The sequence below is a fragment of the Lithobates pipiens genome, unplaced genomic scaffold (genome assembly GCF_037356315.1).
Source record: "Lithobates pipiens isolate NorthernLeopardFrog02 unplaced genomic scaffold, aLitPip1_a1.2 Scaffold_18, whole genome shotgun sequence".
NCBI lineage: Eukaryota > Metazoa > Chordata > Amphibia > Anura > Ranidae > Lithobates > Lithobates pipiens.
The window spans coordinates 451252965-451325053 of NW_027507758.1; the positions used below are offsets into that span (position 1 = coordinate 451252965).

Sequence of the window (72089 nt, forward strand, 5' to 3'; positions counted from 1 at the left end):
GCATTTTATATACAACTATATAGATCAGACCAAAATGAGGGACAAATGAGGAGGAATGAGGGGAAAGAGGGACATTGCTCCAAATCAGGGACAGTCCCTGGAAATAAGTTGGGATCTATGGGTAAATCCTTCCGGGGCTGAAGTGGTTAATACTGCTTTTTAGGAAAACCCATGTATAACAGTATATCATACCTAACAACTTTTTGAGATGGGAATGAGGGACACCTATCAACAAAAGTATGCAGGCATAGGACACACCCCTCACCACGCCCCTTTAAAGGAGAATTAACCAAAACACAGGGTTCATCAAATCCACAAGTGCTTTTTTCACCACTACTATTCCTTTATACTGTCTTTAAAATGTTACAAATGCAGCAATTTAGAAATCAGATCAAAGTCTTAACACTTTTTGAAATATATAAAGTGCATTTGATATACAACTATATAGATCAGACCAAAATCAGGGACAAATGAGGGGGAAGAGTGACATTGCTCCAAATCAGTTGTGATCTATGAGTAAATCCTTCCGGGGCTGAAGTGGTTAATACTGCTTTTTAGGAAAATCCATGTATAACTGTATATCATACCTCCGAAGTTTTGAGATGGGAATGAGGGACACCTGTCAACAAAAGTATGCAGGCATAGGACACACCCCTTGTCACGCCCCCTTAAAGGAGAAATATACAAAAAAAAAAAAAAAGTTAAACACACAAGGGGCTATTTTTTCCACTACTATTCCTTTATATTGGCTTTAAAATGTACAAATGCAGCAATTTAGAAATCAGATGAAAGGTTTAGCACTTTTTGAAAGATAAAAAGTGCATTTTATATACAACTATATAGATCAGACCAAATTGAGGAACAAGTGAGGGGGAAGAGGAACATTGCTCCAAATCAGTTGGGATCTATGAGTAAATCCTTCCAGGGCTGAAGTGGTTAATACTGCTTTTTAGGAAAACCCATGTATAACAGTATATCACGATTGAACTACATCCATTGAGTGTTTTATGTGGAATAAAGCGATGTGGCGAGACAACAAAAACATGGGAGTGTCCGCTCCTCGCCCAAACTTTGCCCATCCCAAGATGGCGGCAGCGAGCCGCGCGTCGCCTCCCGGGCAGATCACGTGACACAACACAGGCCGTCCCTCCTCCCATCACACACACACAGCCACGCCCCCTCCCCTCGATCGTTGGCTCCGGATGTTTCGAGCCGCCTCTGTCAGTAAGTTCGGAGCTGGCCGAGCGCGGGGAGCGAAAACAAGGAGGAGGGAGAGGCGCCGCCGAGGAGACGTTACCTGAGACCTCCAAACGCTACCGGCCTCGGCTACGAACTGGCCCCGCCGGTGGGGAGACAGCGGCCGCCGCGGGGAGGCGAAGCCGCCGCCGCTGAGGAGGGAGAAGAAGAAGGGGGGTGGTGGTGGGAGAGAGCGGGAGGACCATCATGTGGCGCCTTGTTTCGCTCAAGTTCGGCCGCCTGTACCGCTACGTGAAGCTGCTGTTCGCCGCAAGCCTGCTGGTCGTCATGCTGATGAACACTCACTCCCTCCTCGCCTCCTTCCAGAGGAACGAGCTGACCGATCGCCGCTTCCTCAGCCTCAATAAGTGCCCGGCGTGCTTCGGGACCAGCTGGTGCCGCAAGTTCATGAACGGCCAGCTGAGCTTCGAGGGCTGGAGCCGGCTCCGCCTCCTCGACTTCTTCAACGTCAAGAACGTCCACTTCGCCCAGTACGGGGAGCCCCGCGAGGGCAGCCGCAGGGTCGTCCTCAAACGCCTCGGCTCCAACCAAGAGCTGGCCGACCTAGACCAGAGGATCTGTAAGAAAGCCACCAGCCGGCCCCGATGTGATCTGCTCCAGGCCATGCACAAGACCGACTTCGCCCACCTCAATGGAGACGTGCGCCTACTTACCCCGGACGTGGTGGAGGGCTGGTCCGATCTGGTGCACTGCCCCTCGCAGAGACTGCTGGACAGAGTGGTCCGCCGCTATGCTGAGACCAAGGACTCCGGCAGCTTCCTGCTCAAGAACCTCAAGGACGCCGAACGGATGCAGCTGCTTCTCACCCTGTCCTTCAACCCAGAGCCCCTGGTACTACAGGTGAGACTGCGACTTCGCTACCCTCCTAGTACTGATCAACTATGACCAGCGCTAAACTTTTCATTGGAGTGTGGGGACACCCAAGTAATACACCTACTCTAATCTATTCTAAATCTGTCTCCTGCCAGCTTTACGCTGAGAACTGACCGATCAAACACAGCTGATCGCTCAGTTTTTGGGGTCCAATCTGAGCATAGAGTAGTGACAGCCACCAGCTCTTCCGCTCAGCAAGCAGTTGCCTCAGGTTCCTACTGGATCACTGAGTTCTCGGGGTCCAATCTGAGTATAGAGTAGTGACAGCTACCAGCTCTTTGCTCTTCCACTCCGCAAGCAGTTGCAGGCTCCTACTAGATCACTGAGTAGTTGGGGTCTAATCTGAGCATAGAGTAGTGACAGCTCTTTGCTCTTCCACTCCGCAAGCAGTTGCCTCAGGCACCTACTGGATCACTGAGTCCTTGGGGTCCGATCTGAGCATAGAGTAGTACCAGCTCTTTGCTCTGCCGCTCCGCAAGCAGTTGCCGTAGTCTCCTACTGGATCACTGAGAGGCTGAGCCAACTGCTTCTGGTTTAAAAGTTGGGATCAGCTCTGCCATGTCCGCTGACAGCAGGCTTTAGTCTGCTGAATCTGGGTCACAGGAATGCAGAACTAAGTGCATTTCTATTTAAATGAGAAGTATGAGGTTTTTGCAGATTTATACTTAGGTGAATGCAGCATCGGTCCCTCACCAGCTCTAAAACTGAGAACCAAGCGATCTAACATTGCTCGGTTCTCACAGCTGCATGAGCAGAGAGCTGGTGTCAGTCAGCAACTCTCTGCTCCCTCCCTACACTCATTGGGCTGTGGAGGGAACGACCGGCTCACGCTCTCCATGTCTTTCTGAGCCAGGTGCTGTCCCAGGCCCCGACTCGAGTGTCGTAATCCTGCCCGAGCCTGGACCGGCTCTGTGATGTCAGCAGACAATGGATTTCAGCCCACTGTCTGCTGAAAACAGGTCACAGGAGTGAAAAACAAACTGCACTCTTGTGGACCACAGGGGAAGTAAAGCCAAGCATGTCTTGGCAGTACTTCTCCTTTTTAAACTTGTTGTAAACTGTTTTTGTTTGACTTCTACCTATAGATAAGCCTAGAATAAGGCTTACCTAACAGGTAGTGGAAATATCTCCTAATTGTGTGCCATTTAGGAGATATTTCACTTATGCGACAGTGTCATTGGTGCTGTGAAAAAAAAGACCGGTGTGGCGGGATTGACGTCACTCAGGTCCAGCCAGTCACAGAGCCGGAGTCTGTGGCCCCACGGAAAGGAAGAGGGTGAAGCTGAACGTGGCCTGCACAGGGGACAACTTGGGCTGCGTTTGCAGGTAAGTGTCACATAATGGGCTAGTATGCGTTGCATACTAGCCCGTTATGCTTTTCATTTTGCAGGGAGCAAGAGATGAAGTAAAACCTACTTCCTCTTTAAGGGCTGGCATGTGCATATTTCCCTTGTGTTCCCAACAGCCCATTTATTTGAATGGACTACACAATGCACTGTAAAGCTAAAAAAGTAGTGCAGAAACTATTTTTTTCAGAATTTACCACACTGAAACCACACGTGGGATTTGTTGAATGCAAATGTCCGGTTTTTGTGCCATTAACAGTTCATTGGCACCCACATGCATCTGTGTTAACCTGTAGCATGGAGATTGCACCTTTCTTGCACTGTGCTCTGACGTGGACTGGCCCGCAGGGCTCATATACACTAGATATAGTCGGGTGCGATTTGATAAATTTTTTTTTATCTCTGTACAAACACACATGCCAGAAAAATGAATGTATTCCAAGGTGCCATGTTTACACCATTGCAGCGATTTTATGTGCGTTTGAAGAAAGCTCAGCATGTTGCTTTTTTTTTTTCTGCAACATAATTGTGAGCAAACCTGCATGAACATGCACAAACACATGTAAGTGCAACTTAAATAATAAATGAGAAAATTGTTAAGATAAAGATGCATGCAGAAACGGTGAACTCAGAAATTGTGGTGTGAGGCTAACTGTACATTATACAGTTTTCTCTTATATTTTCTAAAACCATATAATATCAAACCTAAACACTTTTAACCTGCATGCAATTAGACGGCCCCTTGCCCTTCATATTTAAAGGTAAATCTAATGTATAATGTATGGCTAGCCTAAGGGAGCCCTCACTGCTAAACAACCTTTTCCCACTATTAAAAACAAAAAACCCTCATACTCTCCTGTTTACTTTTTCTTTTAGCTCCACCCCATCCTTCTGCCTCTTTTTTCACTTAGGTGCCAATGGCAATTTCCTGCTCTTGCAGCCTCCTGTCACATATTTCAGGAGAGTGTAGGGGACACTATGGCCATAGAACAGACTTTGTGGCCCATCATTAGTGGGGCTGGCTGGAAGAACCCAGAGGAGACAGCCAGTTCCCAATGATTTGATGTCAGCAGGATTCACTGGGCGGGTGGGCCTTTTGAAGGTAACCCCCCCCTGCACAAGGTAAAGGGGATTAGAGGGAAAAAAGGTTACAGTAACTCTTTAATACTCATTCTCACCTGATGCAGTTGATTTTTTTTTAAATGCCGCATGAACGCAGCAGAAAATCGTATGCATGGAAAATGAAGAGAAATTTGCCTTTAGTTATATTTCAAAGCAGAACACTGGGATTGTAGAAAAATCTGTCCTTGCAGTAGGGCAAGGATTAAAGGTTTATGAAGTGCAGGGGCTGGAAGAATAAGTTGTAATAACTTTACCTTCCCCTGCCTGTGGCAGTCTGCTCTTTCCAGCTCCTCACATACAATGCAGGACTATTGCCCCTACTTTGTATTTGATGTCAGTGTGAGAGCACCAATGAGACGGGGAAGTTATTATCTTGTAGACCTAATCAGCATTTTATTCTTGTAGTACGGGGACCATTCAAAGGTTATGCATTTTATTTTTCTTCCTGCCTGGAAGGGTGTCTTTAAGAGTTGGATATTACAGAAATAGCCATGTTTAATGCCTACCTGGGAGTTGTGCCACAATGAAAATGATTAAAACAATAATTTCTGAGACATATATGGGTGGGCTGTTAGTGGTGGTCCCCTTCTGAAGTTATGTTGTCGGCCTTGTACTATGGCTATATACAAATATGTACAACCAGACATCAGCATTTCATGTTTGTTCCAGGTAAGAGACACAGCATATTGGAGCAAGAGTTCAAAAATGACAGCCAGGGTTTAATGTATACAGAATGTGAATTAGCAGTGTCTGCCTGAGTCTCTCCCAGGGAAGGTTTCTGTACACGGCTTCCTGAGTTTTGTGACACTTCAGGTCCCAGCATGCTCTGTCTGCACCTGAATGATAGCGGCTGTAGTCGCATATCGCCAGAACTTACTAGCAGGTCTTGGCTTCTTCTGTTTAGGACCAACCTAAGGTTTTCTTTTTCCTGTTGGACTACTTGTGTTCTTTCTCCATTTTACAGTTTTTGTTAATGTCAGGATCATTAAGAGGCTTCCATTTTTGCACCGTGGTTTGTTTACAGCATTTACAGAGGATTTATTCATTTTTCTGCAATTAGGTTAGGCCTCATTCACTCTGGCAGTGACCTACGTGTATTTCTAAATACATATATGCATGCAGTTTATATGAATGTTGTAATTCATTCACACTGTGTGTTTACCCACATTTAGGTGTATTCAGTTTAGCTGAGTTTGGGGAAAATTAAGCTGTGTCCAGGTCAGATTAGATACTGTGAACATGGCTAAATACATGTAAACACATGTTCATTAAAACGCAGACGAAAGTGGAAAGCATAAAGTTTGTTTTATACTTCTTGGGTAATTTCTCCTGAAATAAACACGGGGGTCAGATTATAGCCTTGCAGTCTTTGTTTTCATGTCGCTGTTATTCTAATATCAGTGGTGGGTGTGTTGTCACTCATTCATGTTCACAAGAACATCTGACCAGTGTGTGTTTTGTTTCCTCAAGGTGAAATCTCTGCTTATATGTACAGCATTCCATTTCAGGAACACTTAAAGCTTACTTCATAGAAATACATTTTGATTCCTGACCAGATGTGCTCTGCAAATGTCATTAGAAAAGATGTATGCTGGTTTGTTTGTGTGTGTGTGAGATATATAATTTACACATGCTGCTTCTGACGTGTTTTTTTTATTTTTCAAACGCACTGCTTGCTTATTTCACTGTAGTTTGTGTTTGGTAAGAAATGAATTGCAGTTGAGTGTTTCTCTGCTCCTTCTCCTAAGAAACATTGCAGTTTGTTTTCTTTCTGCAGTTAGGATTGGTATATTGACAAGTGATCCATAAATGATCTGATCCAGTCACAGTGAGCCCTGTTTGCTGCCAGGCAGGTATAGTTTACTGTAATTGTGTTGTCGGAGGCTTATGAAGTTGGCTTGAAGTGGTAGCTTTTATAAGTAGTAACCATTTACAGTGTTTTTTTTTTTTTCCCTCAGATCTCTTAATAGATGCATTTTATTTTTCTAAATGATTGGACAAACTAAAAACAAGTAGTCAGTCACAGTGCCCCTAAGAAATGTAACTTTTGAACCGTATATGTTCAAGAATGTATTGTACGGTGTCCTGCGATCTTCTACTGTCTTCTGGTGTCTTGGTTTTGTGTATATTCCAATTTGCTATTGTAGTAGCTTTATCTTAAAGGGAGAGGGAATTGAATTTGAGAGAGCAACATTTTAGCTTTTTATGTTGATGCGTACAATGTAAGACACACTTTACCTTTGTGGTATTGGCTGTAGGAAACCTCTGTAATACTATAGTACAGGTCATAATATAAACATTCTTTATTTTATTAAATGTATAGTGAAAAGTAAGAGTTTCCCTTTTGAAAAAATATTTAACCTGGATTGTGTACGTTGCTGTGTCTTGCCTAAATATTTTGCAATGTGATCTTGCTAGCAGTCAATTTTTCTGGAATATCAGGATTGACAGGAAGATGTGAGTGCAGTAGATGGCAGTAGATGGTCAGTGTGTGTGTATATATAGTATTGTAGTGCACTGTATATGGCTTGATTGAATGGTAATCATTTAATTTGCTGTGAAATAACTTAAGATCTTCCCTTAAGGAAACATTTTTTTTTTTTTTTTTTTATGTAAAAATACATTTTAATACTTTTTTTTTCCTTTGCAAAACCTTACATTATGTTTAGGAAATTCCTGCCCTTGTTACATTTTTATGTTGCTGCATTCTATTAAGTCATGTGCCATAACCAACTTCTTGGAAAGATTTCCCACAAATCTCCCATTGGTCTACTTTCCCCCTTAGCAAAGAGCTAGTTGGAACTTTTAGTTTTCATAGAAGTTCAAGCAGTATTACTATTAAACCTATATAAAAACAAATGCAGTGGAACCTCGGATTGTGGTCAATGCAGTTTTACTAGCAGTTTGCAAGACGAGCTGTTTCAAAAACAAAAAAAAAACTAAACTAAAACTCACTCTTTGCGAGCATTGTCTCTCAAGACGAGCAGGATTTAAGCTTCCGAGGTGTGCAGTATCGCATTTGGCCAGAGGTACGGGGGTGCCAGTGACACAAAGACACTCCATCTCAGAGCGTCTCCGGAACCCGCTCACCTCTACTTCTTATAAATTAGCTGAAGCTTTGCTTCAGTTTGTTCATTTTATCTAAATCTGCTAGTACAGGGCTTTAAATTTGCTTTGAATCTAGGAGCCAGCTAAAAAAGTTAGGAGCCCATTTGTTTTTTAACTAACCAATCTTAGAGGGGAACATTCACCATGTTCCAGAAGGTGAAATTTAACCCTTTCACAGCCAGAGCTGTTTTTGGGGGGGTTTTTTTGCGCATGTATAAAAAAATAAAATAATTTTAGGCTTAAAGATTACACAAAACCCCCAAACATTTTATTTTCTGAAAGCAGACACCCTAGAGAATAAAATAGTGTGTTTCCATTTTTTGGCACAGAATATTGCCACAAAAGTCTAGGAAACAAAAACCTTGTGAAAAAAACACATTAAAAGTAAATTTTAGGGAGCACAAAAAGGCTATAATTACCCAACATGTCAACCTTTAACCATTTGCCTACCGAGCACTTACACCCCCGTCTTGCCCAGGCCAAATTTCAGCTTTCAGCGCTGTTGCACTTTAGGAAAAGAGCGCTTTGAAAGATATGGTAATTTAATGATGGTATATGTGCACCCTCATCCCATTGGATTAGATTAAAGGAACAGTGGATGTCTCCTATCTCCCAGGGGGGACATCAACAGAGATAGAGGGGTGAGTATCGGGACTATTACGGGGCACATGAGGTATTTTTATATAAGAGATAAATATCAGGACAAGAAGTCATAAAAAACAATTTATTTAAAGAAAACAAATAAATAAGAAACATATAAAAGTATATACGAGGTCTCAAAGTACAGTTGGTAGAGACTCATGAGGTGTTTATTCAACTAGTTTCGCTTAATTGCTTCGTCAGGATAACACCTAAGTCTGCAGATATACAAGTAAATATAAACATGTCGTTAGTATCAATGGATGCAAAACTCACAAATATTAATAAATTTAAATAAATCTATACAGTTTATTGAGACATGAGAGAAAAAAATGTCATCATTACAATTTAAACATAGAGGCATATTCCTACCTCTCCTTTCAAGCCCACTCTCTGCTCCCGGTCAAGCCCAAAGGTGCAAAGGGAGAAAGTTCCTCCCGGAGACTGGCTGTTGCACTTTAAATGACAGTTGCGCAGTCATGCTACACTGTACCCAAACAAATGTTGTTTTTTTTTTTTTTTTTTTTTTTTATATAATTTTCTTCACACAAATGGAGCTTTCTTTTGGTGGTATTTTATAGGGTTGCACCAATACTAGTATTCATATCGGTGCTGATGCCGAGTATTTGCACATATTTCGGTACTCGTGCAAATGCACTGATACCTGAAACCGATACTTTCAGGCTCAGCTCTTTGAGCTGTCAGTGGGTTTTCCCGGTGTTAAAAAAAAATCCAGTAATTGGAGCTGTCAAAAAAACAAACAGCCGGCAATGTTTATTAACAACATTACTCAGCCCTGAAACACTAAAATAAAAATATTTGTTTCTTTATGTATATTTCTGCATCTGCAGATCAAAGGGGTGAACAAATGTTCCTCTGTTTAACCCCTTAATTTACTCTAATCAGCCTTAATTCCCTATTCTCTTCCATTTTAGATATTATTTTCCTGCTTTTTTTTTTTTCTTTTGTTCAGGTCTATTTTATAAACGATAAACAATTAACTTTTTTTTTTTTTTGTGAATATTTTTGCACATATATATTAACATTTACACGTTTCACATTGAAAAATCGCTAAATTAAAAAAAAAAAAATTCATTTGTAAATAACTTTTCAATGTTTACCATTGCTGACAGCTGAAGTTAAAAGAAAACAGTTGCGGTAGGTATCAGTAATTAGTATCGACGAGTACTAAAAAAAAGTATCAGTACTTGTACTCGTTAAAAAAAATAATAAATAAAATGGTATCGGTGCATCCCTAGTATTTAATCAATGCTGTTTTTTTTGTTTTGTTTTTTAACTTTTTTTTTTTTTCTGTCAGTAAATTTTGTAACTAAATTTTCGCATTCACCGATGTATGCTGATGAGGCGGCACTGATGGGCTGAATTGGTGGGCATTGATTAGGTGGCACTGGTGGGCATGGATAGGCGGTATTGATGGGCAGCACTGAATGGCATTGCTCATGTGCACTGTTTTGCAAAATTGTAATCGGGGCACTGATTAGTGCCCTGATTACATTCCTAGATGTCCCCCTGTGTGGAGATGCCACTGATTGGCTCTCCTCGCCACACAGTGTGAGCTGAGGAACACCAATTACCACCACTTGTTTACATGTGACCAGCTTTGATTGGACACAGCCGATCACATGTTTAAAGAGCCCTAGCTCCTTCCAGAGATCACTGTCACGCCGTGTCCTAGTAACTCTGCGCGGCCTCTGCGCTACGCGCTGCCTTTCTGGGACGTCGTTCATTTGATGGCGTCCCAGAATGAGAGCCGCACCGTCATTTGACGGTGGACAGGCAGCAAGCAGTTAAACATGTCAGTACCCTATATTTTCTATAGACACTAAGTCTTGCGTTACGAGGGGGGTCTGGTGTGCAAGGATATGTAACGTGTATTTCAATTGACGTTTTCAGGTGTCCCACCGTCTCCTATGTGATGCGTGTTTTTCCTGTGCTCCACTGAATGGAATGCACATCACATTCTTTCCCAGCCTTGATGGCCGGAGAAACTGTCAACATGGACCCTGAAATGAGTCTGATGGCACTACCTGGTCAGCAACTAGAAGGGGAGGTGTATGGGCATGTGTCCGCTCTCCTCTCGCCCTCTGCCCAGCGACACCCACTATGCCAGGCAGAGGGAGAGCAGGCCCGCAGATGGGCAAGTGGAGCTTGGGATACATAGTAAGAGGGGAGCGTGGGTTGTCAAGAGCATTCAGTCTTCCTTCTGGGAAAACTTCTAGTCACCAAGGTGTTTTTTTTTTTTTTTTTTTTGCCCTATGCCAGTACATCTAACACTCCTCTCCTCCCATACTGAAAATGGTGCTCTCCAGATGTGCTAATTTTTTTCAGAGTGGGGGCACTCTAATACAGGGGAGGTGTGTTAGTGGCCAGATCACCAAGTGAAAACAGAGGGAAAGTAGCCTACGAAAAGAAAATTGATGCAGCCACTATACTATATCTAATGATTGGTAATTAGCAATGTGTTTAATTTTGGATTTTTACACTCCTTTGACATCATTATCGGATGCTGTGTAGACACATTTATTTCAGCTGATTCCAGTTTTTGGTTCACATGCTGGGGGGTGGTTAGGATAAAGGGAGTTTAATCACAGCTTTTAAATTAAAAAGTATGAACGAGTCTTACAGTCTAAAGAGTCAGAGACTGGTTGAGTGCTTACCAGTTCATAAAACGCACTGTATCCGCTGGAAGTCATGCATTGCACCTCATAAGAACTGGGACCCTTACAAATGGTAAACCGCCAAACTTTACGAAGAAGACAGACCGTGTGTGCATGTGCGCTGACCGGGGGGTCAAAAAAAAATTCATGGGGCTGATATACTAATGATTGGTACCACAACAAAAAAGGGTTGGGTGTGTCTGGATTAGATGCCAATAATGAGCTCTTATGTTGTGACCCTAGGTCAGGGGTTGACAAATTTGCTTGGAATCTAGGAGCCAGCTAAAAAAGTTAGGAGCCGGGTCCGTGACGGCGATCTGGACCTGTCCCTGGCCTGACATGGAGACGAGTGAGGGGAAGATAGCCCCAAGCCCCTCACCTGTCTTCAAGTCATTGCCCATAGCTCTTAGAGGGACATTTTATTTATTTTTTTCAAATGACAAATTTTTTTTAAATTGCATTTTAGTGTAAATATGAGATGTGAGGTCTCTCTGACCCCAGATCTCATATACAAGAGGACCTGTCATGCTTTTTTCTATTACAAGGGATTTTTACATTCCTTGTAATAGGAATAAAAGTGACACACATTTTTTTAAAAGAACAGTGAAAAAAATAAAAATAAAAGTTAAAATAAAAAAAAAATATTTTAAAACGCGCCCTGTCCCGCCAAGCTTGCGTGCAGAAGCGAACGCATATATGAAAGCGGTGTTCAAATCACACATGTGAGGTATCGCTGCGATCGGTAGAGTGAGAGCAATAATTCTAGCCCCAGACCTCCTCTGTAACTTAAAAAGTGCAACTTGCTTCTCCTTTTGTTAAAAGAAAAATTTCTTCTCAATAAAAAACAATTTAAAAAAAAAAAAGTGCAACTTGTAGAATTTTTTAAATGTCGCCTATGGAGATTTTAAAGGGTAAAAGTTTGTCGCCATTCCATGAGCGGGCGCAATTTTGAAGCATGACATGTTTGGTATCGATTTACTCGACGCAACATTATCTTTCACAATATTAAAAAAAAATTGGGCTAACTTTACTGTTGTCTTATTTTTTTTTTTTTTATTAAATACATTTTCCCCAAAAAAGTGCGCTTGTAAGTCCGCTGTGCAAATACAGTGTGACAGACAGTATTGCAACGACCACCATTTTATTCTTTAGGGTGTTAGAATAAAATATATATATATATATATAATTTTTAGGGGTTCTGAGTAAAGGGAAGGAAGATAGGCTGGCAGGCAGGGAAAATTAGCATTGCATCCATTAGCATTGCTGGTTGTAATTCCAACGGCCACCACAAGAGGGCGCCAGATTCCAGAAGGAACCATAGGATCGTAGAAGGCCTCAAAGCCGGGGGCTAAATTACCGGCAGGCGGCGGCGCGGCCCGACGCGATCGCGCCGGGGGGGTCCGCGGAGACAGCATACCCCCAGCTGTGCTGCCCCAGGCGCCAGTTCGCTAATTCTAGTCGCAAATGCGACCTGGCGCCCGGGTTTTGTCGAGCCCTGCCCTAGGTTCACATCTGTTTTTTTTTATTTATTTTTTTTTATTTTTTTTTAAGTGCGTTTTGCAGTTTGCAGAAATGCGGTACAGTCCATTTAACATAGTTTTCCTATGGTACAAGTTCACATCTATGCGTTTTGTGGTCGGTGTATTTTTGGAGAGGTCTGAGTTTTTTCACGCAGTTTGTGGGTAATAGACTTCCATGGAACCGCACCAGAAATGCAAGCGTTTGTGATGTGTTTTTTTTTTTTTTATTTTTTTTTTATTTTTTTTTTAGGTTTTGCATTTTGCGGTTTTTATTTTAACACTGTACATCAGCTGGTTGCTAAGCAGTGGTCAGGAAGCTGGCTGCTGTGTCCTTAACAACCGTTGAGTCAGCTGTCAGCGGGCTTCTCCACTGAAGGCTGAATATAAAAAATTGCCGGCAAAACAATTCATGGGGAAAAAACGGCACCCCCCCACCATACCAGGCCCTTTGAGTCTAGTATGGATTCAGAAGGGACCCCCCAAATTAAAAATAAAAATAAAAAAATTGGTGTGGTGTCTCTTCCCCCCCCCCCCCCCCCAAATCTATACCAGACACTTATCCAAGCATGCCACCTGGTAGGTCAGGAATGGGAGGGGGCGAACGAGAGCACCCCCCCCCCCAAACCATACCAGGCCACATGCCCTCAACCATGTTGATGAGGACAAGGCCTATAACTGACAGCCTTGGCTGGTGGTTGTCTGGGTCTGTGGGTATGGGGCTTATCGGAATGTGGAAGCCCCATTAACAACGGGGCCCCCAGATCCCAGCCTCCCCATGTGAATGGATATCGGGAACATCGTACCCCTCCCCATTCACCCAAAAACAATGACGTGTTAAACTACAAGAGCCAGTTTTTGACACGTCCTTTATTAACCACTACAATACAGGGCACTTTCGCCCCCTTCTTTCCCAGCCCAATTTTCAGCTTTCATCACTCTCGCACTTTCAATGGAAATTGTGCGGTCATGCTACACTGTACCCAAATGAAATTTTTATCATTTTGTTCGCACAAATAGAGCTTTATTTTGGTGGTATTTATTGATGACTCCGGTTTTTATTTTTTGCGATATAAGCACAAAAAAAGCGGAAATTTGGAAAAAAAAAACATTTTTATTTTTTCTATTTTAAAAGAAATCCAATAAAATCAAATTTTGTCATAAATGTAAGCCAAAATGTATTCTGCTACATGTTTTTGATAAAAAAATTCTGTTACGGTAAGTGTATAATAATTGGTTTGTGTGATCACGGACATATGTAGGCAAATAATCATGTACATGTGCAGGTGATCATGTACATATGTGTGCAGATAATCATTGGAACATGTGATTTTAGTGGGACATATGTGGGGGACATGTCTTTTTATTATTTGGGGACGTGTGGTGACATGTGTGTTTACACTGTAGGTTTACACTAGACTGGTGATCAGTTAGTAAAAAGCTGTAAAAACAGTTCATACTCACTGATCATCAGCCGGCTGCAGCGATCTGCTCTCCTCTCCTGAGCGACGACTTCCGTGTGAGGAGAGCCGATTGCCTAGCAACCGGCTGTTTGTTTACATCACATGACGGCCGTGATTGGACACGGCCCTCATGTGATCAGGAGGGCCAATCACAGAGCCCTCCTGCCGATCCGAGATGCGCCGTGTCCGGGTGACGAGCACATCGGGATCGCTGTGCGGGCGTACGCGCGATTCCCCTCCTTCTGAAGGACGTTCCGGAGGCGGGAAGTGGTTAAATAAGGAGCCCAGAACCGTCTTATCCCTCTGAGCCTTCGCTGTCTTTTTTCTTCTCTACCGGTTACCTGTTAAATAAAAACAAAAAAAAAAAAGCCAGTCTTGTCCCGAAGCTGTCTTTCCCTGAAGTGATGACCCCACTTTCTGGCACTTCTTATATAGGCATGGGGTGCGGCCATCCAATGACGTCGCCCAGAGAGCTGTCCCTTATGACGTGTATATATAAAATATTATGCAAAGTGGTTGGATGGAAGCCTCAGAATGGCAAAAATGCTTTTTATTACAAATTATGTGAGCAGACTACAGTTCCTCTTTAAGGCTGGAGTTCAAGCTTTACTAGTCCTTTAGAAAACATCAGCTCTTGGCCTTTGTTAGAATTTTGTATCTGTTTACTAACCTGGTTTATGCAATAAACGTATGCCTTTGCTCTAGGGTTTGCATGAATATTTATGTGTTTGGACAGCATTGGACTTTGTTCAGATGCCCATTGGCCATAAATCTTGTGAGTCTCTTGGTGTGGGATTAATGTTCTTGGTAGCTTTGAAGTTTTAGTCATCTATTTGTAGTACGGATTATAGTACAGTAGCAGTGCTTACAAAATAGTCCCAATCACTGATGTTTGTCAGATTGAATCTCTTCAGGTGATTAGGTCAGAGGTGAGGGGATTATTTGATACCTCAAAGGAAAATTCTAAAAGTTCATTGTTCACTTTTTATATACAGTACTATAAACTGATCCTTTTATATATTCAGAAAAGTGCAAGGGGAATATACTGTTAACAGTCTATTTGGAAAGCTTAATATTTTCTTCCTTGCTCAGTTTCTTACTAAATTTTATATGGAGCTTTTGAAGAGGGAATGGTGGATGGCTTCCTGAAGCAAGTGATGTAGAGTGCACATTTGTAAAACCTACCTCTACAGTAAGTAGGTGTCATTCATTTGTAAAGTCATACTACTGATTCGCAAATGGGGGCCCTTTGTAGCGCAACCTGCTGACTGTGAGTAAAAATGTATGCGTGTGTGTGTGTGTTTGCCTGAATTAAATGAACACACTGAACTTTGGCCTGGAACACAACTGACAGGTTATATTCCCTTCAGATTAATTTGTCTGTTGATGGATATTATGAAATGATCATCAAATGATGATCTGCTGCCGATACACTTTGCTTGTTTTTTTAATAACTGCACCAACCAACTGGTCGCTACGACCGGAATTGAAGGGAAATCTCTAACGGGCATGCCAGACTAGTATTCAAATTGTTCCCTATTTTTTTTTCTAGACTGATAACCAGGAACACAGATCTCTCTCTCCTTCCAGTTGGTCCATCCTCCCACACAGAAAGCATTCCATAGGGGCACACTTAACGCTTTGATCACCTCTGATGTTAACCCCCTTCCCTGACAGTTTTTTTTAATCACTGTATTGGTGTCACTGGTACTTAAAAAGTGTCAATTAGGTTGTCCGATTTGTCTGCCGCAATGTCGCAGTTCTGCAAAAAATTGCTGATTGCCACCACTTACAAATAAAAAAAATGCCGTAAAAATATCCCATAGTTTGTAGACTAACTTTTTTTAACCAAAAATATGTAGCAGAATACATACATATTGACCTAAATTGATGAGTAAGTTTAGTTTTTTTTAATTTATTTTGAATGTTTTATAACAGAAATTAAACTTTTTTAGGAAAATAAATTGTTGAACTTTTTGTTTTTATAGCACAAAAATGAAAACCGCAGAGGTGATTAAATGCCACCAAAAGAAAGCTCTATTTGTGGAGGAAAAAAAGGGGCAATTTTATTTGGGCACAGCGTCACACGACCGTGAAATTCAGTTTAAGTAACACGGTGCCTTATCACAAAAAATGACCTGGTCATTTAGATGGTAAAACTTTCCGGGGCTGATTTGGTTAAAGGGGAAAACTCTTCTGATATTTTACGACCATATAAAAATGTTAAAACACAATTTTTACCAAATGCTGCTGTTGCCTGCATTAATAGATGAGACCAGTAGCAACAAACTGGTCCTCTTGGTTTTTGTCTTCAGAGCCTGAGCAACATTGGGAGCATTTCCTCACACGTGCTAATAATGAGATCCATAGTGAAAACACAATAAATAAGATGGCAGTCTACAAGAACGCTACTCTCCTCTGCATTTGTTTGGGAGGGTCCCCCGTGGTTATCTTTTTTATTTTTTTATTTTTTTTTTAATATAAAACACTTCTAACCTCAAATGCTCATAACCGCTGCCAAATTCAGTAAAAGCTGTTAAACTGACATTTTCCAGCTGTCAGTTTCCACATTCAGAAAAGGTTTTCAACTGTGCTATGTACATGAGCACTAAGGCCTCTTTCACACGGGGCGGATCAGTAAAGATCCGCCCCGTGAAGATCCGCTCGCTCAGCGGGGATCGCTCCGTTGTCCCCGCTGAGCCGGCTGCGGACAGGGCGGTCTCCGCACACTGTGCGGGGACCGCCCTGTCAGCTCTCCGCTCTCCTCTATGGGGGATCGGATGAGCACGGACCGTCTGTCCGTGTTCATCCGATCCGCTCTGCAGACGGACAGAAAAATAGGATTCTCCTCCGTCTGCAGAATCGGACATTTGCGGAGGCGGACAATAGCGGGTGTCTGCGGATGCTCATCCGCAGACACCCGCTATCCCATAGGGATGAATGTATGGACCGTATTTCATCCGCAAATGGATGGATGAAATACAGACATATCATCCGCATGTGTGAAAGGGGCCTAAGGCCCATATGTAGCTTCATCACTTCAATACTGGGCACTCTTACCCCCTTCCTGCCCAGGCCGATTTTCAGTGCTCACACCATTAATGACAATTGTGCGGTCATGCGACTCTGCATATATATATATGTATGTATGTATGTGTGTATGTATGTGTGTATGTATGTGTGTATGTATGTGTGTATGTATGTGTGTATGTATGTGTGTATGTATGTATGTATGTATGTATGTATGTATGTATGTATGTATGTGTGTGTGTGTGTGTGTATATATATATATGTATGTATGTATGTGTGTTTTTTTTTTAAAGATCTTTCTTTTGGTAATATTTAATCTCAGCTGTTTTTTTTATTTTTTTGCTAAACAATGTTTTTCTTAGTGACTGTTCTCCTTCATTAATGGGGGCACCAATGATCAGTGTCCTGATAAGTGTAAATGTCTCCTGTCAGAATTGCCGGTTATCGATTCTCCTCTCCTGTGACAGCACGAAAGGAATGCAGAAAGCCCCAAATATGTTTACAAGTGATCAACTGTGATTGGCCCTTTACCGCGATCTGTAAATAGCTCTGTCCATGCTTTTGGCTATAGTGAGGTTGGGAACGGGTTCAAATTGATATCAATCTTAAAATGGGTTTTCTCTTTTTGACTAGAGGTGGAAATGATTAGTACTGCCATTGAGCTCTTTCGGCTACTTGTGGCTTTGTGTGACATTTTTTAAATGGTGTGATCTAACTACGAAACAGACCTTATGTTTTGATGCCAGGTTAACTTAAACTCACCGTTGCTGGTGTATATTGTTAACTGGTATATTTCAAATTCTCAATATTGGCAGAATATATATATAAATATATATATATCTATCTCTATATATCTATCTATCTCTATATATCTATCTATCTCTATATATCTCTATATCAGGGGTTGACAAATTTGCTTGGAATCTAGGAGCCAGCTAAAAAAGTTAGGAGCCAAGTCCGTGACGGTGATCTGGACCTGTCCCTGGCCTGACATGGAGACGAGTGAGGGGAAGATGGCCCCGCCCCCAGCCCCCCCACCTGTCTCCAAGTCATTACCCATAGCTTTTAGAGGGACATTTTATTTTATTTTTTTCAAATGACGATTATTTTTTAAATTGCATTTTAGTGTAAATATGAGATGTGAGGTCTCTCTGACCCCAGATCTCATATATAAGAGGACCTGTCATGCTTTTTTTCTATTACAAAGGATTTTTACATTCCTTGTAATAGGAATAAAAGTGACACACATTTTTTATTTTTTATTTTATTTTTTTTTTAACCACTTGCCGACCGCCTCACGCCGATGTACGTCATCAGAATGGCACGGGCAGGCATAAGCACATATATGTACGTCCTTTGCCTCCCGCGGGTCGGGGGCCCGATCGGGCCCCCGCCCGGTGCCTGCGGCGGTCGGTTTTCGTTCGGGAGCGATCCCGGACGAGGGGACGGCCATTCATTCATGGCCACCCCCTCGCGATCGCTCCCGACGAATGGAAATCCCCGGTGACATCACTTCCTCTCCTGTAATGTAAACACAGGAGAGGAAGTGATGTATTCTCTCCTCCGTGTCGGTATTTTTCGTTCCGACACGGAGGAGAGCGGATCAGTGAGTTGCACCAACACATCCCACACACAGTAGAACATGCCAGGCACACTCACACCCCCCCTTTACCCCCCGATCACCCCCCCAATTACCCCTGCCCCCCAGTCACAGTGACACCAATGTCATTTTTTTTTTTTTTTTTTTTTTTGCATTGGTGTCATTTGTGACTGTAATAACTGTTAGGGCAGTTAGGGTTAGCCCCCTTTAGTTCTAATGTACCCCCCTAACCCCCCCAATAAAGGTTTAACCCCGTGATCACCCCCCGTCGCCAGTGTCACTAAGGCTGGGTTCACATTGCAGCGGTTTATGAGAACGAATGTGATTCGCACCGCACTGCAGTGCAAATCACATCCGATCTCTGTGCGATTCGAGTTCAGCCATTCGCCGCACCCGCCACACCCGCCGCACCCGCCGCAAATTCGCACGGGACCCTTTTTTTGGCCCGCAGCAGAATCGGATCGCATGGGTGTTCACACCATGCGATCCGAGTTTGCAGATCGCACTGCGATATGCGAACTGATCTGGGGGTGTCAGTAACATTTCACTGACACTCCCAGCAGTTCGCATAGGGCAGTGTGAACTGCCGCCGGGAGGCATGCGATGCGGGAACCCGCCGCGGATTCGCGGCGTTTCCGCATCGCTCCAGTGTGAACCCAGCCTAATAAGCGATCATTTTTCTGATCGCCGTATTAGTGTCACAGGTGACGCTAGTTAGGCAGGTAGGTATTTAGGTTCGCCGCAGCTTTTTATAGCGCTAGGGACCCCCATATACTACCGCATAAAGCCCCCTGATTGCCCCCTAGTTAACCCTTTCACCAGTGATCACCATATAACTGTTACAGGTGACGCTGGTTGGTTAGTTATTTTTTTATAGTTTCAGGGCACCCGCCATTTATTACCTAATAAAGGTTTAACCCCCTGATCACCCGGCAGGTGTCATTTGTGACTAATAACTGTTAGGGCAGTTAGGGTTAGCCCCCTTTAGTTCTAAGGTACCCCCCTAACCCCCCCAATAAAGGTTTAACCCCGTGATCACCCCCCGTCGCCAGTGTCACTAAGGCTGGGTTCACATTGCAGCGGTTTATGAGAACGGATGTGATTCGCACCGCACTGCAGTGCAAATCACATCCGATCTCTGTGCGATTCGAGTTCAGCTATACAGATAGTATGGCTGAATTCGTGTCGCACCCGCCGCAAACTCGCACGGGACCCTTTTTTTGGTCCGCAGCAGAATCGGATCGCATGGGTGTTCACACCATGCGATCCAAGTTTGCAGATCGCACTGCGATATGCGAACTGATCTGGGGGTGTCATTAACATTTCACTGACACTCCCAGCAGTTCGCATAGGGCAGTGTGAACTGCCGCCGGGAGGCATGCGATGCGGGAACCCGCCGCGCATTCGTGGCGTTCCCGCATCGCTCCAGTGTGAACCCAGCCTAATAAGCGATCGTTTTTCTGATCGCTGTATTAGTGTCACAGGTGACGCTAGTTAGGCAGGTAGGTATTTAGGTTCGCCGCAGCTTTTTATAGCGCCAGGGACCCCCATATACTACCGCATAAAGCCCCCTGATTGCCCCCTAGTTAACCCTTTCACCAGTGATCACCATATAACTGTTACAGGTGACGCTGGTTGGTTAGTTATTTTTTTATAGTTTCAGGGCACCCGCCATTTATTACCTAGTCTCACTAGTGTACCCCTAAATTTAGGGGTGTCTACTTTCTAAAATGGGGTCATTTGGGGGGGGGGGGGTTTGTGCCATCTTGGCATTTTATGGCCTTCAAAACTGTAACGCCCTTAGAAAGCCTGAAGGCGGTGCTTGGTTTTTGGGGCCCCGTACGCGGCTAGGCTCCCAAAAAGTCCCACATATGTGGTATCCCCGTACTCAGGAGAAGCAGCAGAATTTATTTTGGGGTGTCATTTCACATATGCCCATGGCATGCGTGAGCAATATATCATTTAGTGACAACTTTGTGAAAAAAAAAAAAAGTTTGTAATTTTCCCGCAACTTGTGGCAAAATATAAAATATTCCATGGACTCAACATGCCTCTCAGCAAATAGCTTGGGGTGTCTACTTTCTAAAATGGGGTCATTTGTGGGGGTTTTGTGCCATCTTGGCATTTTATGGCCTTCAAAACTGTAATAGGTAGTGAGAAGTGAACTCAAAAAATTACGCCCTTAGAAAGCCTGAAGGCGGTGCTTGGTTTTCGGGGCCCCGTACGCGGCTAGGCTCCCAAAAAGTCCCACATATGTGGTATCCCCGTACTCAGGAGAAGCAGCAGAATTTATTTTGGGGTGTCATTTCACATATGCCCATGGCATGCATGAGCAATATATCATTTAGTGACAACTTTGTGAAAAAAAAAAAAAAAAAAAAAAAGTTTGTAATTTTCCCGCAACTTGTGGCAAAATATAAAATATTCCATGGACTCAACATGCCTCTCAGCAAATAGCTTGGGGTGTCTACTTTCTAAAATGGGGTCATTTGTGGGGGTTTTGTGCCATCTTGGCATTTTATGGCCTTCAAAACTGTAATAGGTAGTGAGGCGTGAAATCAAAAATTGACGCCCTTAGAAAGCCTGAAGGCGGTGCTTGGTTTTCGGGGCCCTGTACGCGGCTAGGCTCCCAAAAAGTCCCACATATGTGGTATCCCCGTACTCAGGAGAAGCAGCAGAATTTATTTTGGGGTGTCATTTCACATACGCCCATAGCATGTGTGAGCAATATATCATTTAGTGACAACTTTGTGTAAAAAAAAAAAAAAAAATTTTTTTTTTGTCATTATTCAATCGCTTGAGGCAAAAAAATAAAATATTCAATGGGCTCAACATGCCTCTTATCAATTTCCTTAGGGGGTCTACTTTCCAAAATGGGGTCATTTGGGGGGGTTTTGTACTGCCCTGTCATTTTAGCACCTCAAGAAATGAGATAGGCAGTCGTAAACTAAAAGCTGCGTAAATTCCAGAAAACGTACCTTAGTTTGTAGATGTGACAACTTTTGCGCAAACCAATAAATATACAATTATTGACTTTTTTTTTACCAAAGACATGTGGCTGAATACATTTTGTCCTAAATGTATGACTAAAATTGAGTTTATTGGATTTTTCTAATAACAAAAAGTAGAAAATATCATTTTTTTTCAAAATTTGCGGTCTTTTTACGTTTATATCGCAAAAAATAAAAATCGCAGAGGCAATCAAATACCATCAAAAGAAAGCTCTATTTGTGGGAAGAAAAGGACGCAAATTTTGTTTGGGTACAACATTGCATGACCGCGCAATTACCAGTTAAAGCAGCGCAGTGCCAAAGTGTAAAAAGACCTCTGGTCATTTACCAGCAAAATGGTCCGGTCTGAAAGTGGTTAAAAAGAACAATGAAAAAAAATAAAAATAAAAGTTAAAATAAGAAAAAAAAAAAAATTTAAATGTGCCCTATCCCGCCAAGCTTGCGTGCAGAAGCGAACGCATATATGAAAGCAATGTTCAAACCACATGTGAGGTATCGCTGCGATCGGTAGAGTAAGAGCAATAATTCTAGCCCTAGACCTTCTCTGTAACTCAAAACGTGCAACATGTAGAATTTTTTAAAACGTCGCCTATGGAGATTTTAAAGGGTAAAAGTTTGTCGCCATTCCATGAGCGGGCGCAATTTTGAAGCATGACATGTTGGGTATCAATTTACTCGGCGTAACATTATCTTTCACAATATAAAAAAAAAATTGGGCTAACTTTACTGTTGTCTTTTTTTTTTTTTTATTAAATTATTTTTTCCCCAAAAAAGTGCGCTTGTAAGTACGCTGTGCAAATATGGTGTGACAGACATTATTGCAACAACCACCATTTTACTCTCTAGGGTGTTAGAATAAAAAAGAAAAAAAAAGTGTGTGTGTGTGTGTGTGTATATGTGTAATGTTTAGGTGTTCTAAGTAAATGGAAGGAGATCTATTAGCATTAATGGTTGTAATTCCAACGGCCACCACAAGAGGGCGCCAGAAGGAATAGGATCACAGAAGGGAATAGCTAGCATCACAGAAGGCCTCAAAGCCGGGGGCTCAATTACCGGCCGCCGGCGGCGCCGACCGACGCAATCACGCTGGGGGGTCCACGGAGACAGGATACCCCCAGCTGTGCTGCCCCAGGCGCCAGTCGCTAATTCTAGTCGCCAATGCGACCTGGCGCCCCGGGTTTTGTCGAGCCCTGATCTATATCTATCTCAAATTCATTCATCAGTTTGGCCAATAAATATTCTGCATATTTTTGTTAAAAAACATCGCAATAGGCATATATTGATTGGTGGACAAATCTGACAATTTTTGGGGGACCAGTGACATTATTACAATGATCAGTGCTATAAAAATGCACTGATCATTGTAGAAATGACACTGGCAGGGAACGGTTTTGACACTAAGGGGACGATCAAGGGGCTAACTGTGTAAAGTAACAAACCTCAGAAATGGGATTTTAAAGGCAATTAGGAAAAAGAGAAAATGTATAAAGAAAATTTGATAGAATTTGATAAAATACGAGTCATTCAAGTAGGTAGCCTAGCAGTTAAGTAGTGAACAAGTTTGGACTTTTTCACTACTTACCTGCTAGGCTTCCTGCTTGAATGGTTTATGCCTATGTAGTAGGAGTCTACCACCTTTTGTTTATAATTATGTAATACTCTCTATGCATGTACATATGTCTTTCTTGTGGTTTGTTTGCATAAGAATTCTGTTTTTTATGACTCATATTTTTTGTATCAATAAACTAAGCTCCAGCAATTTGTTTAACCACTTAAGTACCGCCGCATGTAAAAATACGTCGGCAGATAGATGGTTACAAGAGGCTGCCACGTGTAATTAGGAACTTTGATGTACTGTTGAAGTAAATGACATGTCTGTGCTATAACTTTGCTTGGCTATGATATCTACTGTCTACTGCAACGGAGAAATGTTTCTTTATTTCCTGTTATGGTTATGACACAGCACCTTTTGATCAGTGTTTGCCACTGTGATTGTAATCTCTGCAATACTGTTCAATAAACACATGTTTAATGTAAAAAAAAAAAAATACGTCGGCAGAATGGCATGGACAGGCACAAGCACGTACCCGTACGTGCCTGCCTTTCCTGCGGGTGGAGGGTCCGATCGGACCCCCTCCCGCTGGCTGCAGCAGTCCGTTTCAACGGCCATCCCCTCATCCCGGATCGCTCCTGAAGCGAAATTGGGGGGGGGGGGGGGGTTGTGCTATTTTGGCATTTTATGGCCTTCGAAACTGTGATAGGTAGTGAGGAGTGAGATCAAAAATTTGCAACCTTAGAAATCCTGAAGGCAGTGATTGGTTTCCGGGGTGCCGTGCACGGCTAGGCTCCCAAAAAGTCCCACACATGTGGTATCCCCATACTAAGGGGAAGCATCAGAATATATTTTGGGGTGCAATTCCACATATAACTATGGCATCTGTGAGCAATATATCATTTAGTGACAACTTTTTGTAAAAATAAAAATTGCAGAGGCAATCAAATACCATCAAAAGAAAGCTCTATTTGTGGGAAGAAAAGGACACAAATTTTGTTTGGGTACAACATTGCATGACCGCACAATTACCAGTTAAAGCAGTGCAGTGCGAAATTGTAAAAAGACCTCTGGTCCTTAGGCTGACAATTGGTCTGGGGCTGAAGTGGTTAATGGACATTCATTTTTTTTTTTTTAATGTTTAAACGCACTTTTTTTTTTTTTTCACTACAGTACACAGTCATGCACTTTAACAAGTGACTTCAACCCTTGTCTGTCTTATGTGCCAAGTTGATGTCTATTGAGCATAACCAAAAAACTGGGCTGGTCTTATCTAAGGGATTGAATGTAAATAGTTAATCCAGGTCTGAACAAATCTCACCCATAACTGTTGGCAATCTTTAAAAATTTCGGCACAAGGGCAATGCAACTTTTATGTGACTATACAATCAGTATGCCATTTAAAAAAACAAAAAAAAGGTGTTTCCATAAAGCTTACTACAAATTAATGTAGGCCTAATGAAGGTAAGATCTGCCATACAAATATATTTTACACCCATTTGTGTACAACAGTGACATGTGTCATCTTGTTTAAATGTGAACGCAAACCTGTATGACGAGACTGGCAGCCAAATGCCTAAGATTTAATTACTCTTCAGTCAAAAGCATTTTTTTCTGCCTTTACTTGTTGCCCATATTTGACAGGAAAAATAGTGTTAGATGTTTTAACAACTGAATATCCAAGGAGAATCTACTCGTGTGTGTGTGTGTGTGTGTGTGTGTGTGTGTGTGTGTGTGTGTGTGCGCGCTACAGCCTCCACCCCTTCGCCAGCCAAACCAAGTATATTGTTTTGGTGTTGGGGGTGCTGAATATTATCAACGAATCGATACACCGGGATTCAGCCTTGTGCGATTTTGTATGGAGCAGCTGACGTCATTGCGGCTCCTCCCTTGTCATATTCATCGTAATGGCCATTTGGAGTCGCGATGTGCGCACATGTTGGGGACATGGAGGGGCGGGGGCTGGATGCAGTGCTGGTGCTCCAGCTGACAAGTGGCGGTGTCCAGGCTTGGGTAGGAGAGCAGAGCCACTGGTCCCGGAAGTGTTGAGGGTGGCCAGAGCTTTCCCAGCCAGAGGTGCGACACTGGAGGATGGCCGGAGAAGAGCCGGTTGGAGCGGCAGAGCCAGGTGAGTGTGCCGCGTGGAGGACACTGAGGATGTTGAAGACGGGTGATGGGCATGTTCCTGCCCAGTCTGTGAGCTCACTCTGCTGTGATTGCCAGCTGGGAGTCCTGGGTTGTTAGGGCCGCCACGCTGGTGGAGGTGCTCGAGCCCCTGCTTGCTCTGATCCAGCTACAATGGCTGAGTGAACACTGCACAGTGCACCTTCTCCTGGGAGGAGATCTCCATCCTGGCCCAGGAACATGCAGGTAACCATGCCCTGATTGGTGTTACATATTTGTGGTGTCTATTGAGGAAAGTGGATGAAGGGGCCCCTGGGTGGCTGGGGGAGGAGGAGGGTCCCTGGGTAGTTGGTTGTATATTCACCGTGTGCTAGCTGCCAACTAATACAGCGCCCACTTTATTCGTTTTTTTTTTTTTAATGCAGATATGACAGCATGTTCCCCAGCTGGCTGTCAAGCTGCCTGATGTCCTCCACAACCCATTCCTCTGCCCTCGCTTCCCATTGTCTCTCGCCCAACCCCCCCTATACTACATGGGCTCCCGGCCCATTTCTCTTCCACCTCCCTATTCAAACCATTAGCCACTGCATGGCTACCACCCACCCCACCTCCACTCAATGAAAAAGATTTATGTAGATGGGGTTTGATCAAAAGATAAAATGGTACCACATCCCAGACAGTAACTATTTAAAGATATAGGGAAGAAACAAACAGGGGACTGGAGGGTAACCAACCCCTGGGACTTTTAAGACGGTACCCAGTGTCACAAACAGAATAAAATCAATATAGTTTTATTGAAAATATATATATATATATATATATATATATATATATACTTCATTTTTTCTATCTACATGTTTCGCTCCTCTGAGCTTCTTCAGGACATTGCAGCATGTACAGTTATACAGAAAACTGAAAAATATACAAAAATAATAAATGTAATTATTAAATGCATCCCACAGAATTTGAATATATATATATATATATATATATATATATATATATATATATATATATATATATATATATATATATCTGTTCAACTACAGTATCTGCTCTAGTCTCAGTTGGTCAAGGCAGATACATTTCTTGTCGAATGAAATTTTCAAAGCAAGGACATTATTGCAAAGAAGCAAGAAGTAAATACAAGTTAATAAGTCCTAAGATTAAATATACATAAACTTTAGTATTGTGAACGAAACCGGATAGTAACAAAACTATACGACAGGAATCATGCAGCTCTGGATTGTTTTAGCAAAGAGTACTTAAATGTTTAGGTACATTGTTCACTGTGCATATGATTATCAGCAATTTTTAGTAGAATGACTTTGTATTGTGACTGCTGAATGTTAGATCGGTTGGAATTTGTCAATTTTCATTTTAAACTTTTTTTTTTTCCTATGGCAATAAATGCACCCAACGGGAAAATTTAAATTTGTGGTCTTTATAGTTAAACGTCTAATGGCAATGTGATGCATACATTCCCTTTGTTACCATGTAGCAGCTTAGAATGGGGATCTCTCCCCCATCACAGTTGGGTTAAGCAATCTCCTCCTCTGTCACTTTTACACATCTGACAATATCTTGAGGGATCGGCTTCTTCTGCAAATAATGTTCTTGCTAAAGACTGTAGTTAATGAAATATGTGCTATGGATTAAATGACAGCTGTATAGAGCATTACAAAAGTTAGCTAGCAAACCAAAGGCAGGACACCATGCTTTAATTATTCCAGTCTGTCAAATATACAGAGGATAATCTCTTCTGAGAACAGGGAGATCTCAGACAGCAGATGTCAAAGATTTGTACATTAGCTATAAAAGCTGAATCAATCATTTACTGATGCTGCAGGATTGTCAAGTGCTAGCAATTATAGGCAATAAACTCTGGTAAATTATGCAGATTGCAAATATTCAGAAAGCTTGATATACAAGACTAAATTGTAGCAGTTCCTATTCCAATTCCTTGGAAAATCTACAGATAATTCCCCACAACCTCAAGCACTAAGTGTCCTAAAGAAAACAAACTTTAAAACTGAACTCCAGGATCCTGGCCACTTTTAAACCTTGATCCTTTCTCTTATTCGCTATAAAATCACTGATGCTTTTAGAATCTTGAATCCGTGATGAAACCCTATGTCGCATCCTGGTATGCATCGGTACAAATGGAAAGAAGCTTAAGTGTCCTTTTTAGAGACCTGGGCGCTAAATTAAGGGCAAGAACCTACAAGGTAGTATTTTTCGACATGCGATTTATACCACAAGTCAGACCGAAGAGGCAAGGGGGCTTAGGGAGTTAAAGCGGTTCTGCACTCATCCTATCAACTTGAGCTCTATCGCTTCTAGACCATGTAAAATCAGCTAATTGCTGGTTCATTTGTCTATGCAGTAAGCCTACCTGTTATCCTGACTTCATGTTTGGGCGGGCTATATGCGGTGATCCGCTTCATTTCCTGTGTAATTCGCTGTGTCTCCTGGGATCTCGTGTAATCCCAGGAGTCATTGCGGAGGTCCGATTACGCCGCTCGTAGCTGTGAAGCCACTGAGCATGCGCGGGAAACGGTAATGAATGCTGGTTCATCACAACGAAGGGAAGGAGGAAGTGTTTGCTTGTGGGCTTCAAATGCCCACAAGCAAAATGACATCGGTCAAAGGAAATTTTTAAGAGTTCATTAGTGATAAAAACGGACGGAGAAAACGTGCAGCCGAAAAACAAGTGAGCATATTCTAATATAGATATATTTTACATTTATTGACTGGAAATTTTTTTTTTTTTACTTTAGTCAGTGCAGAACCACTTTAACAAATGACTGAGAAACTGATGTAAGGAAGGTTTTGGGTTTCTGAAAAACTAAGCTGACTTTTGGCTGATTACTGGCTCCACTACTACAGGGGCAGACTGCATGTAAATGTGCAGGATGCAGCTCTGTGTGTATATATAGTAAACAGCAGGACTCAGATGAAAGATACAATGTGACACATTCCTTTTTTTTTTATCATTCTGTTCATCTGCAGATCAAAGGGATGAAGTTTCATCTGCATAAGTAGTGTGTGTTTTTATTTAAATAAAATGTTTCTCTGCGTTTAACCCCTTATTTAAGCCTTTGTTTACGTTTATCAGCCTTAATTAACTCCCTATTCTTCACCGTTCAAATATTTTCCTGCTGATTTTTTATTTTTTTTCCTTTTCATTTCTATTTTAACCATTTTAAAGCGGGGTTCCACCCTAAAGTGGAACTTCCGCTCATCGGAACCCTCTCCCCCCTCCGGTGTCACAATTGGCACCTTTCAGGGGGGAGGGGGTGCAGATACCTGTCAAAGACAGGTATTTACACCCAGATCCAGGCATAGACTCCCACGGGAGTCTATGCCTCTTCCTGTCCTGCCGCGCTGTCTGCTGGGACACACACGGGTCCCAGAGACAGCGCGGACAATTCCTATTGCGCTGCGCAACTCGCGCATGCGCAGTAGGGAAGTGAAGCCGCAGCGCTTCACTTCCTGATTCCCTCACCTAGAATGGTGGCGGCAGCAGCCGCGAGCCGATCGATCGGCCTCGGCTGCCGGCATCGCTGGACCACGGGGACAGGTGAGTGTCCATTTATTAAAAGTCAGCAGCTGCAGTATTTGTAGCTGCTGGCTTTTAATATTTTTTTTTCCACAGTGAAATCCCACTTTAACCTTTTATTGTTAGTTTTACACCTTTAACATATATGTTTATTTATAAGTGTTATGTTTTAGAAAGCAAGAAACAAAACACCATTTCATTTGTTAAAAAACAAAACAAACAAAGTATCCATGATTTTGGTAAAAAGCATTGCAATGTTAATTTATCTTAACCACTTCCTGGCCGCCATGTAGCAGAATGACGTACGCAAAGTGGTTAAGTTATCCTCATCGGACGTCATACAACGTCCAGCAGTATAAGCTGCACTCGCGGGGTGTGCATTGTGGCAACCGTTGGTGTGTCAATCTGACACACCACATCACCGATCTCTGACGTAGGCTCTTTACCATATGATCAGCGTAAACGGGAAGAGCCATGTATCGGCTGTTCCTTCACTCACACTGACCGAGGCGAGTGGAGGAGAGACCATCAGCTGCTCTCCTAATATGGGGGGGTGGTTGCGCCCTGAGAATGCCCACCCAGGACCACGAGGGTTGCCAATCTGTGCCCATTACAGGTGCCTCCTCATCAGAGCCATCTTCTTCTTCTTTTTTTTTTTTTTTTTTTTTTTTTTTTGTTTAAGCTCTTAAATTGATGGGTTTAGTTCCACTTTGATTTACTGCTGTTCAGGGTCTCTGGTCTTCAGCAAAATGGCATCCTCCAGCAAGAAAAAACGGGAACAATACTGGAGGCAATATGCAGCACACACTAATTTTGGTTGCATAATTAATGTGTTCCTTGCTAAAGAACATACATTTTTAGCAAGAAATTAGGGGTAAACTTCTGTTCCGTATCTCTAGCACTATTCCGTCTCGCTAGCATTAACACGGGTTTTTGTTTTGAACCAGGGTGGTACTGTAGACTAGGGGTCTCCAAACTATGGCTCTTTCAGTTCAGGAATTATAATTCCCATCATGCCTAGTCATGTCTGTGAATGTCAGTTTTACAATACCTCGTGGGATGTTCGTTCCACAACAGCTGGAGGGCAGTAGTTTGATCCCTGCTGTAGACGGTTTCTATCGGAAAAGCATATTTTACAGTTCCACATAATCTCAGACGTTATAAAAGTTAAAAGTGTAATTTAAAAGCAAAACGTTTATTTTATTTTTTTAATATATGGAGTGGAGAGGGTTTAGAACAATTGTCATGTGTGTTATTGCTGCCTCGTTCAGGAATATTTGCTCACTCTTTGTGCTGGTGACCGTTAATCAGTGAAAGAAAATGCTAAATTTTTAGTGGTCACCAGAACAGGAATAAAGGAATTATTCCTGTAGGTACACTAGTTCTGGGAACTACCAGGGATTCCCTTTTACTTTCAAGGGATCTCCTCACTTTCTATTGTAACTACTGTATGGGACAGGAAGTGAAGGAAAATCTCCCCTAAGGGACACTGATGGTTAACCACCTCAGGTGGTTTTACTGGGGTCATAGTTGAGGCTACCCTGTTCCCTGAAGAGGCCATATAGAAGCTATATAGAGCCTTACTTGGACCTCATGTAAAATACTGTTAGTGTTGCTAAACCCACAACAGTAAAATGGGTGTGTATATGCAGCAATGCATACTTGCTAAACTCACTGTGAAACCTAAAAGGTTAATCCTCTACAGTGTGTGTGTGTGTGTGTGTGTATATAAAGGCTATGTGATCCTGTCTCTCTGATCCTCTTTAACTGACTCCAACCCATCTACTGGTAGAACAGTGCATTTTTTTTTTGGGGGGGGGGGGGGAGGAGGAGGAGAAGAGTGCATGTGATCAGCACTGTCCAGACAGGATCAGGGGAGAATGAAAACTCCTCCTACAAGCTTTATGCTACCTTTCCACTAATACGACTTGTCATGCTGCTTGGGACTGCAAAGTCGCATAACAAGTTTTACCCCATAATTTCCAATGAGTACTGTTCATATCTGTACTTCAAAGGTAGTCCCTGCACTACTTTAGACCTCAAGAATACACAGGCAGGTGACTAACTGCTCATTGCTCCAGGGTTACAGAGAGAGGAACGATGTCTGTTCCCCTCTCTGTACAGGGCAGCCATCGCCACCGGCTGCATCAGTTTCCGCCTCCTCGATGAGCCCGGGAGAGGGGGTGGGTCCCCCTTCCACCTGCAGAAGTGATCAAGTGGCTAATTATCCACTCGGATCACTTCTGCCTTGTTCAGAATCGCTGGCTGCAAAGTGATACCGGGATGATGCCTGTAGATGCAGGCATCATCCTGGTATAACCACTGAAACAGGATGATGTCCATGCGGGAAATGGTTAAAAGTAGCTATACAACTGCCTGTTTGTTTCTACAGGTGGTGATAGAGTTGTCCCGCTCCCCTGCCCCTTGCCTCCTTTCCTGGACTCTATGTGACTTGTTGCATCAGATGCACTGAAGAGTGGAAGGAATGGAAGGTTTTGTAATTTCAGATATTGGAAGTGACAAGGATTTTGTCTCTTCTGGTTTTGGTTTGTTTACCGGCTTGTAAAGCTGCTGAACAAACCGATCTTGATGTGAATGGGCCCTTAAGGTGGTAAAAATTCATAAGTGATTTATCTTGGTCTGATTTTTATTTTTTTACATCTCCAAAAACTGAATTTTTTACAGGGCTGTGTAGAGATAGGAGAAATAATATATATATTATATCTCTATCTATATCCACTATATGTATTCTTGAGGGGAGAGAAGCGGGAGGCAGGGTTGTAACTTTTAGCACTTTTTCACATAGGTGGCTACCCAGTTTTGCTGCCCACCTTCAGTGTAATATACAGCCAGAAGAGGCAGTTCACATGCTGTATCCGTGACAAATACATACATACCAAGGCATGCTGAGTTGACAGGTGGCACCGTCAAACTTGGCCAATCAAGTCAATGGGGCGGCGCCACAACTGGGAGCCGAACGCTTGGCTGTTCTTTGTGGTGTATAAACTGCTGTTAAGCAAAAGAGCAGACATTCAGGAGGAGATCACCACCTGAAAGTTTTATAGTGGTTTGATTCGCTTTATACATCCCAAATTAAGAAATTGGCCTTTTTTTAGCTTCTACCACTTACTGTAAGTTTTTAGATTCATACCTTTGCTTTGTGTCACTATACACATGTTAATTTGTGTTTTTTGTAGAGAAGGCAGCATTTTCAATTGGGATGGGCTGCCAACAAATGGACCTTTTTTTAATAAAGAGAAGTTTTTTTGCAGTGCACAGATTTTGGAAGCTTTATTGCTTATGCTCTGGATGGTCATTAGATTAACAAGTACTGCTGAACTCCCCAAATTGGGCTGCATGTACCTTACTATGGTGTATAAGCCCAAAGAACACCTCTTTAAAATAGACGTGCAGATACGTAATCCATACTGCTGTGATAAATCAAGTCTCTGCTTTCTTGCACAGCTAAAAGTGCTGACAATTCAGGTGTTTTTTGATACCTACATCGCTTTGCTCTACAGTGCCCCATGGACCTGCTGCTGTATCGGTAGTGTCCCTGCAGCACATTGGGTGTTCTGTAGTACTCAATTCCCATACAGAATTGCCCTAGAATTGTCACTTCGCTTTTTCCTCTAACAGTTTTTTATTTTAATACTTAAATGATCATGGTTGGTAGAGCGTCCCACTTGATACACCCTTCATGGTGAGGAAGTTGGTGGAAGGGCCTGGAAAAGTAAACTAGAAGCAGATATGGCACTGAAAATAAGTTTGTTAAATTCTTGCAATGTTAATGCCCCTGATTGACATTATTCTGTCAATGAAGTGATGCAAATTGCATTTACATGATGAGCTTTCTTGTGAGCTTTTGTTTCTCATAAGCTTTAACTAAACACAGATGTCAATGGATTTTTCCTTCTGCATTAAGTAAATTGGGATTTGGCTGCCTTGTAACATGAAGTAAAAATACAAACATTGCTGTGTTCTAATCCTGCAGTAAGGTATTGGGCCATCTTCACAGCTGAGTTATTAGTGGTATGTGCAAGTGTTGTGCTGCTCTATGAAAAATCCACAAAATGACATACTTTTCAGTAACTTGTAATTCAAAGACAAGGAAAACTGAACATTGTTTGTGTTTTGTCAGATTTTGTAATGGAAGTGACATTCCTTTGCTGCCATCTTGCTACACTCCGCACTCCTCCACAGTAAGGATACACTGAGAAGGGGGTAAGCGCTGACATCTTGTTACACCCACCGGAGATTTGCATTTTACACTTCTTTATAACAGAGTTTTTATATAGTGAAATACAGTATTTAGAAATTGGTGTAAATGTTGAATTTTAAAAGCAGCCAACTTCTGTCCCATTAGTAAACCTGTGAGTTCAGCAGGTTTGCCGCTGCTTTTTAAAATTCAACATCTAAACGGACAGAGTTCTAAATCCTGTATTTCACTATATAAAAACTCAGTTTTACTGGGTGTAATAAGATGTTCGCTTGCCCTCTTCTCAGTGTATATTTACTGTGGAGGAGTGCGGGGTGTAGCAAGATGGCAGCAATGGAATGTCACTTCCGTTACACATTGATGGGTCTCCATATCGGACGGAACACCTGCAGTATGCATCTTATAAACTAGACCAGTGATTCATCACTTATTTTTTTTTTTTTATCATTACAGCAAGACTTGACATGCCTGTGTCCTGGGACTTCTAACTGTTCCCTTTTTCTGCCTTCACAAGGGGCCTTTTGATATATAAAAATTTTTACAAAATCAAAATTTGATCAGTTTTGAACGCCTCCAGTTTTCTTCCTAGAATTTTTTTGTTTTGTGAGCTATATCAAAAAAGTAGGTCCAAGTGGGTAAAAAGTGTTACTATAAACAGCAGGTACCTCCTATGTGCCTACTCAAGGCCATAGCAATGCTGTAGCCTTTTTTGTAGTTTGCTGTGTAAAACATGCTGAAAATTGTTTAATAATGCTGTGCTAGTTCCCAATTTCCCACTCGACTCATCCTCCATTGGTTTTCTAAAAGCACAGTACCATAACATGCATCTGTCTGCTGCATTTCCTACAGTACTTGATTTTTTTTAAGAGATCTTGTATGTCTGTTCACTAGCATCATATTACTACTGTCTCCATGTAACTGCAGAGTGGATGTGATGCTGTCTGATGTATGAACCCTCTGGCTGGGTGCTTATGCTGCTCCTGAGTGGCGTTAACTGTGTCGGAACTATACTAGCTGATTACTTTAAATGAAAATAAACATAAAAATCTAATTCGGTTCTAATTGGGGTTAGGAATGTTTTTTCCTTGTAGTTTAAAATTTGGATTAGTGGTTAAACGTGAAGATCTAAATCTGCATTCCGTGATTTGGGTAACTCACTACAACAAAATAAAGTGCTTTGGTCCTCCATTTTTAAGGGACCATGCAGGTTTGGGTCTCTGAGCACAAACATTGTGTATTTGGGGGACATGCACTCTGTGCATCCCATGTGCTCAAAGACTGCCCTTAGCACGGATGTATGCATAAGTATGCCCATGTGAGTGACCCTTGGAGGGTTGAGAAACTAAACACTGACAGGAGAGCTTACAATGATCACCTTTTATTCATTCATGTAAAACCTTTATCCCAGAGATTAAAAAAACAAATACATTGCTGTAACAGCTTATAAAGTGTGGTCTGGAATTTATTAGTCAAGCACATGTAGACCTGCTTGTACAAAGCCCGATGCACACAGGGTGAAAATCAGCCAGTTCTGCAGTAAGCGGCCAACTTTCCATACATTTCTACTGCTGTCCGTTTGACAAAAGCCGGTCAAAGGGATGTGCTGGACCACTTAAAAACATGCTATTGCCAAGTAGAAAATGTATATCCATATATTGAATAACAAACTTTAATGCAGATCATATTAGTTCATGAATGATTGGTTTTGATCTTTGAATGGCTTTAGGCCCCATTCACACCTGAGCATAGCGTTTTTAGGCAGAAAATCACACAATTTTATGGCGTTTTTTTTACCACGTTTTGCCTAGATTTTGTGCCGGGCAATAGGTCACCAATGTAAAAAGAAGAAAAATGTCCAAATCTGTCCGGTTCAAGTGACAAAAAAGGGTCCAGAACTTGTTTGAGCTTCAGGTGACTTGGAGTGGAGATGTGAACCATCTCCATAGAGAGTAATAGATTTTTTTTCCCCCACCAGCATTTTGTAGCTCCAGGCTTCAAGCTACTAAAACGTTCAGGTGTGAATGGGGCATTAAAGTGAACCTCTACCCTTTCCCAGGAGTACGATTTCTACTGACTGTAAATTGTGTCCCTTGGGCTGATTTTATTTCTTTTGGCTGCTTGTAGGCTTCAAATTTTAACATTTGCCGCTTTGCATATTTACGGAGCGATAAAAATTTTCTTTGTATTTTAGTTTTCTTTTAGTAGCATAAGGTTTGCTCAGATGTGGGCTTCAAAATGATCTCCCTTCCATGTGTCTGTCTAATGCATCCTGTCTGATATTTAGATTTTATTACCTAGAGACCTCTACTCACCTGAGTGCCTCATCGAGGTTGTTTGCTGATATCTTTACACTCCTGGAGCTGCTAATCATTTGTTGCAGTTTAACCTTCACCATTCAGTCCCCTTGACTCCCCTCAGGCTGATGTTAGTGTTCTGAATCCAGAGAGTACAGCCAATAGGAGCTGACCATGTCCTGGAGGCAGTGATGGGGACACCAAGAAAGAGGGTCCCATCAGTAAGTAAATAGGACTCTATACTGGATGATCATATGATCGCAGTTTAACTAGTTCCGTTTTTGAATGTGTATAGCACATCCAACGAGTAAACTGGTTAAAATATGCTTACAGCTGCAGTACAAATTGTGAGCTGGTTTTTATTTTTATCTGTGGGCTCTGGACTTTTATGTAAAGTTGATCTAGGTCGTCTTGTTTACATTTTTTTTTTTTTTTTTAATGTGGGTGGCTTTGGAGCCACCTGATCCCTTTTTACATGATCAACGCTTTTAGAAGAGGGAGCATCAGCAATGGATGGGCCATCGGGTGGGTAATATCACTGCTTCAGGCTTTACCAGTTGTTGATCACCTCCTACTCTCCCCTGCAGGCATCACTCATCAATGGAATGGGCTGAAAATAAGCAAGTATACACTTTGCTTTTGTTATTTATTTACACAGGTTATGGAGCATAAGGAGAAAAGGAGAGATTAAGTATAGTGTTAGGCATGAATTCCACTTTGACAACAGCCTGGTGTTGTGGTATGATGGGAAGTATACCTGTTATCTCCTAAACACACACCTTTATCACTATAGCGTGCCTCAGCCACTACTCATATACTGTATTTATTTCCTTCAGTAAATTGTCTTTAATGCCCTTTTATTTGCTATTTACCAAGCTTTTTGAAGTAAATACTGCATAAAGAGATAGTGAATTGACATTTTCAGCATTGCATGTGATAGTTGGGAAAAATGTGTTACATCTCCTAAATACTGCATGTGATCTGCTTTAGTGAAAGGAGCCCTATGTTTTGTTCTGTAGAAAATGCATGGCGAGCCTTTTTCAGTACATTTGAAGTCAGTGCTTGAAATTTTTTTCATATATCTTATAAATTTTTATTTTGTAAGCTTTCTCTTTGAAGCAATTTATTAGATTAGTAAACCCAGATTGTTTTTCTCTTGTCAGATTGTTGGCCCAGATGGATTCTGTGCTTTTTCACACCCTCCAATGTGGCAGTATTTAATTGCTTTCCATTTTTTTTTTTATAATTTTGCTAAGAGTATGCTTCCTAGTTGGGAAAATTGTATTTGGTCTATTGGTATCCTTGTGCGGCACTTATCTTATTATTGAATGTCCAGAAAATGTAATTTATACCTGCAGCCTGTATGATGGTCGTTTTACTTGTTGTTTGACGTTCTATTGGGTTCAGATCAGGAGAAATATTTGGCCACGGAACAATTTGCACCCTGTTCTTTTTCAGAAATGCAGCCTTGGCCTTAGATGTGTGTTTTACATTGTCATGTTGGCATAGTGCACGGCGACCAAGGGGACAGAGTGATGGTAGCATCTTTTCTTTTAATATAGAGCAGTACATCTGTGAATTCATAATACCATCAATGAAATGCATGCTCCCTCACACCGGCAGCACTCTTGCAGCCCCACAGGACAACACTGACACCACCATGTTTCACTGTAGGCACCATGTATTTTGTTTGTATTTCTCACCTTTGCCACACCATCAGTTCCAAAAACCTTTTATCTCGGTCTCCTCTCTCCAGAGTAGAGTCTCAGTATTCATCTTCTTTTTTTTAGTATTGTCCCTGGCAAATTCTAGGGAGGCTTTTTTGTACATGGGCTTTAGGAGAGGCTTCCTTGGTGGACAACACCCATGCAGTGCCATTCCTCTGCCGTGTATATGCCGTATTGTGTCACAGCAAACGGTCGCCCCAATTTGCCTTTCTACTTCTTTAGCTAACTGCAGTGAACTTGTATGGCGATTTTCTTCAACTCTTCTCCTCAGAAGATGCTGCTGTCGAGGTGTTAACTTCAGTGGACAGCCTGGACATTTCTGTGAGATGGTTGCAGTTCCATCTTTGTATCACTTTTACTATAGTATTCTGACTGATAAGTAACGATTTGCTTATGTTCTTGTAGCCTTCACCTTTTGTGTAAAGAAATTTTATTTCTCAGGCCTTGTGGCATTCCTCTATGTGGGAAATATGAAGGGGGTTTTTTAACCACTTCAGCCCTGGAAGTTTTTACCCCATTAAAAACCAGGCCACATTTTGCAATACAGTACTGCATTGCTTGAACTGACAATTGATTTCCCTTTTTTCCCCCTTAAATAGCTTTCTTTTGGTGTTATTTTGATCACCTCTGTGGTGTGTTTTTTTTTTTTTTTTGCGTTATCAACAAATAGAGCGACAATTTTGAAAACAAAACAATATTTTTTACTTTCTGCTATAATGCATATCCAAATAAAAATAAAACTTATACATCAGTTTAAACCTTTTGGTTAAAAAACATTGCGATAAGCGTATATTGGTTTACGCAAAAGTTTAGTGTCTACAAAATAGGGGATAGACTTATGGACTTTTTTTTTTTTTAATGGTAATGGCTGCAATCTGCAACTTGTAGTGGGACTGTGACATTGCGGCGGACAAAGCTGAAACGAAGGGACACTTTTGGGACCAGTGACACCAATACAGTGATCAATGCTGGAAAAAAATGCACTGATGAATGTATAAATGATGCTGGTAGGGAAGGGGTTAACACTATGGGGTGATCAAATGCTTAATTGTGTTCATTGTGTGTGTTCTAACTGTGTGGGGGGTGGGCTCACTGGGACAACAGAGATCGCTGTTCCTGTTTATCGTGTTCTGCCTCTCTGTACCACAATTGCTGGTGGCCCCCTGGCGTGCGGCACGTGCCCAGTTTGTCATGCACAAAACGACATACAGGAACATTGTTTTGCACAGCCAGGCCGCCCTGCCGCAGAATATATGTGGTGGGCGGTCCAGAAGTGGGTAACGCCCTTTTTATAATCAACTACCTGCTGGACACCTGTTGGGCTCCCCTGTAGTTGTCCAAAATTTAGCTTTGCTCCTAATGCCCCATACACACGATGAGATTATCGGACGAATGATCGTCCGTTTTTTATTGCATGCTAATCTCAGATCGAATCTGATGAGTTTACTAAAGTCACGAAAATTCCCGCACGACAGAAAAAAAATTCGGAAGTGATGTCATGTGTTGTAATGCATTTGTATTGCATTTTCGAACGATAGCTGTACTGATTAAACGAAAATCGTACGATCTGGCATCGTACGAAAAAATTTTCCGTGCATGTCCGATAGAATAATATCGGATGTACTGTCCTAATCGGCTCTCTAAAGCTCTGTACTAACGATCCGATTATCGTACGATCGCTTTGAAAGCGGTATTTTCCGTACGATATTCGGATCGTGTGTACGGGGCATTAGATGTTTATTGGGTTGTATTTATTTTTGCAACATGAACTTGAATTTGGAAAAATCTTCCATTTTATTTTTTTGTGTGCAAATTAACAGATCTCGATTACAATTAACGGATTGCTTTTAGTGGGGATATTTTGTAGTATAGTGTTCCATATAAAATGATTCTGAAAGGAAAGTAAAGGTTTTCTGACAAATCTGTTGTACTCCTTTATGGGCAACACTCAGGGCCGGTACAAGGGGTGGGTGCCGGGCTTCTGATCTGGGTGCAATGTGGGAGGGGGCGCTAGATTGTGAGCAGAAAAAAAATCTGTCCACAAAAGGTAGCAGTAAAACTTGTATGCCCCTGTTGCCTGCCTAAATCAAGGGATGTGCGCTCACTGCTCTGCAGCAGCAGATGCTCCCTTCTTGAGTTCTTATGAGTCTCTATCCCCCCCACTTGTGTGGATGGAGGAATCCGTCAGCCACTTTCTTGAGCCCCGTCTTGATCCAGAAATGTGCACTTTAATAGCACTTTGCACTGTTTGATTTGCAGCACTGGGAGTTTGGCAGTAACTCCAAAACCAAATTGTGTGCAAATGAACCCTAAGGGCCGGTTCACACAGCGGGCGATGCGAGGCGACACGACTCGCCTCGCCTCGATCTGACAAGTCGCCCCCGTTCTGTACAATGGAACCGTTCTGAGAGGAGCGACTCGAGTCACTCCGACTCAGAAAAAAGGTTCCTGTACTACTTTCGGGCGACCTCGGGGCGACTTGCATTGACTTCTATACAGAAGTCATTTGCAAGTCGCCGCCGAGGCCGCTGCAGGTCGCGGCGAGGCAAGTTGGAGTCGCCTCGCCTCGCCTGCAGTGTGAACTGGCCCTAAGAGTTTGACCATTTAACATTTTAACTTTTTTTCTTTACAGTACCAGGAGTGTGGTCTTAACTCCATCACAATGTTTTTGCAGCACAGGGATTTTGGTCCCACATAATATATGTAATTGAATATTTATGAGTTGTTTGCATTATGTTTTGGTATTCCACTTACAACACCAGTCTGGGATTCGCCCCCTCGCAATTTTGTTTGCAGCACTGGTATTTTGGTTCCATGTTCATGTGAATATACTCCTGGGCTCTGTACTCTGCAGTTTACCGCTCATGACTCCTGCACATTGTATATTACTGTACATACTCAACCTCTGCACACTGTATGTTTTCCTCTAACTCCTGATCGTTGTACTTTGTAATTTATCCAATCCTGACCTCTGCACTCTATATATGGTTATTCCCGTCTGTATTTAACTGTACTGTAATTGTTCTGTCTCCCTGCTACTTTGTAAAGTGCCTGGTAAACTGTTGGCGCTATATAAATCGTAAATAATTAGTAATAGTGTGTGTAAGATCATGGGGGGCATATGTTTGCTCTGGGCGCTGGTCGACCTTCCTTGTCCTGCCACTGGAAACATTCTGTGTGTGTGTGTGTGTGTGTGTGTATATGTATGTATATATGTATGTGTGTATGTGTGTGTATGTATGTGTGTATATGTGTATATATATATATATATATATATATATATATATATATATATATATATATATATATATATATATATATATATATATATATATATATATATATATATATATATATATATATATATATATATATAATGAGAGATTTTACTTGCCAAAAGAATTGCACATTTGTCCATCCAGTCTTGAAATGTAACTGCTCTGCCAAACAGCAGGGAAATATTTTTTTTGTTTCACCATCCTATGACTGGACAGTGAATAGGGAAACGGCACATTGCTAATCTTATCAGCCGGCTTCTGGCACTGCAGCTTACCTGATGGGCTCATTGTGCTGCTTCTCCTTCCCTTTTTCTAAGCTTTTCTATACAGACTTTGCAGTATTCTGATACCAAGTAGTAATCTGGTACTTACACTGTCTGGGATTACAAAACACATTTACGGTACAAAATACAGCCATAATTTGCCACCTTTTGGTAAGCATGTTCAAAAGGTTTTCACCCTGTACTCTGCATTGAGGCTTGCATGCAGCCAAGCTAAAAATGGTTTAGACCCCATCTTGCCTTGGCCTTCCACAATAGACCATATGCTGCAGTACACCCGTGTGAACGAGGCCTAAAGGACAGTGAAATATATCTTGTGTTTTACATATGAGAGCTGAGAGTATGTGGAGTAGAGGAGTCCAGAATGTGTAGCTGGGGAGTATGCGCTGGAGAGGATTTTGGAGGGACCTGCATAGGCAAATATGTTCAGCAGAGAAGCCAACCGTAGGCAATATGCCAAGAATAGGAGTGAAAGGGGGTTCTTCATGGGTTGATATGTGCAGCAGAGGTTTGTGGAAGGTATAACAGGGCAGTATGCAGTCTGACAACAAAATCGTACGTGCAAGAGTAAATTTATTAAAGCAGAACTTCCAGTGAAGTTTTTTTCTTTAACATTCCTTGAAATCTCTTATTTTGGCTTTCTATATGACAGAGGGTGAAATTTTGATAAATTTAAATTTTCATATTTAGTTTGGTACTAAAAATAAAATCTATATTAGCATTTCTCTTTACATAGGAATGTTCCTTTGCAATTGCTGCTCTATCATACCTTTTTGGGGTATTTTCACACTGGGACAGATGTCCGCTGAGTCGCTGTCGGTAAAATGCCGCTAGTGGGGTTTTTTTAACCCCCGCTAGTAGTCGAAGAAAGGGTTAAAAGCGCTCGTGCTGTGGCACTGTCAAAGCACTTTGCAGATGCTTTGGCAGTGCTGCCAATTCATTTGAATGGGCAGGGGGTTTTGGGAGTGGTGCATACACTGCCCCAAAGATGCTGCTTGCAGGACTTTTTTTTTTTTTTTTCCCCGTCCCACAAGCACACCGCCCCAGAGTGAAAGCACTCAGGCTTTTACACTGGGGAGGCACAAGATGCACTGTTTGGGTGCTATTTTTTAGCGCAAAAATGCTTGAAAAGAACCCTTGGGAAGAAAGCCTTTACTGATATTATTTGGTGTGAGAAAAGGTATTATTAGCAAAGAATGATTTTTCAGCCAGATATCTGACTATTTCCCACCTTTTGCATCTGGAACATGAGAGACAGAGATAATAGGCTGTAAATTGGATCTTAACATTTTTGTTTTTTAGAGCAGAGATCTAACATATATACTCAAATCTAAACCGAGGCACCTAATTTTGCCACAAAAAACTGGGAAAACGTATTCACTCGAGTATAAGCCTAGAGTGGGAAATGCAGCAAATGTGCTGAAAATCTCGGCTTATACTCGAATATATACGGTATTTTTAAAAAAACGAATTACAGTAGATGGCAATTGCCCTGCTTCCTGAACTTTTCAAAATAATTCTGTAGGCTTGACGGTTATGTGCACTGTGAAGGTGCCACATTTTATGGATATGGAGGATTCATTCGGTTAGTTGTACCCCTAGGAATGCGTGATATCATAATTGACCTGTGGTGTGTTGTGTTTTGTGTTTTTTATTTTTTTATTTTTTTTATTTTTAATGGGCAAAGCTCCGTCCCGCCCTTCCTGAATTAGGAAGCTGCTGTTCATTTGTTTAGATATACGGTACCTCTGCTTGACTTCAGATTTTTTATTTTACGCAGGAAGTTCATCCACATTTGAGGAATGAGATGAAAAGAATAAAAACAGTGCCCATTTTTAACAAGTGTGTTTTCCATAAACGACTTAAAGGATCTGTGAAACACAGGGAGGTGTGAAAATAAAATATTGATATGTATAGAGAGACATTTACTTGAAAGGATATTGCTTATGAAACGTGTCTTTTCAGCAGATATGGTGAAAGCCTTTGGATGTTGGGAGTGCTGTGGCTTGTGATTAATGTTGAAGTATTTTATTTTTATTTTTTGTTGCACATACAGGTTAATTTCACAGAGGTTTTCTTTCCAAAAAATGATTCTAAGACACATACGCATTACATACATCCTTGTGTTTTCTGTTCTTCAGTTAAGATGGTTGCCCGAGGGGTTTGACAGTTTTGTGGTTATTTCCTTATTTCTTTTGCATTGTCAGAGAGCCCATAATCAAGTGCTTGGTGCCTAAAATGTATTTGATATATGTATTCTTACTAAGTTACTTTTAAAATGTAATTATAGTCCAAATCAAATGACACATGATAGTCTATTAGTAGCATTGAAGTAGAACTAAAGGCAGATTTTTTTTGTTTGTTTGTTTTTATCCATTTTAGAGGGAGGGTTATAACCCCCATCCTTTTTTTTTTTTTTTTACACACAAGGGTGTTTGTGTGTTTTTTATTTATTTATTTTTTTTAAATCTTCTTGCATAGAATGCATGAAGATAAAAAAGAAAAAATAAACTATCTTTACTACTCCTTTTTAAAGTAGTCGTTTGCACATTGCTGTATGTTCAGTACACGCTATATACCACAGATGGACAAATCTCCTGCTGTGCCACTTGTATTGTGACAGATTTCCATCAGGCTCCTTCATGGCCAATCATGTGGCAAATTTCTGCTGCATCATCAGAAGCTGGTTGAAATCTGCATAGTGTATGACAGCTGTAGAACTTCCTTTTTAGTTTAGGCGTAGAAGCAAGATGCTTGCATTTATAACACATTAATTTCACTGCTTAGCTCTTGCATGACTGTATCCTATCCCAGCCTGCTGTTTTAATGGACATTTGGGTGAACATCACCCACTCATTTAAGTTCTAATGCTGCCTAGTTACTGGAACTTATTATGACTCAACTTTCTGTACTGTCCCCACAAAGTTACCAATCTCTCCAAAAAACTGTTCTGTAAAATGGCGCCTGATTGGTGGCTATGAGAAAATTAGTACTTGGTATTAACACATGAAGCCCAGCTTGTTATACTTCAGCTTTTTCCTAGTATAGTTATTGCCATTCTCTAGATTTCACTGCCATGACTTTAATGACTCATTCCTTTTACATTAATAAGACTTTATTTGTCTACTGTTACTTATCACGTAATCTAACAGACTTTTTTTTTATCTTACTCAGAGCTTCCCATCGGATGAAGGCTGGCCTTTTGCTAAATACCTGGGAGCATGCGGAAGAATGGTGGCTGTGAATTATGTAGGTGAAGAACTTTGGAGTTTCTACAATGCTCCATGGGAAAAGCGTGTGGACCTTGCATGGCAGCTAATGGAAATTGCTGAGCAGCTCACAAATAATGACTTTGAATTTGCACTTTACCTCTTAGATGTCAGCTTTGACAACTTTGCAGTTGGACCTCGAGATGGAAAAGTAATCATTGTTGATGCTGAGAATGTCTTGGTAGCTGATAAAAAATTAATAAAACAAAGTAAGTGTACCTCCTATAATGGCACCTAATATTTCAGGCTTTTTCGCTGGCACACTCCTGGATGATGCCTATTGTCCACCCATGCAAGTATTTGCAGGGGAAGGAAATCTATGATGATTTGGATTTTGTGTTGCAGAGTTATGGATATCCAATGAAAGATGGGTGTACTTTGCTTTCATCTGCTTTTTCACCTTTACCCAGTTGATTGTGTGGTTCTGTTAAGAGGGCCAGGCATCCTTTTTTCCCTTCTGCATTTCTTCGTGTCCTATAACTAAGGGAGAGTGTGCAGGTTAGCAAGAAGTGAGTTAGGATTTCACAGTTCATGTCCAAAGATAACAAACAAAACCAAATATATCTCCCGTGTTTTGTATTCATTCCAAGTGGGAGACAAAGTAAAACTTGTCAAACAACTACCTTTTTCGAATGTCAAGTATGCTGGCTGCATTACAAAGAATGTGACCATATTTACATATTTTTGTATAACAATATGTAGAAAATATCTGTTGTAATTTTTTTTATGAAACTTTGCATTTATATCATTATTGTAATCTTTCCTAACATACAACACTGAGAGGGGCACATGCCATGCTTTTGATCCACACATGCATTGGCTGTAATCCTTGTTCTGAGGCATCTGCAGCGAGTAATTATCGTAACATGATTGGATTGTTATTCTAGGGAAAAGACATGTAGCAATGAAATATTGGCATGTAAAAATGCACAGGCAAATTGGCACAAAACCTAGCATGGTTAGTTACATTTTCAGAAAAGCTGGCCAGATATCTTGTCAGTTTGCTTCTAGATTATGCCCATATTTGTCATGTCCTGTGAGTTCACCAGCTGTTCCTCTACGAGACAAACATGATTGATTGGTGAAGTTCTACAGATTAATCTTTCGCTTTTTGCCCCATGTGTTGAGAATGATAAACTGCTTTCTTTCTCTAGCCATGTTTTCTGGAGCTGCATCCTTTTTACAAGTAGCTTTTTCATGTACGTAGACTTTCTCGCATTTCTCTCCTCATCCATTTATACACAATTCCTACAGTGCCTTGCAAAAGTATCTCCCCCCATGGCTTTTTACCTGTTTTGTTACATTACAGTCTTTTAGTTCAATGTTTTTTTTTTTTTATCTGAATTATATGTGATTGATCAGAACACAATAGTCTAAGTTAGTGAAGTAAAATTAGAAATATATATATATATATATATATATATATATATATATATAACAATTTTTCAGAAATAACTGATAATTGCCATGTGCGTATGTATGCACCCTCTGTTATGAAGCCCATAAAAAGCTTTGGTGCTACCATTTACCTTCAGAAGTCACATAATTGGTGAAATGATGTCCACCTGTGTGCAATCTAAGTGTCACATGATCTGTCATTACATATACACACCTTTTTTGAAAGGCCCCAGAGGCTGCAACACCTAAGCAAGAGACACCACTAACCAAACACATCCATGAAGACCAAGGAACTCTCCAAACAATTAAGGCACAATGTTGAGAAGTACAAGTCAGGGTTAGGTTATAAAAAATAAAATAATATCCAAATCTTTGAACTCTAGGAGCACCATCAAATCTATCATAACCATATGGAAAGAACATGGTACAACAGCAAACCTGCCAAGAGACTGCCACACACCAAAACTCACAGACCCGGCAAGGAGGGCATTAATCAGAGAGGCAGCACAGAGACCTAAGGTAACCCTGGAGGAGCTGCAGAGTTCCACAGCAGAGACTGGAGTATCTGTACATAGGATGACAATAAGCTGGTCAGAGTTGAGGGAAAGATGGATGGTGGTAAATGGAGGGATAATCTTGAGCAAAACTTGTACCACGCCGTGTGTGATTTGAGGCTAGGGCGGATGTTCACCTTCCAGTAGCAGAATGGCCCCAAACACTACTAAAGCTACACTTGAGTGGTTTAAGGGGAAACCTGTAAATTTGTTGGAATGGCCTAGTCAAAGCCCAGACCTCAATCCAATAGAAAATCTGTGGTCAGACTTAATTGCTGTTCTCAAGTGCAAACCATCCAACTTGAAGGAGCTGGAGCAGATTTGCAAAGAGGAATGGGCAAAAATCCCAGTGGTAAGATGTGGCAAGCTCATAGAGACTTATCCAAAGCGACTTGGAGCTGTGATAGCCGCAAAAGGTGGCTCTACAAAGTATTCACTTTAGGGGGGTGACTAGTTATGCACATTGGCTTTTTTTTTTCCATTTATTTTGTCCTATTTGTTTGAATTTTTTTATTTTTTATTGTGAAGCAAAGTTTTTTGGCATGTTCTGTAAATGCCGAAAAATGCCAAGGGGGGTGAATACTTTTACAAGGCACTGTATGACAATGTTGTAAGTGGTTTGAGATTCTATTTACAATTTTACTCATCTAATATTGGTAATAACTTCTACACACCCACAATGAGATGCATAGGCAAGGATTGAGCCATATAGAGTGCTAGTTGGCAACAAAGGCACTGAGTGTGGGCAGAGGCCCTCCACATCTTAGCGGGGAAATCTTGATCTATGTCTTGTATGTGGAATTGCATCGTGACATTTTTTAATCTAAATTTCTTGGCTACATGTGATATACACTGAGCAGCCAAAACATTGACCACCCAATAATAGGTCCCCCTTTTGCCACCAGAACAGCCTTAACCTACCTAGGCATAAATGCCACTAGATTTCGGAAGGTATGCTTTGGTATCTGGCACAAAGTAGTCAACAGAAAATTCTCCTATAAGGTCCCACAGATGCTCTGTGGTTTTAGATCTGGAGAATTCGGAAACCATATCAACACATCAAACTCCGTGTTCCTAAAAACCATACTTGAACCATTTTTGCAGGGTGCAATATCCTGCTGAAAGTGGCCATTCCCATCAGATAATAGATTCCATGAAGGGGTGTCCCTTGGTCAGTAACCATGTTTAAGTAGGTGGTGTTTGTCAATTAACATCCACATGGATGGCAGGACCCAAAGTTTCCCAGCAGTACATTGCCCAAAGCATCACACTGCCTCCATTGGCTTTCCTTTTACCAATAATGCATCCCGGTGCCGTCTCTTCCCCAGGTAAGCGACGCACATGCACCCAGCCATCCACATGGAAAATATGATTCATCAGACAAGGCCACTTTCTTCCATTGCTCCATGGTCATTCTGATGCGCATGTGCCCATTGACACACTTGGCTGTGACACAGGTCACTCCAAAGACATGCAGGTAGGTTAATTGGCTTCTGTCCAAACTTGGCCCTAGTATATGAATAGGGACCTTGGATTGTGGGCTCCTTGAGGGTAGGTGTGCATTGTACAGGGATAGGGACAATTGTAGACATTCAGGTTGAACTGGATGGGCTGGTGTCTTTATTCAAACTTGCTAACTATGTAACTATGTAGGTCGCCATGGGAGCCATACCCAACAAGCTGCAATGTCGTATTTTTTTTTTTTTCTGCTTTCAATACATTGTCGAGGCCAACATGTTTACTTGCTGCCTAATATATATTACACCAACTTCAGATGTCACTGTAGCAAGATGATTGATCGCTTAACCTGTCAGTGGTCATAAAGTTAAGTGGTGTAGGTTTGAATAAAGTTTCTTTAACTTTCTAGCACCTTAACCATGGTGGGTTTTTATCTACAAAGATTAAATAATTTTACAGATTTGTTTAAATATCAAGATTGAAAGACTGAAACTGCCCATGCAGGTTATATTTTGATTGTACGTCCTTTTCAAATTTACTAGCAAGTCTTTTATGCACATTTTCAGCTCGTAAAACGCTCCTCTCAAAAGTTCCAAAATGCCCAACAAGCAAAATCCTATTTATTTAAATGACCCCCGTTCACATCTGAGTGTTTTGTCGCCTGAAGCAAAACGCTTAAAGCTCAAAGAACATGAGCTTCTTTTTGGGCAGATTACAGGCTTTGACCTGCTTTTTAAATTGGTGACCTGTGGAACTCAAAATGCCTGAAAAACACCCTAAACGTCAGAAAAGATACGTTTAGGTGTGAATGCAGCCTTAAGTTAGCTCTCACAACACGGTTAGCACAAGATTCTAAGATCTCTGTACAATCACATTGTAACGTGTGAGTGTAAAGCGTGCAGTGTTAATTGAAGCGTTTGGTCTGTGAAGGATATTAAAGTGTCAAATTTCTTTTGTTAAAATAACAAACCAGTCATGCTTGCTCTGTGTATTACACAGAGCGGCCCCAAGCCACCTCTTGTGGCATCGATCACTGACACTCCTCCTGTGTCTTGCCATAAGAAGCAGTTTCTCGTTGTGCACCTAGTTTCCAAGCCACACTGACTGCGTCTGTAGACGGACACCGAGGCTTGGCCTTGCCCCCACTCCCTCATCACACTGGCTAAAGAAAAAATGTATGGCCAGTTTTAATGCTAATTGCCTCACTGACATTCAGTTCAAAAGGCTTGTAAAATTTCAGTCAATAACTAGTAAAAAAGCAAGCAGCCAGTAAAGTCAGGTCTTCTAATCTTCGTACCTTTTCTGGGGATTGTTTACTGAAGTTAAAGTAGAACTATAGGTAACTTTTTTTTTTTTTTTTTTTTTCCATTTTGGATAGAGTAATGTAGGGTTGTAATTGGTGTGTGTAATATATAAATAAATATATATGTGTATATATGTATATATGTGTATGTGTGTGTGTGTGTATATATATATATATATATATATATATATATAGTAAAATGTAATATTTCTATATAGAAATATACACACAGCTCGTTTTAATGACTTACCTGTTTAAGACTGCTCGGACTTACGACCAGCTCTCCTGAGCGATGCAGTGTACGTCATTTTATTGTACAGTACAGAATTTGTTTAAATTTTGTCTTTTGTACTTATGCATATTAGAAAAATGTTATTGAGCTGGAGTTTTTTGTGTTTTTAGACTTTTTTTCAGAATACAATACAGTAGGTAACAAATGCTTAAAATATTGATTACTTGTGGCTCCTTGTTTTAACAACCTGGTCGCTGGAATGGAACCTGGTCATTAACCACTTTCCGCCCGGCCAATGTACACATACAGCCAGGTGGGAGCTCTCTACTTCTGAGTGGACATTCAGGAACGTCCTTCAGAAGGAGGGGGGGGGATCGCGCGCGGGCCCGCGCAGTGGCGCGGTCCCGATGTGCTCGTGTCTCCCGGACACTGCGTTTTTGGATCGGCAGGAGGGCTCTGTGGTTGGCCCTCCTGATCACATGACGGCCATGTCCAATCACGGCTGTCGTGATGTAAACAAACAGCCGGTTGCTAGGCAATCGGCTCTCCTCTCCTCACACGGAAGTCGTCGCTGAGGAGAGCAGATCGCTGCAGCCGGCTGATGATCAGTGAATATGAGCTGTTTTTACAGCTTTTTACTAACTGATCACCAGTCTAGTATAAACCTACAGTGTAAACACGCGTCACCACACATGTCCCCAAATAAAAAAACACATGTCCCCCCACATATGTTCCAATGATTATCTGCACACATATATACGTGATCACCTGCACACATAAGTACATGATCATTTGCGTACATATGTCCGTGATCACACAAACCAATTATACACTTAACAGAATTTTTTTTACCAAAGACATGTAGCAGAATACATTTTGGCTTAAATTTATGACAAAATTAGATTTTATTGGATTTCTTTTAAAATAGAAAAAAATATATATATTTTTTTTTTCTCAAAATTTCCACTTTTTTTGCGCTTATATCGCAAAAAATAGAAAACGGAGTCGTGAATAAATGCCACCAAAATAAAGCTCTATTTGTGCAAACAAAATTATAAAAATGTCATTTGGGTACAGTGTAGCATGACCGCGCAATTGTCATTGAAAGTGCGAGAGCGATGAAAGCTGAAAATTGGGCTGGGAAGGAAGGGGGCGAAAGTGCCCTGTATTGTAGTGGTTAAGTAAGGAGAATATAGCCAAACTGGAAGTGAGAGAAAATCTCTGCAGATTAAGGGAATCCCTTAGGGGTCACCAGAACTAGTATCTCTATTGGAAGATTTCCCCTCAATGCTTTTCTGGGGCAAACCCAAAATTTGGGATTTTCTTTTTGTTTTCACTTCCAATGGTTAACAGAACAAATAGGGCGAATGTCCTTTAACAAGGGAACAGACGGCAATAAAAAACTGACAGGTGTTCTGATCAATCTTCATTCTATCCAAAACTAAAAAAGGTTTTGGCTTTAGTTGTACTTTAATTTGCAACTGTGTCAAACATTCATTTATGTATAGGAAAAAAAGTGAACACCATTAAATTTCATTTCATTGCACTTTGCCTAGTAAATCGGATACATTCATAAAGTATTCAGACCCCTTTCCCTTTTATAAAACAAATAAAAAATAGTTGCAGCCTGGTACTACAGTTTAAATTTAAGTTTTTATTTATATTTTGCTAATTGATCTACTACACTCGGTACCCCATACTGACAAAGAACAGAATTCTAAAGATGTCTGTGAATTCATTAAAAAGAAAAAACAAATACACTAAATTACCAAAAGTATTGGGGCGCCTGCCTTTACACGCACATGAATTTTATTGGAGTCTTTGTAGGGTTCAATGTTGAGTTGGCCCACCCTCTGTAGCTAGAACAGCTTCAACTCTTCTGGGAAGGTTGTCCTCGAGGTTTAGGAGTGTGTCTATGGGAATGTTTGACCATTCACCCAGAAGCACATTTGTGAGGTCAGGCACTGTGGACAAGAAGGCCTGGCTCACAGTCTCTGCACTAAGTCATCCCAAAGGTTTTCTGTCGGGTTGAGGTCAGGACTCTGTGCATGCCAGTCAAGTTCCTCCACTCAAACTTTCTCAGCCATGTCTCTTTTCTTTTTTTTTCCTGTACGCTCACTAGTTGGTGCCCCTGATTACCGCCACACCAGTTAAATAATGCTGTGCTTCACTTGTTACAGTATGTAAAAAAATAATAATTACAAATTAGAACGTCAAAAAATTTGCCTGGGTAAAAGTGCCCTTTATTCATGTGGTTAAACTGTAGTATCAGGCTGTACCCTAACAAAATTGAAAAAAGTGAAGGGGGGTTGAATACTTTGCTTTTACAATACATTCATAATGTACACAGTGTCATATGGTAGCATTGTGTTTCAATATTTTAAGTGAAACTAGGATGGTGAAGGAAGTTCTTCTGCTTTTTTTCATTTAGCGGTTTTCTGCCTAGACCCAAGTCTAGTTTACCTTTTCACGAGAAGCACTAAAAATGTTTATTTTATTTGGGATATTGTGGTGATTATATTCAATATTGTATTGTGTTTACAAATGTAATAAATTATCTTCTCTGCTTTTTCTAGATAAACCAGAAAACTGGGATGTATGGTATGAAAGCAAATTTGATGACTGTGACAAAGAAGCATGCTTGTCTTTCTCAAAAGAAATTCTTTGTTCTCGAACTACAGTGGACCATAACTACTATGCTATTTGCCAGAACCTCTTATCTAGACATGCTACCTGGCGTGGTACCTCTGGGGGTCTTCTTCACGACCCTCCGGCAGAAATTGTCAAAGATGGCCATCTTGGGGAATTGCTGGACGAATGTGCAAACCCAAAGAAAAGATATGGCAGGTTTAAAGCTGCTAAGGAATTAAAAGAATACCTTGCACAGCTAAGTAATAATGCAAGGTAGTCTATACTGTTTTATTTTTTTATTTTTTTTTCTGTAGAGCAAATGAAAAGTCTAATTAGCTAGAGCACGTACCAGCTTAAGTTACTGTTTTATAGGCAGGCATTCTAAATAGAAGCTTTGTAAATGCTGTGAAATAGAACTGAAGTGGAAAGGAAAGTGGTATCCAATCCTTTGCAATCAAGCCAGGTACGTGTTTCTATCTAATTAAAACTTAAACTACTATTGATTTTTCTCTCCGATTACTCGAGAGACAGATCACGTGAGATCTCCAGGTGACTGGAGGAAAACGGACTTTGGTAGCTGAATTGATTATTCATGTGTCAAATAGTAGTTGACATGACATATTACATTGGTATCACAATTTTTGTGAAGCTGATGCCTTTACTTGGAAAGTTCAAGTTAAGACTGCTGGCCTGTTTTAAAGGCTTTTTTTCTTAAGTCATTTCATATTTGTATGTTGAGGCACCAATTTTTTATTTTTTCCCCCCAACTTTTGGTTTGTTTTGGGTCTTGTCTATGTTGCGTGTTTTTTTTTTTTTGTTCCCCCCCCCCCCCCCCCTAATATCTTTTTTACATATGCTGTAAATATATTCTAATTCTGCATTAAAATATAGTCCTTGTTTAGTTTTCTTTAAAGAATTTATTTGACTTGACCATTGTTTTCTCATTATTGTTTCCTGTCAATATTGGTGCACCCATTTGTGCTTATGAATTGGACACATAAGATGTACACCAAAGAGATAATGACCAGCAAAACTCCTGGACACAATTTTACATGGGAAGGACTTTTGGAGAAGTTGCTTGAATTTCAGCCAAATCCCAGCTGAATTTGAAGTTGCGGGTGGCAATGTCGGTACTATTTGGCTTAACAACTCAATTTTCCAATTTGGTGGCCTGACAGTGATTGCCTCCATTTGGAGGCAGTCACCGTTCAGGTATTCTGATGGCTGTAGGTGCTGCTATTTGCAAATTATAGCCAGCAGGGCAGATTCCTTCATTCAGGCTGTTGGCGAAATCTATTCGATTTATCTGGTTCAGTCTGCAGGCTGAAAGGGAAATATATGGCTAGCTTTACACAATAGTTTTTTTTTTTTTTTTTTTTTTTTAACCTCCGGTTAAGGCAAGACTTAACTGCAGCTTATGATACTACAGATCTCCAGTCACCTTTTTAATTGTGCATTGTAAAGTAAATTTACCAAGCTTAAAATGATTTTTAAGAAATTTGGTAGGTTTGAAAGTTGCCTGAGCACATTCAAGATTCTCTATTCTCTCTATCTAACATGTGAAGGCTTTTTTTTTTTTTTTTACCAATTTGGATCTTAGATGTTTTTCTAGCTCAAAGTTTAACATATTTTAGAAGCTTGTTTAAAAAAAGAAAAACTAGCTCTGTACTGTCCATTGTAAATATAAAACTACCACACATTGTTGCTTCTAGGTGTTATGTAGGCTTTCAAGATTGCTAGAAGGAGCAGAAGTTTTTAAACTGATCACTTTCCTAACTTAATATTTAAGTAAATATTTTAAGATTACAACAGCTGTGGAGTGTATGAACCACGTGCTGTTAGTCTTCAAACAAATCCTTTTGAAGCATCTTGAATCCTTAGCCCAGGCTGTACTTGGGATCTCAACTTCTGCTGAAGAGGAGATTGTACCAAACCCTTAGCTGTTATAAGTCAGATGTACACTGGCATGGAGCAACTGCAAGGTGTCTGCACTTTTTCCTTCGTGTTCTGAGGGTCAAGGTCTGCTTTAACACCATCTTACCCCAAGGGAATAAACCAGTATTTCACTATTGCAGTGAAGAAAAAACAAACTCCCAGACCAAGAACAATCCTATATAGCAATCTCCACTTTCAGGCAAATCATGTTCTTTCAGTACTTACCTCTTCTGGTCCTACAGAGGCTGCATATTACCATGCGCCAAGGTTCCCTTATAGAAAGCAGCATCTATTTGGTGGGTGTGTATATTTATTTAAGATGTTTAGAAGGAACTTCTGTCCAAGCTTAAAACTTGCTTGCCAAGCTTAAAGCCAATTGGAATTGGATTGTTTAAAAAACAGGAAGTCTGGCTATTAGTGCACACTCTGTATTTGGGGCCCTGCATCTCAAGGAAGCTACTTATATGAATAAAGTGTATTAAAAGTATGTGCAGGAACTTTGAGCTGCCTACTTCTATACGGCATATTAAAACTTGCGAACAAAATCTGTTGCCTGGTTTACTCCAAGAAATCTGTCTTGTATATCACCTTTTATACATTACTGCTTTTAACCTGATCAATTATGGGGCTGCAAAGGAATATAATGCGTTATTTCCATTATTCCAGTTTTAATGCGGGTTGGCTTCCATGTCTGGTAACAAAATCGTTTCCGCTATAAGATCTGAAGATTGGTGAACTATGAAGCCAATATAGATGGGATTAATTATGTTAAATATTACTCCATAGCACCTTTCTAAAAATTACAAAGCAGGGAGTGCATGTTAGAATTTTTAGGCAAAAGAGGTAGCCAGCCATTTCAAAATATTTTTTTTACGTTGTGCTTTAATGGAAACTTAACACAAATATAGTAGATTTTATCCCAGTTTGACTGCAAAAGTGGAAATACACTTCAAGGTCCTACACTTTGTAAAAAAACTGTAGTATTTTATTACAGTGTGCACATTTATTTTGGTCTTGTGTTGACACTTGCTCTTCCCTTTTTAGTTATGAAGGAAGAAAACCAGAGCAAATTTAGTCTCTCCCTCAAGCGTTTTTTGTTTCCCCCGTGATCAAATTATGATGCTTTTTGAAGCCCTTATCCTAAGCTGTTTGGTTCAAAAAGTGTATACACTGGGAGTTCAGATCAAAATAGATTTGTTTAAATTGTTATCATGCATTTGATTATAAACCGTTCATTTCATCAAATCAAATGCTGACACAAGCTGCATATGTTTTTACTCTTTTCCACAAAATACAATGTTGAACATATATGTCTGTGCCACCATGTTAAAACAAAAACAAATGGTATGCAAACTTTTCTTAAAACTCAATTTTTGTGAAATTCTATTTTGAGTTTGGCCTTTTCTACTGGTTTCTGGTAATTTTTCTCAAAAATATATCAGGTAGCGAAAATCATAGATTTGGATTTTCACACAGGCTCCAGCTGCGTGTATATGGTAAGCCTTTGCAAAGCTTTCAGCAAGCTTTAGGTAGCATTTTTTAAACCTTTTAGGCTTCAATCACACATGCAGCTAGGGGCTGTAAATCCGTGACGTTGAGCTGTGGGCATTCAGCTGCTCAGGGCTATACACATGCCACAAGCACCATGCTTTGTTGACACAAAATGCAACCAACGCAAGTGATGCATGTGTATGTGGAGCGATAGTGCAGCATTTACCGTGTTTAAATTGGGCAGGGAGGAGGCAACATAGATCGTGTCAGTCCGATAGCGATGTTGAGAAAAGGCAGACTTATAATCAGAATTTACCAAAGCCACCTTTTGTGGACTAGCGAGTTTGTCAAATCCCTCACAGGCTTTCAGCAGAGACTACATGACTGGCTGCTGGAGGGAGCTTAGATTTTGTTAAATTTTTCAGTACTATAATAAGCCTAATTATGTACCAACGTTATTAAATTTTAACTACGAAGTATGTGATCCAGCACGTCTGGGTAGGTAGGGGGCATGCTGCCAGTGACCTGCCTCTGCTGTGATTAAACACTCAGATTGTCCTGAAGATGCACAGGACAGAATGCTGCCTATGTAAACAAGGCAACGTTCTGTCCTGTCAGAGTGGAAAACATAGAATATTCTTTCTCTACAAAGCAGGGAATGAAATCCATTTGTTTCCCTTAGTAAAAGTAGCACACAGTTCACGCCAAAACACTGGTTAGCCATACATTTAACCCTTTGATCACCCTAGCTGTTTAACCTGTTCCCAGCCAGTGCCATTAGTACAGTGACTGCATATTTAGTGCACACTGTTTTGCTCTATTAGTGTTATGCTGCGTACACATGAGCGGAATTTCTGACAGTCAGGCGGCAGCTTTTCATTGTATATTCCGATCGTGTGTATGCCTCATCTGACTTTACGGTGAAAATTATGACGGACCTAGAAATAGAACATGTTCTAAATATTTCCGACTGAACCAATTCCTATCAGGAAAACTGCTCATCTGTATGCTGTTCTGACGAACCAAAAACAGTGCATGCTCTGAAGTAAGTACAAGACAGAAGCTATTGGCTACTGAACTTCCTTTTTCTAGTCCCGTTGTACGTCACCGCGTTCTTGACGGTGGGACTTTGGTGCGATCGTGTGTACGCAAGACAGTTTCACTAATATATTAATATATATTTATATATTTTTTTCCCTAAAGCCATGTACACACGATCAGATTTTCGGACGAGAAATGTGTAATGACAGGCTGGTGGCAGAAAATCCGACTGTACGCTCAATCGGATAGTTGTCAGATTAGAAAATTTTCCAGACACATGCCTGTTGTCGGCGTTTGGACCGACGGACTTGCATACAAAGTACAAACACACATCCTCTGAAGCGAAGGACGAACCAGAAGCGGTCAGTCTTGTTAATGGAGAATTAACATTCATGATGTGGCAAATTCTGAAATCTCAAAATGCAATGCACATTCTCTTATTTATTTTCAATATTTTTATTGATTTTATGCAAACCGAAAGAACAATAAAACATGACATGTCAGCCTTACATCATCAAGCAATACTACAGTAGATGGTTGTTAATTGACAATGGTCATTAAGAAAAAGGCACATGTTATCGGTAAACATCGGTAATACACACTGCAAGATCCAAAGCTAACAGAACAAAACATGTATTAAGCTTCGGTCAGGATCTATGTAGACACATCAGGATACCCGATCGCCCTAACGAGAATAACTTTGAGGGAATCTAATGGGCGCGGGACTCAGCTATCCAGGCAAGATTGTCCGTTAGCGGTAACTTAAATACGAAGTCGTCACTGCTCGGTGCTGTTATTAGGGGTGCATCTCACACCTACACCCTATTGCGGGCGGTCTAGGGAAGAGTGACAGAAGGCCCCCCACCACCCCGAAAAGGGTACTTGCTGTGGTAGGAGACCCCCCCACCCCGACCTAGATAAGCTGACAGAGACTGGACTAGTTAAAACATAATGAAGGACAAATTAGTAATAAACTAGTAGCACGGAAGACTGAGTACCTTAAGCAAGCCGGGAAGCCAAAGCGGCGCCGGGTGCAGTCTGTGCACAACACTTATAACCAACAAGAACTATAGTAACCGTTACACCCTGTACCATCTATGAGGGAGTGTATGGCTTTATAAACTATCAGGTGGGAAAATAGAACAGTTAACTGAGCAGGTATCATGGAGAGAATGGGATCAGTCTGCTCCAATCTCGTCCTAGAGTAATCCAAAAATAAAAACAAAACAAAAAAAGGGGGTGTAGGAGAGGGGGAAGGAGGAAGGTGAGGGGGGATCAAGGGGGGGTGGGGGGTCTACCAGGGTTTCTGAGCAGAAGGATAATTCAAGTTATAAAAATGCAAGTTATAACCCCGGAACTAGGAGGATTTTGTGGAATGTGGCCCAGGGTTCCCACACTTTCTCAAAGAAGGAGGCCTTGTCCTGCATGCGACTGACCAACTTCTCTTGCGCCATAATCCAGGAGATCTTTCGTTTAACCGCCCCGAATGGGACTGTATGTTGTTTCCAGTGGGCTGCTATCGTGATTTTGGTGCCTAAAAGGATAAAGAATATACGTTTCTGAGATGATTTATTGGCTTTGTCCACTTTGCGGTTAAGCAAAGCCACTTCCGGATTTTGGGGAACTGGAAGCGATACCAACTTGCGAATTAGGGCAAATACCCTGTTCCAAAGGCCCCTGATATGTGGGCAAGTCCACCATGTGTGGAGCAATGAACCTATATGTCCGCAGCCACGGAAACAAATAGGAGACACCTCCGGAAAGATCTGTGCCAGTCGGGCGGGAACCCTGTACCACCTAGTGACAAGTTTAAGGCTAGCTTCAATCAGGGATACGTTGAGGATCCCGGTGAAAGATCTTTGGAAACAGGAGTACCATAGGTCACTATCCCACGAAATATTGAGATCATTTTCCCAGGCTAATGCATAGGTAGGTTTGGTCGTAACAGAAGCTAGAGCTGTATAAATCGTAGAGATCCCTCCCCTCTGACTCGCTATGTCCGAACACCATGACTCGTATGTCGTGATAGTAGGAGGATTTGGTCTATCGGGCCATTTGGAGTGCAAGAAATGGTTTAGTTGGGAGAATCTAAATCGTTCAGCTAGTGGCATCTCGAGTTTTTTCAGGCAGAAAGAAAGTGAGACAGGGCCCGAGGCGTTAAAAAAATTTCCAATCCTGAGTAGTCCTTTGTTGAGCCACCAACTAAAGGCTAGGATATTCATACCCGGCGGGAAGTCTGGATTGTGAAAAACATGCGTTAACGGCCTTAATTTGGAGATCAATGCAGGGTTTTTATGTAACCGATCACATAGGGCTAGCGAATGGGAGAGGGCGGGAGACATGATAGGGGGTCGGCTTCTAGGCGGAGCCCAGATGAGATAGTCAATGGTGTAATGGGGGGCAGCCAGTCTTTCAATAGCAACCCAATCCGGTTTGGGGCCCCGGGAATAAACCATAGAGATCTGGGTTAATTGAGCTGCTTGGTAATACCACCAAATGTTAGGTAGCGCCAGGCCTCCTTGCTTTTTAAGTCTATACAATAATTGTTTTGATCCTCTGCAACCCTTGGAGCCCCAGATGAATTGAAGGATTTTAGATTGAAGTGGTTGGAGTTGGGCTTTCTTTACGGGGAGAGGAAGGGATCTAAACAAATGCAGGATACGGGGAAGGAGGGTCATCTTGACCGCAAAGATGCGACCTAGCCAGGAGAGACCGAGATGGGACCAGGTTAGTAAATCTGCAGATAATTTTGCAAGGGCGGAAGGATAATTGGCCGAGTAGAGAGTGTTCATATTAGATGTTAGGTGGATGCCTAGATAAGCACATTCTCTTATTTAATGGGATAATGATGAAGCTGCTTTGCTGTTGATACTGAGTTATTGCAAACACATTTTTAAAGGTTTTTTTTTCTAGTGATATCAAGAATAATGCTTTTTTTTTTTTTTTGTGCAAGTTACCACAGCACCATTATCCCATAGTTTTTAAGATTGAAGATACAACTGTTGAAATGTTGATGTCCCTTCTTAATTTTACATATATATATATATATATATATATATATATATATATATATATATATATATATATATATATATATATATATATATATATATATATATATGTAAATGCCTACTCCCAAACTGTCATTTTGAAGTAAAATGCATATAGGGGGTCAACAGTGCCAAGAGTTGGTGAAAGCAGGGGTCTCATCTGGAGACCATTCTGAAAATCATCTGGATTATTCTCCTGGAGCTCCTGCAGCAAAGGCATATGACATAATTGGTCACGACTTAATAAAGCAACCAATTTTTGGTCCAATAACCCCTGTTCCTGGACTTGACTTGGTTAAAGCAATAACTCCAAGGCCAATAATAAATAACACATTATCTCCTCTGATTCCGCAACATGTCTGGTTGACAAACGGCCATTCACAAATGAACTGAAAAGCACTAAATGAAAAAGCGCAAATCAATTCTTGCCAAACTTCCTCTAACACGAAATTAGCAGAATGAGCCCGAAGGGTGGCCCTAAAGAGCTGAAAAACCACGTAGTACGTCACTACGTTCATGTTTGTTGGCCAACAATTCCTTGCCATTTGTATACAAGACAAAATCCAGGCATGTGCCTTCGGACAAGGTTTTGTCTGCGGAAAATCCGATCCTGTGTACGAGGCTCATTGTTGCAATACTTTTTCAGGCTGCATTTGTGCAGCGGTCTTACAAGCGCACTTTTTTTTTTAAGTTGTAAAAGATAATGTTACGCCGAGTAAATTGATACCCAACATGTCATGCTTCAAAATTGTGCCTGCTCGTGGAATGGCGACAAAAATCTCCATAGGCGATGTTTAGAAAATTCTACAGGTTGCATATTTTGAGTTGGAGGAGGTTTAGGGCTAGAATTATTGCTCTTGCTCTAATGATCATGGCTATGTGTGGTTTAAACACAGTTTTCATGGGCAGGCTTACTCACATATGCGTTTGTTTCTGCACGTGAGCTCGGCGGGACGGGGCACGTTAATTTTTCTCTTTTCTTATTTTACATTTTATTTTTACACTGTTCTTTAAAAAAAAAAAAAAAATTGGCACTTTTATTCCTATTACAAGGAATGTAAACATCCCTTGTAATAGGAAAAAAAGCATGAAAGGACCTCTTGAATATGAGATCTGGGGTCAGAAAGACCTTGGATCTCATATTTACACTAAAATGCAATAAAAAAAAAATATTTTGTAGTTTTGAAGAAAAAAAGAAAATAATGTCCCATTGCTTCCGCCCTGCAAAGGTATGGAGACAGGTGGAGGCCGCCTTCCCCTCACTCGTCTTCATACCTAACACTGAGAAGGATCTGATCGCCTCCGCCACTGCCGGCAGCTCCAGAGAGCGGCGAGAGGGGGGTGGTGGACCCCTCTCCTGCCGCCGATAAGTGATCTTGCGGCAAATCCACCACGGAGGCTACTTCTATTGGAAACCGGACCGCTCACTGAAGAAGATACCCGGGTTATGGCAGCTAGCTGCTGTCATAACGATATCCCTTTTTAAGTGCTGACGTATATCGGCGTGAGCCAGTCTGGTAGTGGTTAAGACTTTTATTTAAAAATAAAATAAATAAAAAATAAAAAAATTTATTGGACATGTTTTATAGCAAAAAATAAAACAAAAAAGACAGTGCTGATCAATTACCAAAAATTTGTGGGGAAAAGACAACTTTCATTTGGGTACAGCGTGGCATGACCAAGCAATTGTCAGTTAAAGTAACGCGGTGCCGTTTCACCGCACCATGCCGGCACACAGGAGACTAGGCATAGAGCCTTGTCATGCAGTGGGATTTTGCTAACTTCCCAGTGCAATCACACAGCACCTAGTGTGAATAGAGCCATAAAGGGATTTTTGTTCAATACATGCATACTTCGTTTTCATACCCATGCTTCAGAATCGGATATACTTTTCTGAATTTGAAACATGCACCAGTACGGATTTTTAGTACATCTATATGAATGGATTTGAAGATTGTTTCTGTCCCTCTGAAATAATTTGGTTAGTAAGGTAGGCTTTTACCAGTAAAATATACAAAATGACTGTTCACTTGTCACTGAGATCAGTAAATGAGTTAACAATTTAATAAGCTTAGTTAGCCTTGAAAACCATAATGTCAAATTTGTTGCTATAACAACTTACTGCTTCTTTTTCAGTGCCACAGTGTTTGTGGCAATTATTCTTTTTCCATAGCACAGCTGCATTCCTCCTTGCTTTCCCCTCAAAGCAAAAGCAATGAAATTCTCAGAAGGTAGAATATGCGGAGAGCTCACCTCACCCAGCAATATAAGCACGTCTTGGAATCATTGTTTAATCATACAAGCAGATTAAAAATTAAGTGTGCATTTTTTTTTTTCTTCTTCTTCTTGATGAACAGGTTTGAACATTTTTCCTGATTACTAAACCACAGAAGAGAAAACACTGCCAGCTCTGCACTGCTCAGAACAGGTTTATACTGTTAAGATGGTCTGCTAAAGTTGATATGCATGATATAGAAGGCACTAAAATATTCTAATTAAAAAATCCACAAGCAATTGGGGATGGTGATATAAACTTACAGGGGGGAAGAGTTCATGTAAGGAGCAATAATTTTATTTCTTACTTTGCACCAGATAATATATTGTAAATGGCAGAATACAGTTTTTATTTTTAATATAGTTCCACACAAATGTTAATGTTCTTTTGAATATTTAAAAAAAAAAAAAAAAACGCAATCACAAGGTTTGTATGTGCACCAACATTGTCGTTTTTTTATTTTTTTTGTATTGTAAATTATCATTTATTTTCATCTGGTCTTCCTGTGCCTTTACATTACACAAGTTATTTCTACAGCTTTTGATGCGATTGATTAATAAAGAATAGTTTGATTTCATGTGTCCTTTCTCTTTTTTTTTTTTTTTTTTTTTTCCTCCTGTTATTGTGGGTTTAAGTGGAAAGTGTGAATGACTTAGCCACAGCTAGATATTAGTTATGAAAATACGATGTCAAAAAGGAGAACACATCTATGACCATTTTTTTTTTTTTTTTTAAGCTGAGCTACATAGTTTAAAATTTTTACCGAAAAGACATTTAGGAATGCATTACTTTAAGCTTAGATTACATAAAATATAGCACCCATCAAGAAATATTCTTACTCTTACACTTCTATTTAGGATATAATAAACTCTCTGGGCAAAATGGTCAACAATCAGCCCAATAGCCTGTGTGCAAATACATTTTTTGCACCTCAGTTTGTGCATGTAAAAAAAAAACTACGTCAACATTTTGTCTGGTTATAAGCTTGAACCTTCCTTGGTACCTCTCATTATTTTTCCCTAGGACAATCGAATATTCTACTTTTTAATGGCGTCAAGATGTAATGCTTCCCTACTCATGGGGGGTTTACTCCCTATATTTTCACATGAGTTTGATCTTATATTTTCTTACTAAATGTCTTTTACATTATTGTCCTCCTTGTAACTTAATAAAAATTACACTGTTGAACAAAAATACTTATGTCAGAGGGAATTTGAGTAATCAAATGAAAGGGGTTGTAAAGGCAGAATGTTTACTTTAATGCATTCTCTGCATTAGGGTAAAAAAACTGCTCCGTGCCCCCTGCGGTCCCCTCTCCCAAATGATTATCTGTGTCTGAGAGCAGTAGCTCTCAGACAAAATGTAGAGGCAGGAGCTATTGGCTCCTGCTGCTGTCAATCACAGCCTATGGGGGGCTGGGCTGTGTATGTGTCAATGGACATAGAGTCCAGCTGAAAATCAATCCTGCACAAGTGCCCCCTTTGCAAGCTGCTTGTTACTGGGGCCATTCAGAAGGGGGTAAACGGCCAAGAGCCCCAGTGAGGGACCCCAGAAGAGGAGCATCGGGGGCTACTCAGTGCAAAACCATTGCACAGAGCAGGTACATATCACAAAATTTACCCTTTAATGAATTGATCTAATAGTGTCTGCTGTGGTGACTGCTAATGGAGAGTTAGCACTACCCCTTCCTGCATCCCACAGTACAATGGTTGGAAAACATGTCTCTGGGCCTAGACAGCGGCATGTGAGAGGGGGCTTAAAATCTATTGGTGGGAGCTTTACCATGTCTGCTGTGGGAAGATAACAATATTCTGATTTACTTTTTCAATGCAATTGAATTTTTTTGGATGTTTTGTCCTCCAGAAATTAGTCAACAGTTGGGTAGGTAGTTTAAAAATAACAGGCGTTCATTGTAAAAGCGGCATATACCTTACTATCTTCAGATTACAAAGAGTACTAGGTGTGGCTGTTTTCAAGTGTCCACAGTAACTAAATCTGGGAACCCCTGTTAGTGACAAAAAAAATGGATTTGTGGACACCTGGCATGCTACACACCCAAAAGCACCTCATTGAAGCACACAGTTGGGGTTGATTTACTAACTGCAAACAGAATGTTCACTTTTCAAGGGCATTTCAAGTTGCACTTTGCAGGATACATCCCCAGAGTGTAGAGAATGTGATGACATTTCACTTTGCAAAAAGAATACCCAATAACATGAAAGTAAAATATAAAAAAAATAATAATAAAACATTGTACATGGATAATGGCAGTCATCAGAGATTCTCCTCATACGCTAATCTCTGGGGAAAATGCTCTAGTCTTCCATAAATCAACGCCAGTTCTGTCCTTCTGTTCCTTCCTCCTTGCATTTGCCTGCAATTTCCATCTTTGTGTTTTATTTTATTTTTTATTTTTTTTAACAGCAGCATTCTAGCTGACGCAGAGGAGAATTTATCAAAAGCAGCTGTACATGGCTTTATTATTTTAAAGTTTAACTGAACAAAATAAGCTGTTTGCCATTCAAAACTGCTCCCGGTGTTTATAAACATTGTTCGGACATGATATGCAAAGTACCATTGTTATGTTTGTATCTACACTTTCATTTGCAATTAAAGCAACCTGACCAAATAAAACACTCATATTAGAGAGGAGTGGATACCTGGTTTTCACAGTTACCTGCTGCCACTTCTGGCTGAGTTTCAGCTGGATGTTTGGCACCCCCTCCTCCTTCTCTGGCAGGTGGGTCATTCACAAAACACAGCGCGGTTTGTGCAGGCAACCAGCTGTAAAGCTTCACTGCGAGTTTCCCTTAGATGAGATGGCAGCGGCAGCACCCAAGAGCCAACTAAAAAGATAAGATCTCTGCTGGATTTGCGAACAGGTAAGTGTCCTAATATTAAAAGTCAGCAGTTACAGTATTATCTCAAACACGCCACGACCTTCTCGTCTGCTCTCTTGGAGCCTATCCTATATGATGACTGGCCTCACCCTGAAAAGTTATCTGATCCTCAACTTTCAGAAGCTGTCACTAAAACCAACCCACCGATTTTGTAGTACCTGGGCCCGATGGTAACCTCCTTCAAAGTGGTGCCATATACCCATTTTCATTCCATACAGTTGCAATTCAACATCCTATAAGCATGGTCTGACCGGTCTTTGTGTTTGACCAATAAGACTCTCCCTGGCATGGTGGATTTCCAACCTGGTGTTTGGAGTTGCCCAAAAAAAGGGACAAAGTTCTCACAATGGATGCTAGTCTCTGTGGAGGAGTCCTATATGCTGGGGACTTTGTTGTCAAAGGAATCTCTTCTTTTTATCATTAACATCTTGGAACTTGGGTGCCATTCAATTGTTCCCATGGATGGACCCGTCAGTTGCGAGGTCACCAAACAAGAATCCAGTTGCCCATGGTTTACGCCAACCATCCAGAACCAACCAACCAGAAGTTTTGCTGCCTAAAGGAAAGCAAATTTTATTCTCTTGTGGGCAGAAATGCGAGTTCGGCCTTGTCTGTCATTCATGTCCCAGGTGTGGAAAATTGGCAGGTGAACTTTCTTAGTAGTCAACATCTGGATTTGGGGGAGTGTATGTGTCCCCTTCCCCCCCAGAGGGGTTCTAAGTCCTTTGCTGACATAGATCTTCTGGTTATATTTGGCAACAATCCGACTGAGCTTATCACCAGGTCAAGGAACCCTCTGGCCTTCGCAATGGATGCTATTGGGACTCTGGGATCAGTTCCATCTGATCCATGCTTTTCATCCTCTGTTTTGCAGGATCAAGGTGAAGGGCACTTTGGTGATTTTCAACACTTCAAACTGGCTCAGGGTGATCTGGTATTTAAACATGCTCAGATGTCTGGCAGACTCTCCATGGTCTGGTTTGTTTAAACCTTCTGTCCCATAGGCCATTTGCACAAATTTCAAATTTATTTTTATACTGTATATTATATATAGTTGGGTATTGCTCAAAAGGTGCAGAGTGCAGTCACCATTCGTATGTTCTGTTAGAGACTGTTGGCCACTCGCTCCCTAGTTAAGTCTTTTGTGCAGGATATCACACATCTTGCCATGTGTTCAATTCCCTAAGGCCCTAATCTGTTTTTTCTGCACCTTCAGAGACTGCCCTTCAAACCTATGATGGATATTCCTTTGTTTAACTTTATTTGCAAAGCCTTTCTCGTTGCTATATCCTTTTGCAGAGAGTGGTTTTATCCTGTGCTAAAGCTTCTCTTCTCCCTAAAATGGTTCCTCTTCTACCTCAACCAAAACATTGTCCTTTTTATGACCTGCTCTGAAACATCCCACGGAAATCTCTCTTCAATGTCAGGGTAGCCAAACTGTGGCACTCCACCTGTTGCGAAACAAAGTTTGTGTTTCTGGGAGTCAGGATTGTGGCTGAATTGTTCACAGAAAACCTACTCGCCCAGTAAATCCAGCATTGTCTGGTGTAAGCCGATGCTCCACTCTAGCACTCTGGCACAATTTTCTGATGTCGTCAGGAAGTCGGCTGCTTCTTCTGGGTTCTTTTAGATGCTCCCCTGCTGATGCCTGGTGGTACATGCGTAGTGTGATGCAGATTGTTCTGAAATCTTCCTGGGGTGCGTGATCTCTGTATCTCGGGGGAGAATGTAGGAAGTGCAGAAAAGGCATTTAATCTGTCACCCAAAATTGTGTAATTGGGTACCCCATGGTTAAAGACTAAAGATCCAGTGCTCTACTGTATAACTAAAAAACATACTCATACAGTACAGATCCTGTGTCTTTGGCTGCTACCTTTAGGTGATTACAGGCTGATAAAGCTTTGGGAAACACCTACCCCACTTCCTGAGACCTCCATTTTTTTTTTTTTATAGTGTCCTGTAGGTGATGAACTTATCCTCTCCTCCTTTACTATTATTTACGTAAAAATTTTCTTAATAGCTGTGTATCCAGATGCGTGCATGCTTGGTAATACCTTGAGAACTGTACCCAGACTCTACACTGGAGGGGTCTGTAATGTTACTTCGGGTACTGGATCCTACTTGAATACGCATCTTAGCATTGAATGCAATGCATGTAGGGTGCTAAACAGTTCAAAGGCGATGGCCTATTTCTACAGTTCCTTGACCCTGAAGACCTCTCTGTTAGTATGTCCTCCAAGATAGGTAAAGCCTAGTCCAGTGACACGAAAAGGTAAGGCAGACAAGTTTGTCCTGTTATTGGACTGTTGCTATAGCCTTATAGCTAGTATGTGACTTAAATTTCCACTACTTGCAGCACACATATAAGTGTCTCGTGTGTATTTGTTTAAAACTATCAAGAAACCAAGAATTGTTTGATTATTTAGTCTTTTAAACTAGATGGTAAAATTTCCACCATTCAGAACTTAGTCTCAGGTGGATGACGAAGTGTTACATGACAACACAGATTGTACCATTACCATCACTTCTGTCCAGAGCCCTATAAGGTAATTAAGCACTTCCTCCTGCTCCTTTCTCCAGTGAACTGCACTACAGGATGGTTGACACTTTGGTTGCTGTGTATCCTTTTCCTGACAAGCATACCCTATTTCTGCATCCTACTCCAGGAGGGCTTCATGGAAATGGCAGAAACCAGGGTCAAGGGAACTGCAGCAAAAGCTCAGGCAAACTTTCACTCTGTCAGGCTGCAAACATTTAAACCACTTGCAGTGATGTTACTTCTCTTTGCACTGGAGCAGGACCCTATTTTTACTTTGGTCTCTGCATCCAATTCTAGTGCTATCCCAGGTATGCAACAAGCGACTTATCTGACCAAGGCAGATTTCTCTGCAACTATATCAGAATGGCTTTAATTCAGCCATCACTGTCCAGAACCCAAAAGCGCCAGGTTTTATCTCCACCTCTATCTTCTATACCTGAGACGGAAGTGGAACTTCCTCCCTTAGAAGAGGTGGACATGTAAAATGTTGACAAAGACCACAGCAGTGTTAGAGGAAGCCACAGAAGATTTCTCACCTCCCATACACCTGTCTAAAAAGAGTTTCACATTCACGAACAAATTTAATGGGCAAATAATGACCACTGGGGTTTGCCAGAAAAGAACTTTGAAAATTGAACTCTTGTTTTCTTTTGCTTATCACCCGCAGACTAATGGGCAGGCGGAGAGAACAAACCAGACTTTGGAGCAATACATCCATTTCTTAACATCGTTCTCCCAAGACAACTGCGTGCCCTTATGGCCCCCGGCTGAGTTTTCATACAATAACGTGACACATTCTACTACTAAACAATCCCCGTTCTTTACCAAATTATGTTTTTTTTTTATCCATCATTTCTATCCAATGAGATACCAGAATCTTCAATTACAGCTGTCCAAGATGCCCTGATTTTTTTCCAGGAGAATAACAAGGTCTCAAGGGCTTTTGATGGAACAGAAGGGTGCACTGTTTTGAAGCCTGGTGACCAGGTGTGGTTATTCACAGCCAATTTGAGACTAGCATAACCCATGATGAAAGTGGGTCCCAGGTTTGTGGGACACTTTCCTGTCTTATGAACAGACATTACCAGACTCCTTAAACATCCACCCAGTGTTCCATGTGTCATTTCTAAAGCCTGTACTCCCTGATCCCTTTCCAGATTGTAATGCCGGTCCTCTGAAACCAGTAATTATTGATGGTGAAGGGGATAATGAGGTAGAAGCCATTCTGGATTGCAGAAGAAGAAGAATTCAGCTGCAATACCCAATCAAGTGGAAAGGGTATGGGATGGAGGACAACTCTTAGGCCGCGTACACACGCGGGGACTGTTCGCTCAACTTTGTCCGTCAAACAGTTTCAGCGGACAGTCCGCTCAAAATTAGCATGGACGGACTTGGCCACACACGACGAACGAACAGTCCGCTGAAACCGTGCACGATGACGTGAACGGCACATACGACGGGACTAGAAAACGACGTCCTATACACTGCAATGCAAACTTCGGCGTGTAAATCCTTTCTGAGCATGCGCGGAACTTAGTTTGACGAACAAGCCTACACACGAGGGGACTGTTCGCTGAAACAAAGTTTCAGCGGACAGTTTTTCGGAATTTCCGAAAAACTTTGTTCAGCAGACTGTCCGCTGAAACTGTCCGCTGAAAGCCCACACACGAGCGGACTGTCCGCCGAAACACTGTTCAGCGGACAAAGTTGAGCGAACAGTCCCCGCGTGTGTACGCGGCCTTAGGAACTGGATTCCAACATACATGCCAAAGAAGTAATTTAAGCATTTTTTCACGGTGATCATGAGATGCATACCCAATTGGGCATTGGGAGGCTGCCTGTAGGAAGGGGGCAATGTCGTGAAGAATGCACACATATGCACAGAAGAATGAGGAACTCTGTTCATGGCTGGTGTGTGGGTGCGTGCACAGGTACCAGGTGGGCTATATAACCCCTTCCCACCGAGCGTACGCGGATATGCGGCCTAAGCTTTTGGGGGTTATACCAGGATGATGGCTGCAGCTGCATCATCCCAGTACCGGTTTTTAGATCGGTCGATCGGCTTTCCAGGGATAACAACCAATGTGGCTAAAAGACGCTCGATTGTTATCCCGGAAGAGTGGGAGGGCACTTAATGCGGCTTGTCCGCCTGAGGAAACATTTGGCTCTATGGTTATTATGGCGGCTGTTGCCCATTAAAAAATTTGAGTACCATTGCATTGAGGGTTTGGCTTATTTTTTAGTTTTTGTCTTTCCTCCTTTCTTAATATTGCTTGGTACATGCCATAGTAGGTGGACATGAGGAGGTCCAGGAATAAGGAAAATTGTTATCCATACTTAAAGTAATTTTCCTTTCCTGGATCCTCCCCTTGTCGCATCATATTGATACCAACCATTCCCCCCAAAACTCCTGTAAGCTTCCAGCATATTCTCCAAATGCTGGAACAACCCACTACATTTCTCCAGTTGTTTTTCCCCTACAATGCTAGAAAAAATACAGTATGCCTGCAACCAATTATTAAATGACCCTGTAATGGGCCTGCGCCTATCCTCATCCCCTTTCTCTTTGGCTTTTCTATCCGTTTTTGTTAGAATTTCCTCAGAGAAAGGTAAGAGCATATCCAAAAATTCACCTTTCCATATTTTCTCTTTCACAGTTGCGGAAAGATGGAAGCCCAGCAGGCATAACTAGCAGGGCAACGCCTCCTTAAAACAGGTTTCAAGCACCGCGGGGTTAACCGCTACATTTGAAAGAGATTCAGCAATATGGCTAGAATTGTGTACATTCAAAAAATAATTAATAAGAGCAGGTATATTAAGTGAACCCGTTGAAATTACTGAGGGACCCCCAGATGCCAATGGATTAACTGCCGCAGCTGCTTGAGACCATACTGATGTAGGACCAGCAACATTCCCATTAGTTGACACAAATTTTTGCTATATTAGACAATGATGATAAGCGTGTGTTAATCATATGTAACTCACCAGGAACTCCAGCAGGCGGCGCTATAGCAGCATTGGTATTCTGCTGAGGCTGACTTCCCATAGAGGAGTCAGGAGTGGTTACCCGTCCATCACAATCTTCGGACGCCTGGCGCCTCCCCGTTCGGCTCCTTGGAGGGGCTGCATCATGCCTGGCCCCTCCGCGTTCGGCTCCTCTGAGGGGCTGCATCACATTCGGCTGCTAGTGGCAGGTCCTGGTGTTCTGAAAGAGAGTTACTCACCCCAGGCCTGTCTCTGTCACTTTGGATGGGAGATGGAGAAAAGGCCCACCTCCTTCTTTTGTCCTGGTGGCCGTGTCTTCCCCCAGCACCGCTTGCCCCTTGTCACACAGCCCCATGTACTATGGTGCCAACCATGCCAGCCTCTGCCACACTGACCTCTCCATGCTCCACAGCTCTGCTCCTTCCATGCTCCTCCACCAATGGACCCACATTACTCGCACGCTCCGGGGGCCAGCTGCACTGCAGCCTATTAGACTGCAGAGATACCCCAGCTGAAGCCGCCGCCACTCTCCTCTGTCTCCTGGCCGGCCATGGGGTAGACACAGACATGCCAACCTCGTCCATAATAGCAACCTGCTGCAATCCTCCTGTTCTTTGTTCCAAACAACGCCATTCCTCTCCACCGCTGGCTGCTGCTTTCTCCAAAAGCAGCCTGATGAGCGTCTCAATGCTCTGAGGTAGGTGATGAATCTCTTCTTTAACCAGACCTTCAGCCTGTCAGCAAAACTCCTGGGACAGTGGGCCCTTTATATAATGAGCCCCACTGCTTCCAGAGAGTTCCATCCACTCTCATTGGCCCATTCCTACCTGCCCCAGGTGAGCAGGAAGGACCAAACGTCCCTTGATTAACCTGAGTAATCTGACCATCCTAATCAGCTAACACCCGGGGGAAGGCAGAGGCAACCCCATGCAGGTGTACCCAAAAAATTGTGCCTTCCTTTTACATTCTACTCTGGTTGGTGCCCTTATTTACATGAATTGTTAGTACTAACATTGATTATATGTCTAAATGGAGGTTGGGTTTAGTTTCCTTTTTCCATTGATCATTTTCATACTATATTTCTGGATGTGGTTTCATATTGTCCATTGTTGGTCTGTTTGTTTTACAGTCTGTGTTCTGCTTGACACACCATCTCTGTTTTCTGCTACGCTATCTCTCTTTTTTCTTTCAGTTTTTCAGTCCTTCTTTGTTTAATCTTTTGATTATTCTTTGATTATGAGAGACATGCATTTTTAATACATACTTTTGTCATTACTGTTAAGCAGGAAAGAATCTTTTTAATATTTATTTCCATTTATTTTCATTCCCTGTTTTGGCTATACGGCATTATTACATATATGCATGTCTTCTCATTCGATTTATAGATATAGCTTTCTCTTCAAATTTATTTTTTATTGTCAGTTTATCTATTTATTTATTTATTTATTTATCTTATTTATTTTATGGCACATGTCCACGTGGACATTTATATGATGGTTTTTATATACTCAAGTGTTTACCTCCTTTTGAGTATAATGTGTCAATACGTTATATACATTCTATGTTTGCACTTTCTCTCTATATTATTTCGAGTTTCTCCCATAGTTATACCATTAGGGGGATATTTTTATACATGCATTTTTCATATGCGTTTTTATATATGCGTTTTTCTATATATTGTTTGGTCTATATATGTGCATCTATCTCTAGAACTCTAGCTATGACTAAGCACCATATCTGGTGTAAAACGCGTCAGTGCGTTGCAGTTAGTCTGTGTTGTCCTGTGATGCTTCGATATAAATTTTTTAATAAAGGTGAACTTTTTTGCAGTGTGGCTATTCAGCGTTCTATTTTTCCATTATCTCTATTGCAAACAGAGCCAGCACCCTGCCTGATTGCAGAGACAGCTGTTCTTAGGAGAGGTGATCACTTTGGAGTGGTGCACTCCCATATTCCCTGTAAATCTGCTACCGTTTCTGTGTTCATCCTTTGTTGCCAACCTGATCTGCTCCTGACTCTGCCTGAATGCCACCTACATTTGATCCTTGGCTTGTTTCCGGACTCAGCCTGCTCCCTCTGCTTATCTGCCTGCTGTTACCGATTCTGGTCTGACTCCTTACTACTCATCTGCTTGCTGTTTTTACCTGATTTGTCCGCTAATTGCTAGACATGGGCGCTGTAAAAAAATTAGTTTTGTTTCATTACGTTTGTTCCATACGAAAAAAAAATTGTATTTGTGTACGAAATTCAATTTGGATACGTACGAAATACGAATTTTGGTTAGATTCATAAACTTTTCGTTAAAATAACAAAAGTTCGTTATGATGAATTTATCATTATGAGGGGT

At 41.3% G+C, this 72089-nt stretch overlaps 1 protein-coding gene across 1 annotated transcript; it reads left to right on the forward strand.

The window, feature by feature from the left end:
- The first annotated feature begins 1165 nt into the window (after nt 1-1165).
- DIPK2A (divergent protein kinase domain 2A) lies at nt 1166-52456 on the forward strand. Its single transcript, XM_077488238.1, has 3 exons — nt 1166-2097; nt 43856-44159; nt 51472-52456. The coding sequence occupies exons 1-3, from the start codon at nt 1444-1446 to the stop codon at nt 51801-51803; spliced, it is 1290 nt and encodes a 429-aa protein (XP_077344364.1). The 5' UTR covers nt 1166-1443; the 3' UTR covers nt 51804-52456.
- The last annotated feature ends 19633 nt before the right edge of the window (nt 52457-72089 follow it).

Excerpts from the sequence above, each read along its gene's own strand:
- DIPK2A (XM_077488238.1), top strand. The coding sequence starts at position 1,444 with ATGTGGCGCCTTGTTTCGCTCAAGTTCGGCCGCCTGTACCGCTACGTG. Across the intron at positions 2,098-43,855 it reads CAGAGCCCCTGGTACTACAG|AGCTTCCCATCGGATGAAGG; the intron begins GTGAGACTGCGA and ends TATCTTACTCAG. Across the intron at positions 44,160-51,471 it reads TAAAAAATTAATAAAACAAA|ATAAACCAGAAAACTGGGAT; the intron begins GTAAGTGTACCT and ends TGCTTTTTCTAG.